General features: G+C 35.5%; 4 protein-coding genes and 1 pseudogene across 4 annotated transcripts; 4 read left to right on the forward strand and 1 right to left on the reverse strand.

Annotated features, from left to right (window-relative positions):
* Nucleotides 1–12,458: 12,458 nt before the first annotated feature.
* LOC113424050 (olfactory receptor 14A16-like) lies at nucleotides 12,459–33,648 on the forward strand. The gene is made up of 4 exons (XM_087945969.1): nucleotides 12,459–13,379; nucleotides 15,979–15,997; nucleotides 31,554–31,612; nucleotides 33,418–33,648. Exons 1-4 carry the CDS (start codon nucleotides 12,471–12,473, stop codon nucleotides 33,646–33,648), a joined length of 1,218 nt encoding a protein of 405 aa, XP_087802095.1. The 5' UTR covers nucleotides 12,459–12,470.
* Nucleotides 33,649–35,294: 1,646 nt separating this feature from the next.
* Nucleotides 35,295–36,211, forward strand: LOC113424051 (olfactory receptor 14A16-like; annotated as a pseudogene).
* Nucleotides 36,212–43,194: 6,983 nt separating this feature from the next.
* On the forward strand, nucleotides 43,195–44,145 carry LOC113424052 (olfactory receptor 14A16-like). Its single transcript, XM_026685655.1, has one exon. The coding sequence runs from the start codon at nucleotides 43,195–43,197 to the stop codon at nucleotides 44,143–44,145; it is 951 nt and encodes a 316-aa protein (XP_026541440.1).
* A 249-nt stretch (nucleotides 44,146–44,394) lies between these two features.
* On the reverse strand, nucleotides 44,395–53,209 carry LOC113424053 (olfactory receptor 14C36-like). The gene is made up of 2 exons (XM_087945970.1): nucleotides 52,284–53,209; nucleotides 44,395–44,437 (listed from the first exon to the last, which is right to left on the reverse strand). Exons 1-2 carry the CDS (start codon nucleotides 53,207–53,209, stop codon nucleotides 44,395–44,397), a joined length of 969 nt encoding a protein of 322 aa, XP_087802096.1.
* A 6,485-nt stretch (nucleotides 53,210–59,694) lies between these two features.
* LOC113424054 (olfactory receptor 14C36-like) lies at nucleotides 59,695–61,153 on the forward strand. The gene is made up of 2 exons (XM_026685657.2): nucleotides 59,695–60,124; nucleotides 60,636–61,153. The coding sequence occupies exons 1-2, from the start codon at nucleotides 59,695–59,697 to the stop codon at nucleotides 61,151–61,153; spliced, it is 948 nt and encodes a 315-aa protein (XP_026541442.2).
* Nucleotides 61,154–72,089: the final 10,936 nt, after the last annotated feature.

The raw sequence follows: 72,089 nt of genomic DNA on the forward strand, positions 1-72,089 counted from the left end.
GTATCCGAACCACAACAGCCATGGCAAGATATAGCCATGCATTTTATTGTGGAATTACCAAACAGTAATGATCATACAGTTATATGGACTATCATTGACTTATTCTTGAAACAGGCACATTTTGTACCTTGTAAGGTTTACCATCAGCTAAGACCCTAGCCAATATGTTTATACAACAGGTTTACAGATTACATGGAACTCCTCGATGAGTAATTTCTGATAGAGGAGTACAGTTCACTGCACAATTCTGGCGAGCATTCCTCCACTTGTTGGGGTCATCCCAGGGATTGAGTTCGGCCTATCATCCAAGCACGAATGGCACAGCCGAAAAAGTGAATGCTATGGTGGAAAGATATTTAAGATCATATGTGTCCTATTAACAACAGGAATGGACAGAATTGTTACCATTTACAGAAGTCGCATATAATAATGCGGTACACAGTAGTACAGGATACAGCCCATTTTATGTGGTGAATGGCCTGGAATTTAGCCCATTACCGGATTTTACTTATCACCCAATGACCCAATCAGTGTCCAAGAATGGGTACAATGGGTACAGGCTAGTTGGGTACATGTCAGATACGCTCTGGATAAAACAGTGATGGATTATAAAACATATGCTGACAAGAAGCAGCAAGACCATAACCCATTTCAGGTTGGGGATAGAGTATACCTTTCAACAAAATATATTAAGTTGAAATTGAACAGTAAGAAATTAAGACCCAAATACTTGGGCCCATTCTCAATTACAAGAATCATTAACCCTGTCACGGTCGAGTTAAAGTTACCTTCAATGTTGGGGCACATTCACCCAGTGTTTCATATCAGTTTATTGAAACCCATTGACTCTCAAAACAAAGCGCCTGAAATAGAAAACCGAAACCACCAACCAAATACAGATCAGATCGAAATAGATAGAATTCTTGACTCCTGTAAAGAAGGAATAATATCCAATATTTAGTATGCTGGAAAGGATATTCGGTGTCAGAGGCATCCTGGGTGAAGGCATCGGATGTATATGCAGATCGTTTAGTGCATCATTTCCATAATACATACCCTGACAAACTTGGGCCCACATTGTAAGTAGATTAACTATCATGGATGTCACTAATGCTAATGTTTTTACTGTGTTGCAGGTGGATTCCTGGTAGATGGAGCTGCCTGTCATGTCCCCATGACATGCTGGAGCCATGACACTGAGCGTTCTGCTGCATCTGAGTATTCTACCATGGTAGGAAGCACCTACTGGCTGACCAACCAACACCACGTCGGAAGTGACGATGGAGATGGACGACGAACCCCAATGACCTCAGATGCTGAACTATCACAAGTTGCAGGTAGCTATCGGCGGAGCGATGAACATGCTGACCGTTAAAACAATGACCTCGGGGGGGTGAATATACACTGGGAGGGCACAGGGGGGTTGGTGGATTACGGAAAGTGTGCGGGGATGGTAAAGGAGGGTGGATAAGTAACAGAATAATGCACGATATCGAGGGTTACATAGTGACCGGAAATTGAGCGGTAGCGGTCACTGGATGGTAGATAAACGCATTACGTTATTATCTGGTGGATAAATACAGCTCTGGCTGCAAGGTGCGCCAGAGCTGACTTTACTATCATTTTTGATGCTTGCTGTTACCCGAACCCATAACAATATATGGACGAATAAATATTTTTCAACTTGCCATGGAGCTTTGTTTCCCTTTCTTTCTGGACTTCGGCTGAACAGCTGCGATTCCATGTCAACAGTATGATAGACTTGCAGGCCCGGCACGTTGTGCAACAAGGTCACATAGTGAAATAAGATTGTGACTGGATTAGGGACTTCTGTCCTTGTGCTGTCCAGACAGTATATAGTTAATTGGGAAGTGATGCTGGTTCCCTCCGCTCTATTGATATTGGATGAAGAGAACTGTCTTTTTACACTATGAAGACAACTAGGCAAAGATTTGGACATTGAGATGAATCTCGATGTAACCATGTGTTATATTTGAGGATGCCTTATGAACCAATAAAGAAACTTTGTATGGGAGCATTTATAGAGTTATCTACCTGCCTTTATATTCAGCAAGTGAATCAAAAGACAGAACAGTCCTCACTGTGAGTTGTGTTGGGATGTGTGTGCACAAAGGGAGGCTAAGCCAATCTCATTGTACACATGTTGTACTCTGACAATAAAGGTAATAATATTGTGCATCTTGCTGTTAAATATATTCCCAAGTATTTAACTTTCTTAATTATTAAAAAGTCTATCTTTTTTGTCAGTTCAATTTTTATCTGTAATATTTTTACTATTATTTCAGTTTTTTCTTTCTTTCTTTATTGTGATATTTTATTATAGATCTATAAGGGATGTATGAAGATGCCATAACATGGTTTCTCATTTTTTGCCCCCATCCTGTGGATACCTATAATCATCTCATTAGGTCCTGGTGATTTAAACATTTAGGGTAAATAATTATAAGCTACATTTTGGATTTCATATAGGGAACATTTTCCTCCACCTCCACCTCTTCCTCTGTCTTTTTTATTATTGCCTATTAAGTCATGTGTGGTACATTGATCTTTCTGTTTTGAATGTATCAAAAGAAATTATTTTAAAACTTTTCAGACTCTTGCTGACCATGATTTTGAACAGGAATTTTTGTTGTTGTTTAAATCAATTCCTATCAACCATGAACACCTTTAATCCATTAGCTTTTCCTATCAGGTGTTTTTATGTATATAAATTTATAAACAAACAATGTTTTAAATAATTTCACCATTACACATTCACTTTTCCTATTGTTCCTGCTAGTTATTCTCCCTAAATTAAGTCTTCTATATTGATTAGTATCCAGTCAAAAATAGTGATTGTATGACTTCCTCAACTCTGAATCAGATTTTCAGGAAGAAATTTTTGGAATTTTCTGGATTGACCATGCTTATTTCCCCACATGAATTATTGAATAATTGAAGTCTCCCATTGCTAAAATTCCACACTCCATACCTCCCATTTATCATATATTAAATATAGAATAATTTGAGTCCAAAATTCCAATACTGGAATAATATTCATGTGTTTCAAGAGTTTATTTCAAAATAAAAAGCAAGCTGTTTTTCCCCTCTGTTTTTGAACAATCTTGGTTGTCCCAAGCAGTGGCATTCCAAATGTCATTATCACGATAATTTTGAAGTGGACTAATCTGACATTGAACAGAGCCATTTTAATTTTTCTGAACTTACATTTTTAATGCTTTGTTTGGAGTTGGAAGTGTTTTAAGTTTTGTTGCAGTAAACCACAGCCTACTCAATAACTGCAATGAAGTTCTTGAACAAGCCATTCTATTTATATAAAATTAAACTTTGTACACTCTATCTTCTCAGGATTCCAAATCCAATCAAATTCTCAGGATTTTCTGCATTTCTTTTCACCAATAGTTCTTTTTCTTTCCTTATTCTAACTTATGGAAATACTTATCCACCTAGATATTTGTGTTCTGACATTAGCAATTATATCCAATTTTACAAAAATTGCATATCTGATCATTATTCCATCCACATCCATTTCTGAATCATTACTGAAAATACTGAAAAGTTCCAAATCTTAGTTTGCAACTAGGCTACAACAAAACCCAGCCCAAATATTTTCCTGTCACAAAAGTTTTATTTGTGGGAAATAATTAGACCATCTCAAGAATTACCACATTGATATTTCAGTGGTCCTCAGAATGTTCTGACCCAACATGGTACCTATACATAACTCTTTTATCTTCTGGTTTATTAATTATTTATCTGAATACATTAGTACAATTTATTTGGATTACAGTCACACAACTAGTCCAATCTGAAATTCTATTTGAAAGTGCTATTAGAATGTTTTAATGAATTAATTTGCATAGGTCCAGCCATCAATCAATTAATTGTTTCTGACAATTTCATCCTATTCTGCTGAAATAATTTCAATAACAAGTTTGAACCACTGATGCTTTTCAAGGTTAGGCAGTTGAAGGTATGAGAATCGGGTCTATCTATATACCATTCAATCTTAGTGAGTGCAGATTGTTTTTTGAAGAATTGGAGCCAATACAAATTTATTATTGTATACTGCTTGTATAGAATCTGGAGGTGTTCAGTACTTTGCATTTTATTCAATAGCATTTTATTCCAAGCAAATAGATAGGAAGGAAAAAATATTTACTTCCTATCAAAGTAATTGGTAAATGGGTACTTATAAACCTAGAACTCACATTTCCTTTTTATATCTGAGGATCAGAGATAAGGAGAGTCCTATTGCTTTAGAGCAGGGGTCCCCAACCGCCGGTCCGCGGACGGTACCAGGGCATGGAACAACCCTTGCGCCGCCATCTTTTTGGTAAAAAGCGCTTCTGGTGAGCTTTTCCGGGTAGAAAGCTCACGGAAGCGCTGTTTCGTCATAAAAGATGGCGGCGCTACGCGCTCGGTGAGCTTTTCCGGGTAGAAAGCCATTTCTACCCGAAAAAGCTCACCAAGCGCTGGCGCCGCCATCTTTTATGAAACAGCGCGCTCGGTGACGCCACCGAAGCGCCTTTTCGTCATAAAAGATGGCAGCGCCCAGTTGACGCCGGTACCGGGCCGCGGCGCCCAGCTGATGTCGGAACCGGGCCGCGGCGTCGAAAAGGTTGGGGATCCCTGCTTTAGAGTACCAGGCTAGCTACTGGGAGACCATGAGTTTTAGTCCTGCCTTAGCAATGAAAGTCAGCTGGATAACTTTGGATCATTTGTGCTCTTTGTCTCTCAGCCCAACTCACCTCATGGAGTTGTTGTTCTGGAGAAAATGGGAGAAGGAAGGTGTTTTGGTTATGTTCATTGCCTTGAGTTATTTGTAAAAGTAATAATAGTGGGAAAGAGATAAACAAATAAAACTTTTCATTACATCCTGAATATTGAATAAATCACTTAGATGAGATGGCTGGCATAGAAATGTGACAGACAGACAGACAAACAGATAGACAATGCTTAGCTATTAACCTATTAGGGTAGCAGAAGAAAAAATAATCTTCTTTTAATTGTTTCCTCTGAGTATTCACTTTGACATGAAACACTCTAGAGCAGGGGTCCCCAACCGCCGGTCCGCGGACCGGTACCGGGCCGCGGAACAAGCCTTACCGGGCCGCTGGTTGCTGGGCGCGCCATCTTTTTGGTAAAAAAGCAATTTTTCGTCAAAAAGATGGCGGCGCTTAGCGCTCGGTGAGCTTTTCCGGGTAGAAAGCCATTTCTACCTGAAAAGCTCACCAGAGCGCTGGCGCCGCACGGACGAAAATCACTTCCGTGACGTCACCGAAGTGATTTTCGTCAAAAGATGGCGGCGCCAGCTGACGCCGGAACCGGCCGCTGGCGCCAGCTGACGCCGGAACCGGGCACGCGGCGTCGAAAAGGTTGGGGATCCCTGCTCTAGAGAATAGAGGGTTGCCATATAAGAAGAAAAGTTATTCTTATCTATTATCATCTTATTTCCCTTTGTTAGATAAAAACTGGTGAGTTGTTCTTATCACTGTTTTCTGTATTAATAATATAATGAAAGTACAGTCAAAAAGAATATCCTAATAATTATCTTAGTGCTATGGATAAATATTCTTCAGTAAAGAATAAATTGGAAATGTAAGTAATATATTCTTCAGTTTTTATATTTCTGAGAGCACATGACTGGTATTTAATTGTTCAAACTTCTAATAATTTTGATTACTCTATATTCACATGAGTATATAAAAATAAATACTTGAACTTCTTAACACAGCAACCAATGAGACAATAAAACTACTATTTATTTTATTTATTTATTTATTTTGATTTGTCAATTGCTTATAAAATAATAGGAATAAGTATATACATAGTTATGAATACATGAAATGGGTACATATAAGAAAAATAAAAGAAACAATAGGACAGGGACGGTAGGCACGTTGGTGTGCTTATGCACGCCCCCTACAGACCTCTTAGGAAAGGGGTGAGGTCAATAGTAGACAGTCTAAGGTTAAAGTTTTTGGGATTTGGGGAAGAAACCACAGAGTCAAGTAGAGTATTCCAGACATTGACCACTCTGTTACTGAAGTCATATTTCCTGCAATCAAGTTTGGTGCGGTTAACCTTGAGTTTGTATCTATTGTGTGCTCTTGTGTTGTTATGGTTGAAGATGAAGTATTCATTGACAGGTAAGTCATTGCAATGTATGATTTTATATACCATACTTAGATCAGACCGAAGAAGGCGTAATTCAAGGTTTTCTAGGTCTAGAATTTCAAGTCTGGTGGCATAAGGTATTCTACAATGAGTAGAGGAGTGGAGAACTCTTCTTGTGAAATATTTCTGGACTTTCTCAACTGTGCTAATATCAGATATGTAATGTGGGTTCCACACTGATGAGCTGTATTCAAGTATTGGTCTAGCAAATGTTTTGTATGCTCTAGTTAGTGATGTGATATTACCAGAGAAAAAAACTACATAGGATTAGGTTAACAACTCTTAATGCCTTTTTGGCTATGTAGTTACAGTGGGCTCCAGCACTTACATCATTAGAGATGAGTATTCCAAGGTCCTTGACGGTGTTTGGATCGTCAACAAGGTCTTGACTATTCAGCTTGTATTTTATTTTCTGATTTTTTTTTTGCCAATATGTAAGACAGAGCATTTATTTGTTGAGATTTGAAGTTGCCATTTGTTTGACCATTCTGATACATAGTCAAGATCTTTTTGAAGGGTAGCAGCATTCAATTCAAGTTGTTTATTAGATAAATAAAGGAGGAAAGGTTTTGCTTTGTTTTTTTCCTTAACACATCCAGAGAATTTTTATGTAAAGAACACTTGTATGACACATGGGCAAGCCTTGAAAATTTAACTGTATATTAATTTATAGGTTTTACAGAGAAAGAAAATGTTTTCATATTATGTAAATGAAATTGAAGTGCTTCAATTTCTAATCTCTAATCCTTTGGGCTTTTTTAAAATTTGAACAGAACTTCTGCAATTTAAAGCTTACATTTAAGGATTTTAGATTTTACTTTGAATTATTTACATTTACAATTGAAAAAAATGTTATTATATTAATATTTAAGTTTATTTTCTCTATTTTTGCCATGTCAGTTTGAAAAGAATGGCCTGTTGTAGAATGCCATTTTTTATAATTGTCAAATCAAAAATGGGGCAGCTGAAGAAACAAAGTGCTGGAGTAGTGTAGAAGTACAATGATTGGAAAATCCACATGTGGTTGGAAAAAATGACAAAAAAACATATAGACTTGAAACCAGAGATATTTTTATTGGGAATTTTACCTGAAATATATAGCAAAGATTTGAAATACCTAATTGTAAATGTATTAACAGCGGCTAGGATTGTATTTGCTAGAAACTGGAAAAATGAGAAAATACCATCACAGGAGGAAATTATTAAGAAAATATTGGAATGTGCTGAAATGAGTAGATTGACATTTGAAATTAGAGAACAAGAGGATAAACAATTTTATAAAATTTGGGACCTTTTCTATCAATGGCTAGATAATAAATACAGTAATGAAATATGTAGATTTTTAGAAAATAATATATATATATAAAGATGTATTTCTGTTTTATTATATCTACAAAATGTTTTTTAGGATAGATTTGGGAGGATGATATGAATTGTTAAAAAATAAACTAAGTAAATTTTGGTTATCTTGTAAAATATGAATGAATAAAATTATAGTCAAATGATTGATTAATAATGATATTAGGGTACTTATTTTTTGATTGATAATATGAGCTTTTATGTAATGTAACTGTAATTGAAGACTACAAAATGGATGCACAAAATGATTTGTAAACCAACCGGCACACTGTTTGTATACTTATGGAAGAAAGTTTGATGTTTTTATGTTTTGTTTGTCTATGTTTGTTTTAAAAAACCAATAAAATTTACAAAAAAAAAGAAAAAAGAACCAAATCAGGGACAATATAGATTAAGAGACCAAAAATGGGAATGCATAAAAAGAAAGACATTTTTAAAGAGAAGATAGGGGCTTGTGCAGACCCACCAGAGATATGGCAGCAAAAGATAATAGAGATGGAAGAAATATTTGGGTTAAATAGGAAAGATGTACACAGAGACAAAGACCCAAGGGAGGAGTTTGGGAGACAAACCAAAGAGTGGGAGTACTAATGCAGCCAAGAGATGATGGATAGAAAGGGAATGTTGTTTAATATAAGATTGGTATTATTGAAAGCTAGAACAGAAGTAGACATAAGATTAAGGGGGAATATTATTATATAATATACTAACAGTAATAGTTAGATGTTGGAATATTGTACCATTATGAATGCCTAAATAATATTGTGATTGTTATTAGAATGATGCACCAAAATACTGAACAACTAAACAATGAAGGAACACACTTAGATATAAATATGTATAATAACACTATAACTACATAAGTATGATTAATGTAACAAACATTATTAATATATAGTATTATTATTTTCACTTAAATGAATGATGCTTGGATATCTCACTGTTCCTGTAATGTATATTTAAGAGTAAAAAAAATTAAAAAATGAAAATAATGAAAATAATCTTTCAAAATCATCTCTCATGTGTCGGAAGATGGGCTACATAAATTATTGGGAAGGAAGGAAGGAAAGGCTTGTATTTTCTTTTTCATTTTAGAAGCCTCTGGATGGGGGATCAAGCCAGAAAGGGTGAAAAGCAAGGAACTTCCTTATCCCTTACAATTAGACTTAAATTTTAAATTTCAGGCTATCTAATATAAGCAAGGGCAAAAAAATTTAGGGGTTGTAATTGGGGTGAAAGAAGAAATATTCCAGCCTCCTAGTATGTAAGCCACAACTTCTGAATGTAAGTGCCTGCAGACACCAAGAGTGGAGGTTGGAAAAGAAACTGGAGAGTTATAGCAGAATAGCTTAAACTCCAGGATCCTTACTAACATGAGTAGTATAAATAAATTGAAATTTATACCAAAGAATCAGAAAGAATCAGAATCTTGACTAAAAGAGAAAAAGAAAAAGAAAAATCCCCTTTCAAGTGCAAGTTACTGCATGGTCAAAAAAGAGCATGTGAATAATTATTCAGATAAAGATAACTGTTGTTGAACTGATTCTTTCAGGAGCTTGTTCTCCAAGTTCAAGAAACTGAAAAGATCATAACTGTAACAAATGATAAATCCATCTCAGAATTCTAACTTGAAATGATGAAATCCCATTTAGACATAGGTATCTGTTGAATTGATCAAACCAAGTGTTTGATGGTTCTTCAATTTAGTAAAAATATATTGAACAGGCCTCCCATCTTTACAAATGCCTTTTCTGATTGGCAGTGAATATAAGCAATGTTATGCAAAGTTTAGTAAGTTTCCATTCCTGGAGTTAATGGTGAATTCTTTGTTATCTTAAATATAAGCTTGTATTTTAGAAACTGACCCCATTCTTCAGAAAAATAAGATGATTGTCAGAATATATTCATGAACTGGAATAGAGCATAGTGACAAGGTCAGCCAATGAATAGGCATAGCAACTAAGTCAGCCAATGAAGACTGTTTGGAAACTGAAACTAGAAGTAGCCTAGGTGTGGCTGTATATTAAGCTCTGCAGCTCTGTAGCTATGTTAAGCTCTGAGTCTGTCTATTGAAGATGAAACTAACTTACTTGCTTGCTGAACTAAAGTGAAACTGATGTCTGTTTCTGTGCTCCTGAGTTGCTGTTAAGCTCTGAATCTGTAACATGTCTGCTTCTATTTGAGTTTGTTCCATGTTGGAGAAATCTACAACTGGTATTGTAAAATGTACTTAATATGTTTATAAACACATTAAATAAAGCATAAGCCATCTGTGTTTATTTTTCTGGCACTGAATTTACGCTGCAAAACTCTGAACAGGTTATGGGCCCAGAAAAAAAATGAATTGTAATTAAAGCTGAGAGACTGCCTGTTTTAAAAGTAAGAAAGAAGGCAAGAGGCTTTGCAGGATGACTGAAAAAAATTAAAGAGAGCTCTCTACCCCGTTTAGGTCAGAAGAACTATATTATTTGGGCTGCAAAGATGGAATGTTTCCTAAAAGCTAAAGAGCTTTGGAATATTGTTGAAAATCCACCCCAGGCACCATTGAATGCTGCAGATCAGAAGCTACAAGATAGAGCATTGGCTTATAACATCTTAAATTTAGAAAAAAAACCAGTTTATCAGTGTAGCTGATTTAAAAACTGCAAAGGAAGTTTGGAATAAATTGAGGACTGTTCATGTGAGTGTATCTGCATGCAAGATCATACAATTATCAAGAAAGTTATATAGAGCTTGTTTGCAGCTAGTAGATTCAGTGGAACAGCATTTTGTTCTGTGTTTTATTCCTAATTGTGCCAACCATTGTTGAAAACTTGTTGGCATGAATTCTGAACCTCTGTCAGTTTGCAGCTGACATAACTGTTGTTTATACCTTCTTTCTACAAAGCTTACCCATTGCTTAAATTTCTGTAGCACCTGTTCTGTCGCACCTGTTCTGTAGCACCTGTAAATTTCTGTTTTACTCTTACTCTTTAGTAAAAATTATTTATTTAAATGATGTGCCAAAGTCTACAACAGGGATTTGAAATTAGATTGAAAAGATCTAATGTACAGAAAATATGGACAACAGTGTTATTGTCTGGTAATTTATAACTCAGTATCATCATGCAATCTGGGATCTTTTCAAAGGACTGACTCCCAGAGGTATAATGGAAAACAGGATTATTTATACTTCTACTAGTTCCCCATAGCATTGATTACTTATATTAAAGATGATACATGATCAAGCATATTGGCATTACCAATATTTCAAGGAACAATAGAGATAACATCCTTCCATAGCACCAACATATAAAATGCAAGATTTTTTTTTTTAATTTTACATTTTCATAGCATTTGTTGGTAAAAATCCTTGTGATATAAATGTTAAGCCTCTGTTTCCTACTTGGTGTATCTAATCTGATGCTTCTGCCAAGTCATTTTCATATTCTTTGTGCCTCTAACTTCTTTTCAGGTAGTAATCATGTACAGGTTTATCTGTCTGTGTAACACTTTATTTGTCATTGTAACCATACAGTTTTATATGTCACCTTTGATTCTGTAACATTCAAAATATTTTTCTTTCAGATATTTGTTAGTCTTGTCTCTTCGTTTACTTTTATGGAATCACTTAGACCTCTGATTTCATCTTCCAAATCCTGCTTCAGTTGCAACTAATCACAGCCACTAATTTTACTTGGTAAATACAGAAAATCTTTATTGCTTTAGGAGTGTTATTCATGATCTATTGTCATAAGTTTTGGATCTTATGTTGTAAAGTATCTAGTTCCATCTTTGTCCAGTCAACAATATCTGCCATGTAATGTTCAAGTTTTGTTGGTTTTCATTATATAAACCTATACCTATGGTTTTATTTTTTAAAAAATCTAATGCATGTTACTTATTTACTGCTTGTTTGTCTTTCAATGGTTGTACAAATATTGTTTGTTTCTAAAATACCCAAACACTAAAAACTTTTGTCCATTTTCAGTGCTTCAATTATATAACCATCCCATGATTCAATTTTATCTATTATTGTTGTTGTTGTTGTTATTATTATTATTATTATTATTATTATTATTATTATTATTATTATTATTATTATTATTATTATTATTATTATTAGGATACCTTATTAGTTACTCAGAATATTACAAATCAATATGCACTAAATTCCCCAGAGTTTATAAAATGTGGGTTTACAAAATAATCTCTAGGAAGAAATTACCCGATTCACTTAAAAGTATATCCACTCACTTGAAGTAAGCACAACATTTAATTACTCTCATTTTTCTTTAGGCAAATACATTCAAGTTATGCATTAATGTATGCATAATTAATGGTATGTTTTTTTGTACTGTTAGTAAGAAACAAAAATGTGGACAAGTGAAAAAAATTAAAAAGAGGCTGAAAGAGATGTTTCCTTTTTGTTCTATCTATTTTGTACATCCTCAGTTTTAGTTAGTGTTATTTTGAACTCACAAAAGCAATAAGAGCAATAACAATCATATTAATAGAGCACTTTTAAAAAGACCCAAAATCAATATAGTATGCTACACCATAGCTCTTAATTTTTCAAACTGTTTGTCATTCCATTAAAGATCATTATTATTCTGAAACTTATTTTCTGTTTTCATACCCTGATGTTCAAAAGTAATAGATTGACTTTCCATTGTGGTATCCAAAAACTCTTCTTTATTATATGCTGTGCATCAGATATCTCTATTTCATTTTCATGAAAATAACTTTACATTGCAATCCAAAAGATATAATAGTTTACTTCTACCAATGCAAAAGCAATATGTTATTCCCATCACTATCTCTTTCATAGGGAGTATACTGAAATTTAATAATTTAGATGATTTGATGTTATCTGCTAACTATATTCCTCTCTTTTTCTCAGAATGTCTCAAATAAATGAAAAACATGAAATGGCCAATGAATCTACTCTGATAGAATTCCTTTTGATGGGATTCTCTGACAACCATGATCTCCAAATTATGTATTTTGTGATGTTTCTCTTCATGTACTTAATAGCCATAATGGGGAATGTCGTCCTAGTTATTACTGTGGCCCTGAACTGCTCCCTTCATAGCCCAATGTACTTCTTTTTAGTCAACATCTCATTTTCAGACATTTGCTTCATCTCAACCACCATTCCAAAATCCATGCTTACTTTCTTGACAGATAACAGAGTAATCACCTTTACTGGATGTGCTACCCAAGTCTTCTCGATTTTCACCTTTGCAGGTTCTGAAATTGCTTTGCTCACAATCATGGCTTATGATCGTTATGTGGCCATTTGCCATCCTTTGCAGTATAGCCTTATCCTGAACTGGAATGCTTGTATGCAAATGGCAGCTTCTTCCTGGATCACCTGTATGATCCATGCTTTGCTAGAAACTGTAATTGTATTTCAATGGGAATACTGCAGGTCACATAGTATTGAACAATTGTTCTGTGATATTCCTCAATTACAGAAGATTTCTTGCACTGATACAAGACCTAGTCAAACACTGATTTTTGTGACAGCAATCATTGTTAGCTTACTGTGTTGTGGTATTATTTTTGTTTCTTATGGTTACATCTTCTCAGCTGTGCTAAAGATTCAATCAATACAAGGCAAACACAAAGCCTTCTCTACCTGCATTCCCCATCTGATTGTCTTCTTTTTGTTTCTCAGCACTGCTTTATTTTCTTACATGACACCAAAAAGCCATTCATCTCATAGTGTAGAATTGCTTTCTGCTGTTTTTTATACAGTTTTGCCACCATTACTTAATCCTATCATTTATAGCTTCAGGAATAAGAACATGAAAGAAGCCATGTTAAAAACAGCAGTGAAAGTATTTTTACTTTTTAAAAAAGAAAGTTAATGTACTTATTTAAAATATATCATGCAGTCATAGTTACCTATGCAAATGTCTTTTAAATTTTTCCAATGATTTCCATTCTTCAATTGCCAGTTCTTGCTTTTTCATTAATGTTTCAGAATGTTTTTTGAGCTCTTTACACAGAGAAATTCATGCAGTGATTATATTTGCAGGAGGTTTTTTTCCATTTGGAAAGTTTGCTTCTGATCACATAATTGACATTCACATTCTCAATTGTTATGGATATTTGTATGTAACTTACTGTTTGCATTTCTCTGTACTTACTTTTGTTTAATAAGTGGATAGCCAAATAAAGGACAAACTTTGAATAAACTTTCTGGTTGTCTGGCTGTTGAATTGAACAATCTGTGCATGATCTAGGGCTGTATTGGTGAACCTATGCCATGTGTGCCAGAAGTGGCATGCAGAACCATTTCCCTCAGCACTCAAGAGGTCGCCCAGAAGAGCCTCAATGTGCTTGCGTGCATGCCACCGCCCGACAGCTGATTGTTGGGTATCTGGCATGCATGCACAGAGGGCAGAGGGGAGTACATGGGAGACGTGTGCACATGCACAGATGCGTGGCACACAAGGGGGAATTGTGGGAGCATGTGCAAAGATGTGCGGTGCATGAGGGGGAAATGCATGTGTATGTGCAGACATGTGGCATGTGAGGAGGGAGTCATGCGTGCATGCGCAGGTGCATGGCATGTGAGGGGGTCACGTGCACATATGCAGGGTGTGTGGGAGGGCAGCATGCATTGCCTTCTGGGTGCTAGCATGCTAGTGCGCACAAGTAAGCACACACTCAATTATCGGCATGGGAGCCGAAAAAGGTTATCCACCACTGGTCTAGGGACTATTAAAGATATATCCATTATATAGATGATATTTGGAAATATTACTATTTTTATTTATGTACTCATTTTTAATTAGAAGCATTTCACTTTGTTACCCAAACACATTTTTTTTTCAAAACTCAGAACTGCAATAAATTAAGACAATTTTACTAATGAATTTCTTTTTGCAAAGGGTTAGGTACTAGGTATTTAAACCTATCCTACTCCAGTCTAGCACTTTATCTATAACAATATTTCAAAGAGGAGGAAGAGGAGAAGGAGGATGAGGAGGAAGAGATTGCTAAAGTGTATTGTATCGTTAAAACAACTGGCTCTAAAAACCACTAGAAATTAGATCATTAAGCAGTCATAGAATTTAAATTCATTCCAGATAATGCAAGACATTGCCCAGGCATTACCCAGGCATTCAAGTTAAAATCTATCTCTGAGTGAATCCAAGTGACTTTAACTGCTAGATAGAAACTGTTCAGTTAGTCCTGTGTCTGCAGATTATACTAAATAAGACTGTCCAGTTGCAGCCATCAGGGACAATAAAGGTGGGGGGAAAATGAATATTTTACTGTCCTTATCACTGTAATGGAATTCTTAGTATGGGTTCTTGTGCTTATCTGAATTAATTCAACATCACTGTAGACTTCTTTTCCAGCACCAGTCTACCATGGAACCATGGCTTACTTAACCTACATTTTTAGAAAGCAATCTAAAATTGATTTTAAACACTCCAATGGTTACTGTTTTTAGCAAGCAAAAGATTCAAAGATAGATATACATCAGCAGTTCATTTAATAAATCCCTACCAATGAACCACAAGAGTCCTGCACATGCTTTATCTGCTCTGTAACTCTAAAGGTTAATGAAAATTCCCTCAATGTTCTCTATGTGAAAAATATGCTCATCATGACTGCCTGGAATTACCCAAGCAAATGACTCAATTCCTAGAAACATCCAATTATGTATTTCCATTTTTCTGCCCACCATGCAAACCCAAACTGGACAAACATATAGCCCTGTTTGAAAGAGTTGACTCTATAGAAACACAAATATCATCCCTTGACACCATAGTAGCATCCCTGGACACTTTAAATGAAAGATTAACTAACCTTGAAAAAAAGAAGAAGACACGATACAAAAACCTGAACATCCAATAGCTACAAACCAACAACTGCAACCTAATCCAATAGCTAAAAACCAACAACTGCAACCTAATCCACAAGAAACCATAAATCCAACAAATAATGATATGCCAATCCTCATCAGAGAAGCTGTCGAGCGCAAACAAAAGCGTCCTAATGCCATCTTATTTGGTCTAGTGGACATCAATAACAATGATGATATCACAATTGTCTGCAACATCATCAGCGACTATCAAGCATCAGCCATCTCCCCTGTTGAAATACTTGACATTTCTTGCATTGGCCAAGAGCTCAAAAATAGAGACGGCTCTGTGGCCCCACGCTTCTGCAGAGTCATTTGCAAAAATGAATTAAGCAAACGTAAATTCATTTATACTATAAATTCACTCACCAAAAACAACACCAACCATAAAAACCTCCAATCTCATCCTGACCTAACCTTATAGCAAAGTGTCCGCTCCCGTATATAAAAACAACACCAACCATAAAAACCTCCAATCTCATCCTGACCTAACCTTATAGCAAAGTGCCCGCTCCCATGTACTACATACACAGAACTCAAAAATCATCTAGACAATGGAGAGAAAGACATGTACATTGATTACTGTGCAGACTGTATCAAAAGAAAGTCACACAACCCACAACTCAGCATCCAAAACTTCTTCAACCAATCCACCATCACCCAAGACTAGGCACACATGCCCCCAACTACCTCAATTCAAACTACAACTGGTCTTCAATGCAAGCTGTTCAATGCAAGAAGACTTGTAAATAAAATACCCGAATTTCTCCTCTTACTAAATACAGCTAAATTTGACATCATATTTGTCTGTGAAACAGGGCTCAACACACCTCTCCCTGACTCCATTACCACAGTTAGAGACTATCATGTTTACTGATCAGATCATGAAATCCGTAGAGGAGGTGGTGTTGCTATCTTCTATACAAAGTCCTTACATCTAAAAAACATCCAAGTTACCCATGAGCTTGCTCTTCCTAAGACCATTATCTGTGAACTGACCTTAAATATCACATTTTGGTTCTTACTATGTTACTGATTATGACATCGAACATGTAAACAAGCTAAATTTATTACTAACATGGGCAGCATCATCTTTCTTGGTGACTTCAATCTACCTCATATTAACTGGACCCTAAACGAATGTACAACTGAACCCATACATGCAACCATCTACAATGCTGTAACAAATCTGGGACTGGAACAACTAGTAACCAACAATACTAGACTAAACAACTGCCTTGATCTCATCTTCTGCAATAGTCTGAATTCAATTTATGGAATACAAATTAAAGAACCCTTTTCCAACACTGACCAAAACATGACTGACTTTTGACTGAACACATGTCCACACAAAAATCATCACAATGACAAAATCCCCAATTATAACTTCAAAAAAGGCAACTATGATCTTATAATCAACGATTTCTCTTCCCTTGATTGGCAATTTCTATTCACTGGATGCAATACTGTTGAAGACCATTACAACATATTCTTTCTAGAAATCAAAGGAGCCATCAAACTATATGTAACAATAACAACTCCCAAAACCAGGAAAAACAGATTACCCATAACAATAAGGAAGCTTCAATCCAAAAAGAGATCACTTTGGCGAAAAAACAAATCTGGTCACACTGCCAACTTCAAAAGCCAATACAAAAATCTATGCCACCAGATAAAAACTGAATGCACTAATTATCACATTAAACAAGAGGAAAATCTTTTATGCACCAATTCCACCCAGGCTTTCTACAATTTTTTGAACAACAAACTAAAAGACTCAGGGTCCATTCCACCCCTGAAAGGACCTAATGGAAAAGACTGAAACAATGACACCATCAAAGCAAACCTCTTTAACACATTCTTTGGCTCGGTATTTGTAAACAGCAATGGATCAAGCCCAGTATTTCCTAGTCGAACCACAGACAACTACAATGATCTAATACATATTGATTTTACAGAAGACATTGTTGAAAAGGCACTGCACAATCTAAATCCATCCCTATCTAGTGGACCGGACGGAATATGTGCCTACTTTTTAAAAAAGCTATCTACTGCCATAGCCAAACCTCTAAGCATAATCTTTGACAAATCTTTCAGGACCAACTCCTTGCCTAACCTATGGTCACAAGCCACAGTTATCCTCATCTTCAAAAAGGGAGACCCCAGCCTAGTTGAAAATTACAGACCAATCTCCTTATGCTCCATCACCTGTAAAGTCATGGAATCAATTATTAACCAATCTGTTATCCTCCACTTAGAGACAAACAACCTCCTCTCTAATAAACAATTTGGTTTCAGAAAAAAACTACCTTTAATCTGCAACTCTTACACTGCAAAAACATATGGACTACAGAACTCGATCAGGACAAAGCAATAAACGCAATCTAAATAGACTTCTGTAAAGCCTTTGATTCAGTGGTACATGACAAACTACTCCTAAAACGAAAATCTTATGGTATCTCTGCACCGCCACATAACTGGATAGAAGCATTCCTGTCAAACAGACAAGTGGTCAAAATTGGGAGTGTCCTATCAAATTCTGTATCTGTCAACAGTGGTGTCCCCCAAGGCAGTGTTTTAGGACCAACTCTTTTCATACTCTACATAAATGACAGCTGTGATCATATTAACAGCAACTGCATTCTCTTCACTGATGATGTAAAGCTATTCAACACCACAGACAATACTACTACCCTCCAAAAAGACCTTGTCTATGTATCAGAATGGTCAAACAAATGGCAACTTCAAATCTCAACAAATAAATGCTCTGTCCTACATATTGGCAAAAAAATCAGAAAATAAAATACAGGCTGAATAGTCAAGACCTTGTTGAGGATCCATACTTTGTCAAGGACCTTGGAGTACTCATCTCAAATGATCTAAGTGCTAGAGCCCACTGTAACTGTATAGCCAAAAAGGTATTAAGAGTTGTTAATCTAATCCTACGTAGCTTCTTCTCTGGTAATATCACACTACTAACTAGAGCATACAAAACATTTGCGAGACCTATACTTGAATACAGCTCATCAGTCTGGAACCCATATCATGTATCTGATATTAACACAATTGAAAAAGTCCAGAAATATTTCCAAAGAAGAGTTCTCTGCTCCTCTACTCATTGCAGAATGCCTTATGCCACCAGACTTGAAATTCTAGACCTAGAAAACCTAGAACTATGCCACCTCCTGTCCAATCTAAATACAGTATATAAAATCATACATTGCAATGTCCTACCTGCAAATGAATACTTCAGCTTCAATCATAACAACACAAGAGCACACAATAGATACAAACTCAAGGTTAACTGCACCAAACTTGATTGCGGAAAATATGACTTCAGCAACAGAGTGGTCAATGTTTGGAATACTCTACCTTACTCTGTGGTTTTCTTTCCCCAAACCCCAAAAATTTTAACCTAAGATAGTCTACTAATGACCTCACCCCCTTCCTAAAAGGCCTGCATAAGCGCACCAATCATGCCTACCCTCCCTGTCCTATTGTTTTTTTTATTTTTCTTATAAGTATCTATCAAATGTATTCAAAACTCTATTTATTCTTATACCTGCATCTTGTAAGCGACTGACATATCAAATAAATACTAAAATACTAAAATAAATATTTTGGTGGTCTACTATTTGGGCAAGGTATATAAACATTTTCCAGGAAACAAATCAAGTTCCTGGAAAGAGTCATTGCTTTGGGAAAATGTTTGCTTCTCACATTATTGGTTTCCTGTGAAGAAAGTAACTAAAACACAAAACAATGAAGTTTAGCCTATGTAAAATAATTTCCTTTCCCATAAAAAGCAGAAGGAAAAAACCAATGATAGCAAATTCAGAAAGAAAACTCTTATCATAATTTATAAAAGTGAAATGAAGTGTTTGCTCTAAGAATTTTGTTTCTGTCTCAGATCATCTTAATTTTTTAAGTTGTGCTGATTAAGCAGAATACTTCTTTTTTAAAAAAATTATTGGTTTTTAAAAACAAACATAAACAAACAAAACATAAAAACATCAAGCTATCTTCCATATGTGTACATACAGCGTGCCGGTTGGTTTACAAATTGTTTTGTGCTTCCATTACGTAGTCTTCAATTACAATTACATTGCATATAATCTCATATTTTCAATCAAAAATTAAATACCTTAGTATCATTATTAATCAATCATTTGACTATACATTTATTCATGTTTTACAAGATAATCATAATTTACTTAGTTTATTTTATAACAGTTCATATTATCATCCCAAATCTATCCTAAAATCATTTTGTAGATATAATAAGAAAGAAGTACATCTTTATATATTTATTATTTTCTAAAATTCTACATATTTCATTATTGTATTTTATTGTCTAACCATTGATAGAAAAGATCCCAAATTTTATAAAATTGTTTATCCTCTTGTTCTCTAATTTCAAATGTCAAATCTACTCATTTCAGCACATTCCAATATTTTCTTAATAATTTCCTCCTGTGATGGTATTTTCTCATTTTTCCAGTTTTTAGCAAATACAATCCTAGCCACTGTTAATACATTTAGAATCAGGTATTTCAAGTCTTTACTATATATTTCAGGTAAAATTCCCAATAAAAATATCTCTGGTTTCAAGTCTATATGTTTTTTTGTCATTTTTTTCCAACCACATGTGGATTTTAGTCCAGTATTTTTAGCATCCGCACAAGTCCACCACATATGGTAATATGAGCCAGGTGTCTGATGACATTTCCAACATTTTTCGGATTTATTCTTGAACATTCTTGCTATTCTTGTTGGGGGGAAATACCACCTGTAAAACATCTTATACAAATTTTCTTTATATGCTGTTGACACTGTCATTTTATAATTTTGAGACCACAATTTTTGCCATTTCTCTAAATCGATCCCATATCCAAAATTCTTCCCCCAAGCAATCATAGTTTCTTTAACTTGTTCTTCTTCTAATTTAATTTCTAATAAATATCCATACTGTTTTTTAGTCACCTTTTCATCAGTACCTGTCAAAATCTTAACTAAATCAGTCAATTTATCATAGAAACCTTCCATTTTAGAATCTTTATCATACCTTGAATGTATTTGCGCATATGAAAACCAATTCATCTTTATACCTTGTTCCTCTAGTTTTTGTATAGATTTGAGTTTACCCTTTTCATTCAATATTTCACCATATCTAACTGTTTGTTCCTTTTTGTATATTATAGGATAAGAAAATGCTTCAATGGTTGATAACCAGACTGGAATTTTCAAATAACATTGTCTTTTAATCTTCTCCCAGTTTAACCACAGAGACTCCCCGTATATAATGTCTTCTAAAATACCCCTGTGTTTTAGTTCCTTTATACCATAAAAAGCATGCCACCCCAACAACAAATCATGTCCTTCTAATGTCAACAATCTAGTATTTCTTAGTGTTATCCATTCCTTAACCCACATCAGATTTGTAGCTTGATAGTACAAATCCCAATTAGGCAAACCAAATCTTCCTCTAATTCTAGAATCTTGCAAAAGTTTTAACTTTATTCTCGCTTTCTTACTTTGCCATATATATTTCAACACAATTTTATTTGGATCTTCAAAGTAATCTTTTCCAAGCCTAATTGGAATTATTTGAAACAAATATAAAATTCTGGGTAATATATTCATCTTGATTGTTGAAATTCTCCCTATTAGTGACAGTTGTAAATTTTCCCATTTCGCCAGATCTAACGCTATCTGCTGTTTAAATTTGATATAATTATTCTCTTTTAATGTACTACATCTTGCTGTCAAATATATCCCCAAGTACTTGATCTTATTCGTGACCTGAATTTTCAATAGGTCTGCCAGTTCTTCCTTTTGTCTTAATAGCATATTCTTTGTCAAGATCTTTGTCTTATCTTTATTTATTTTCAAACCAGCCATCTTTCCATATGTCTCTATCTTTTCTATCAATTTTGAAGCTGTTTCTAAAGGGTCTTCTAAGATGAAAACCAGATCATCTGTACACTGTGTCAATGCTGTAAATAATTTCCCTAATTTTTGTTGTTTCAATATATAATCATGTTTTTTTATTTTACTTTTTATTCTAGAAAAAAAGACATTTATTTGACATACATTTAAAACAAACAAATCAACACACACACACACACACACACACACACACACACACACACACACACACACACATATATATATATATGGCATTCAGCTTTGTTCGGGTATTTTCCCACGTCATAGTAGTGGTGCTTTTAAAGTTGTAGCAACGTTTCAGCAGAATCTCATCTGCCATCATCAGGCTTTTGTATAGTGTTCGTCTGTGAGTTAGACTTTTACAGTGGTTTCAGATTTAAATTTGGGGCAGCTATTGCTGTGCCAGAATGGTTTTTTCTTCATCCTGATTGGTTGAGAGTCTTGGTCTGTGTTTATTGGTCTTGGAGTTTGCTGTGTTCTGCTTCTAATATCTTCTGTCTGTTTTTTGGCTCTTTTGTATCTTGATTGGCTGGCAAAATTGTGTTACTTTATTGGAGGCCTTTAGTGCAGCTTGGCTTCGGGTAAATGGACGGCTATCATTAGTTAGGAAGCTGGGTTTCATCTGGGTGCCTGGTTGGGGTGTGTTTGAGCTGGAGGTATCAGGGGATCTGTTTGTGCCCAGGTGTTTGCCTGGCTTGTGGTGTGGAGATTTTTTTGTTTGTGAGTGCAGGCTTCCAAATGATTGACAGCCTGGTGGAATCATCTCTTCTGTTCATGCATTCTGGTCTTTTTTCAATCTCTATGGCTTCTCTGATGATTCTGTGGCTGGGATTTTCTATAGTGGCTAGGGTTTTGGTGCCATTGAAGTTGATTCTATGACCTGTGGCTTCCATGTGTTGGACTAGTGAGGAAGTGTGTTCCAGCTTTTTGACTGCATTTTTGTGTTCATCCAGGCGGGTGCTTATTCTTCTATTGGTTTGTCCAATGTATGTGGCCGGGCATGATGCACAGGGGACTTCGTATATGCCTTGGTTTTCCAGGTCAATTTTGTCTTTGGGGTTTCTGAGGATGGCTGCTATTTTTCTGTCTGTTTTGAAGGCAGTCTTGGTGTGGTGTCTGTATAGTATCTTACTAATTTTGTCTGTAGTGCCTCTTATGTAGGGCAGGACAGCTGTTCCATGGGTCTGTTCATCTTCTGGGTCTCTATTATGTCTCAGTGTGTTTTTGTGGATCAAGTTGGTGATTTTGCTTTTGTGGAAGCCGTTGGCTGTCAATATTTTAGTCAGGGAGCATAGTTCAGTCTTAATGTGTGTCTTGTCTGCCAGGCATTTGGTTCTGGTAATTAGTGTTTTAGCCACGGAGTTTATCTGTGCTGGGTGGTGGTGGGATTGGGCGTTGAGGTAGCGGTTGGTGTGGGTTTTCTTCTGGTATAGCAAAATCACCAACTTGATCCACAAAAAGTCTGGATTCTGCTCCTGTGGCTGATATGAGTTCAAGTGAGGAGGACATGGCAGAAAAATATGAGCCGGCATGGCTCAGTGATTGGAATAGTAACCAGGATGAGGAGATGGATGTAACAAAGGAAGACAGACCTGAAGTATTAGAATTGTCAGGACCTTTGACCTCCTCTGGTTCTTTATCTGATCAGCAGCTGGGAATGGCTGACAGGGAAGGCATGAGAGAGTCTTCTAGTGGAGATGAGAATTTGGAAAACTTGTGGTTAAACGTAAGGAACAGAAGGAGATTAAGGAGACAAACTCAGCTAGAAAGAAGGAGGAGAGCGAGCCAATAATTAGGGAAATTAGCACGTTGCCTAGGTGAATAAAAGGACACAGCTGGGCTGCTAGAATTCGCCAGAAGCAAAGTGACTAATTGAGAGTGAAGACTTCTGAAACGGCTGCTTTTTGTTTTGCTCGCTTGAATTTGAAGGGGAGTCATAACATATATATTCTTAAGTTTTCGCGGGTACTTACATGTATGGTATTCGAACACAATACACAATACAGAAGCCTGATGATGGCAAATGAGATTCTGCCGAAACGTTGCTACAACTTTAAAAGCACAACTATAATGACATGGGAAAATACCCGAGCAAAGCTGAATACCATACATGTAAGTACCCACGAAAAACTTAAGAAAAAAAACACACACACGCACACACACAAATATATATATATATATATATATATATATATATATATATATATATATATATATATATATATATATATATATATATATACACACACACACACACACACACACATATATACATATACATACACACGCATACATTTTACAGCGTATATTGAGCAATGGTTGATTTTTTTTCTTTATCTTTATCATTGACGTGATCTGCCTTGTTACAATAACTCCTTCGTTCTTTTAATGTTTTAATTTCTCTATATAGTTTATAATTAAATGCACGTCTTCTTTCATTTCCATAACTTATCCAAATATCAAATATTACCTTTTCTTTAACCAATCATACCAAATGTTCCATATTTCATAATAGTCACTATCTTGTTTATTTTTTAACAATTTGGTTAGGCTATCCATCTCAGCACATTCATGCACTTTTTAAATTATCATATCCTCTGAAGGAATGAAAGACAGTTTCCAGTTTTGTGCATAGGTTATTCTGGCCACAGTTATGATGTGCAAAATTAAATATTGAAATTTTTTCTCCATGTTTAAATCTATCATACTTAGCAGAAAGGTTTCAGGTTCAAGTTTTAAATTTTGGTTTGTTATATTTAAAATCCAATTTCTTATATTTCTCCAAAACTTCTGAGCACATGGGCAAGTCCACCACATGTGAAAATATGTTCCTTGTTCGTAGTTACATTTCCAACAGTTGGGTGGTAGGTTGGGGAACATCTTAGCCAGTCTCGCAGGAGGTAGGTGCCAGCGATGAACCATTTTATATAGGTTTTCTTTATACGAGACTGACAAGGTTAATTCGTAATTTGTTTGCCAAATGTGTTCCCACTTATCTAATTCAATACTATGACCCATGTTTTTAGCCCAAATTATCATATATTCTGTAACTGTTTCTTCTTTTAATTTGTAATCCAAAAGATATTTATATGTTTTACTAATTGTTTTCTTTTCCTCTCCTAGCCATATTTTATCTAATTCTTGTGGGATCATATTAAAGCCAAATTGTTCTCTATCTTTTTTATAATGGGTTTGTATTTGTGCAAGGGGCCACCATGCTATCTCCTTTCCTTGAATTTGTATTTGGTTCCTATTTTTAAGCTCTCCAGTATCATATAGTAAATCTTTATACCTGACAATATTTTCATAATCCAATAGATTTGGATATGTAACCACTTCCAACGTAGATAGCCACAATGGAACCTTTGGGTAGTGGTTTTTGTTTTTTTTAATTTCTCTAACTTATGAAATATTTTTCTTCTTTTAATAGCTGAAATAAGTCAATTTGTATTAATTATAATCAGTTTTCTCTCATCTATTTTAGACTTTATAAGAAGGATTTGTTGCTTTAATAGATCTTGGTTCTCATTGCTCTCTGGATACACCACCTACCCCTCCTTCTTTTTCAATTATTGCTATACATTCCTCTTGAAATTCAATTAACGACTCTTCTTTTCTTGTATCTTCCTCCCTTCCTCTGAAATATTCCAGATAGAATAACTCAGCTTTTTCAACTCTATCAATTCTGTGTCTTTGTTCCTGCCAAGTAAACATGAGACCTTCTGGTATCAGCCATCTGTAATTTATTCCTCTCTTAAGTAACTTTTTGGGCAAGAATAAATATTCTTTTCTTATCCCTCTCACTCTTCTCGGTACCTGTTTCTGTACCACTATTTCTTTATCTTTGTACTTTAGTGTTTTTTCTCTTGCCACCTGCAGTATTTGTGATTTAATTATTTTCTGAGTAAATCTGATATGAACTTCTCTTGGCAGTTTACTTCTCATCACATATTTTGTATAGACATGAAAAACCTCATCCATTCCATCCATCATCTTCTCTTTAGTTACCTCTAATGCTTCTTCCAGGATTTCTGTCATCACTTCAGCAAGGTTTTCACCCTTTTCTTCTTCTATATTTTGAAATCTAAAATAGAATTCTGATCTATCAATTTCCCATCCCAATGATTGCAGAGATCTGCCCTTGTCTCTTTCCATTTCACTCAATCGGGTATCCATATCTCCAATCTTCTTATCTCTTTGTACATCTTGTTCTTCAATTTTCTTGATTCTGTCCTCATATTGCATCATCATCTGTTGAATATTTTCAATTTTCTCATCTGTCTTTTTAGTTTTTTGCTCAATATTATTCGTTCTCTTTTCAACATTATCTGTTTTTACTTATATCTTTTGAATTCCTTGCATAATCACCTGCAGTGTCACTTCTTTCTCCTTCTCTTGTTGTAACATCACCTGTATTGATCGTTGTCCTCCAGATGGTGAGAAGGAAGAAGTCAGGATTGAAGAAGCTGAGGCTGGTATCTTTCTGCTCATCTTGGAGTACTTAATAGAAAAATTAAGAAGAAAAAGCAAGAGCAGCCAACTGCCACTCCATTAAATAAAAATAAAAGCAAAAAATAAAAATAAAAAAGGGAAGGGAAAAAGTCTTCAGGCACTTGAATACCTTAATCCAATTGGTTCCAATTATGTAGAAAAAAAAGAAGAAAAGAAAAAATGGAAAATGGAAAAAGGATGAAAAAATTGCAAAAAATTGCAATTTTTTTAAAAAAAGATAGAGATCTGTATATTCCTCTTGCTAAAAAGATAGAACAAAGGGAGGAGGGAGGGGGGAAAAGTAGTCTTATTCCTGCATCAAAGGACTCAAGTCCAAATATAAAAATCCAACTGTGGGGGAGTAGAAAAAAAAGGGGAAAGAGAAAATGCAGTTCTGTCAATAAGCAAAGCACTGCCACTATATGTTCGAGGCTCTTTACTAAATCAAAAAACAAAATTTCCAGTTTTCTTTTCAAGGTCACTTCAATCTTCTTTCTTCAATTTCAAATCCAGACTCCAGCTATCAGTAGTTCCACAGAAGAGCACCTGCATAAACAATCTACATGCTCTTCTCACTATCTTTACAATGAAAAGCACAGAGTCCTTGAATGTAACACCAAATGTATCAACAAGAAAGAAAGAAAGGAAAACAATGTATCCAAGCCTCCAGGTGGCAGTGCTGCTTATTTCCCTTTCCTTTCCCTTCCCCTCTAATATTAAAACCAGGAATAAAAAAATAAAGAGTCTAGAATTATTAAAGAGAAAAACAAGAGATAAAAAGACTTTTCCAAAGAGTTATTTTGAAAGGAAAAAATTAAAATTAAAAAGGAAATACTAGTCCAGTTTAAAAATTGAAAAGTTTTTACAAAAATCCAAAGTTCCAATTTTAAAAAAAACCCTTCAGGTTTAATTTGTGCTTAATCTCGCCACTTGAGCACTTTTATCTTCACTTTTAAATTTAATTTTTAGTCTTTTAGGGTGTTCTCTCCAGAAAAAAATAAGTAGAAAATTATCTCACCAAACTGACACACTTTCTTTCCAGCTTTCTTCTGTTCCGGAGCTGTCCCAGCTTCAGCAGCTTTAATGGCCGCCACTCTGCCACGGGAAAAAAGGGCTTCTCCTGGATCTACCAGGGACTTTGCGATGTCCCTGGGATCAACAGGATGTGTCCTTCTCAGTCACCGTCTCTACGATGGTTTAGGTCTGTTGGGACCGTTCTGCAACGGAGATATCAGCAGCGATCATAGAGCTTAAAGATCGCATGCTGTACTGCCACGACATCAGCTCCACCCTCCTCTGGGTCTCCTGAAGCAGGGTCTTGTTGGATATTCCACTTTTTGCCATGGTATCCCAAGTTTCTCTCCACACACTCCAGGTGTTGGAAATTCCAGAGCTCAGGAATCCTGGTTATTTTTATTAGTTTTGAAAGAGTTAGCTTGCTGCCAGGGTTTTGACTGATGCCCTAATTAAATCATGAGCCTCAGACCAAACTTCAAAAAAAAAAAATCCAGTTATTTATTAGGAGCTTCATGTTGGCACAGGCCAAATGAAGCCAACTCTGACCACTTAATTCATGCATTAGTTCTGACCCTGTTCCCCTCCCCTCAAAGCATGCCATCAGTCACATTTCCCAACGAAACAATTTCATGGGTTATAGAAGTCACTCCCTCTAGTCACTGTGGATCTCTGTGGAGATGACCTTTACATTGCTGCTGGAATATGCTTTGTTTTGACTGAAATGCAAGTTCCTTGATACAGCTGTGAGGCTTGATTCCCCATCCCCCTACCTATGGAAACTCAAGAGCAGGTCAAGAATGCTTTGCAAGTTGACAATATGTTTTAATGACAAAACCTGTAATTTTCAAAGGATATTAGTAAACAAACTTCCTTACTGACTCTTAGAGACAGATTAAATGTACAAAATATCCAATTGATGGCAATTTGAAATTCAACTGCATTCATTCACCTTGGTACATATTTACCCGGGGGGGTTGTAAGATTTTTTGTTTGATAGATAAATAAACAAACAAACAAATAATAAACAAGCAAGCAAGCATATTATCTGGGATTGGGGCTTGCAGATATTTCAAAATATGAAACCTGTGTGGACCAAATTATCTTTCTTAAAATTTCTGATATTTCTAGGTAATTTTGAGAGATAATAACAAAATTATTCTAATGGTTTCTAAAGAAGCTGTTCCTCAGAGAGCACAAGATTCATTAGGAGATCTTTACTGGGACATAGAACTTTTATGGGAAAGAGATTTGGGCATGGAATTCAAAAGAGATTGTTAAGTTAGAGACATGGAATAGCTGGAGTTGCTTTCTTGGGAATATTCAATATCTACCCCAGAATGTCCCTGTTGCACTTTTAATCTTTATCAGATTTTACTTGAAATTCTAAAAAAATAATTCAAGAAACTTGTTACATTTTATCATTAGCATTGCCATGGGAAATTATGTGGTTTGGTGTTCCACGGCAATATTGTGCTTTCATTGGAAAATCATAAAATTGTATATTTGTATTGTCACCTTTCAATCATATTTCAAGACAGTAACGAATATACTGGTAAGTAGAATACTTAAGACAGCAGGATTTTAATTATGAAATATTGTTTATAGGAAGACCATAATATGTAATGCTCTAAAATCCTTTTTGAGACTGAATATGAATTTTACATAGAGTTTGCTACTTTTCATAGATCTAGAACAGTGGTTCCCAAAGTGGGCAGTGCCGCCCCCTGGGGGCGGTGGGATGCCTTAGGGGGATGCTAAGAGGCAAGGGGGCTGGCAGGGGTGCTAAGAGATGGCAGGGGTGCTGGAGGAGTCCAGCTGCACCAAAAAAAAAAAAACACGGCAGCTGGAGGTTTTTGCAGGCACAGGGGATCAGTGCAGAACTGCAGATGGGATTCACCCTTCCCATCCCGGAAGCACTGCCTGCACTGAGCCGCCACAGGTCCCCACATGGGCAAGATCAAGCCAGCTGTGAGGAAGGTCTCCCCAAGGAAGTGAAGTAAAAACGCATGCGCTGCCTCGTAGTTGCATCGCAGGAATTACGTAAGGTGGGCCTTTCAGCATGTTGAGTGTTCTTGGTGGAGTCGAGTGTTGGGAGGTTTTGCTTGGTGGGCCAAGGCTGAGAAGTCGGTGCAAAGAGATGTCGGGGATTACGGGAGGTGGGACGGGCTCTGCTCAGAAGCGGCTGCTGAAGGGGGGGCATTAAGTGGTGGCAGGGGGGCATTTGAAGTACCGGCACCACAGGCTCATCCCATTGACTGTTGCACCAGAGCGGTGCAAGGGGCTCAATGGCGTCGAACACAGTGGTGGCAGCACATTGGGAAAGTCACTCTGGCTTTGCGCTACTTTCCCAAAGTGCCGCCGCTGTCGCATTCTGTCTGTCTGTCTGTCCATCCATCCAGAAGGTCTGTCTGCCTGCCTGCCTGCCTGCCTGCCTGCCTGACAACCTATCTACCTGCCTGCCTGTCTTTCTGTCTACCTACCTACCTATCTACCTACCAATATAACTCTATCTATCTATCTATCTATCTATCTATCTATCTATCTATCTATCTATCTATCTATCTACCTACCTACCTACCTACCTACCTGTCTCTCTCTCGCTCTATCCATCCATCCATCCATCCATCCATCCATGTTCAAAGCGCTAACCCCGCAGGCACATTGGGAAAGTAGAGCAAAGCCAGTCTGGGGGAGGGGAGGGAGGGAGAGAGAGAGAGAGAGAAACCTGATGCATCAGATTGAAATGAGGCCTAGTTTAGACTGAGGCCCTTTTCCGCATTGAAACCTCTTTGGCTTCTATTAAAGATTTTGTGGATGAAACATGGTCAAGACTATCAGGAAGCTCTCACATTTTGTTGAGGCTTTAAACAGGATCCATTGGACCAGATCTCCACCCTAAAATATTACTTTTCCCCAATGTATTACAGTGCCAATTCTGAAGAAGGCAAAACCAAAATGTACTGGTAAATTACAAGGAGAACACACACACACACACACACACACACACTCCTTTCTAACCCTGCTGGACCAGGTGATTGGACTGGACTAGATATCTCATTACCTTTCTCCTCCCTCCCTTCCTCCTTTTTTATTTCTTTTTCTTTCTGTCCCTTCTTTCCATCCCCCCTTTCTTTGTCTGCCCCTTTATTGTTCTTTCCCTTTTTCTTTTCTTCCTTCTCTCTTTCTTTTCTCTCTCTCTCTCTCTCCCATTGACTTGGTGCACTGCTTCACTCAGACTTGCTTGGGCGGGTCCCTCTGGTGTAGCGGGCTCAATGGGATGGACCTGCAGGACCAGCGCTTAGAACACAGCAGTGGCAGCACATTTGAAAACTAGAGCAAAGCCAGAGGTCAGTAATTTTTGCTGCAAAGAATCACAAAAGCTTCTGGGCTGTGCACAAGAAGGGACACACATGTCAATGCAATTCAGCAACATAAAATAAAGAAATACAAATAAAACAAATCAACAAGAATTGGCAAAGCATCTCTGATTAGATTCTATTCACTACTAGAATCTAATCAGAGATGCTTTGTCGATTCCAGTGCAATGACCTGCTCCAGCAGGGTTAGAAGTGTGTGTGTGTGTGTGTGTGTGTGTGTGTGTGTGTGTGTGTGCATAGCTGTCAAAACTCCAAAAATGAGTCAAGTATCTCTGGGGAGGCCAGTGATAAATTAGAACACTTGCTAAACAACTGGCTATTAAGTGAGGACCACTTGTATTTGGTTTGCCAGTTACCTGGCCATGCCCACCCAGTCACATGACCACCAAACCACACCTACCCAGTCATGTGACCAGCAAGCCATGCCAGCTAGTCACATGACCAGCAAGCCATACCAACCCAGTCATGTGACCAGCAAGCTACACCCTCAAATTAGGTCACGCCCACAGAAATTTGAATCCCACCCTAGGGTGGGGGGCACCAAGGATGAGTTTGTAGCACCAAGAGGGGGGTGGACTGAAAAAGTTTGGGAACCACTGATCTAGAAGATCAACTTTGTGATCTGAGATTTGATCTAAGTAAAAAAAAAAATTATCATTTGAAAGCTTCCAGTGATGAAACCTGTTCTAATTAGTTGCTGTACCAAACCAGGTAGGTATCGAAGTACAGATGACATACTCAATAATTCCTCTGTAGAACTGTATCAACAGTTCCTGGGGCAGTCTGAACTTCCTAAATTGATGCAGGAAGAATATGAATGTATGATGCATAATGTATGGTGTGTATGATGAGAGAAACAGATAGATATAGATGAAATAAATTCTTTTCTTGTTTTGTAATTTAGGTATTCAGTTTAGCATGATGATTATAATCATTCCCTAGGAAGTGACTTGAAGCACAATAGACAACAAGGCAATATGGAGGTGGGGCCGGCTGATGGAGGGAGCAGCAGTGTGAGCGATCTTCTCTGCTTTGCAAGCCACTTTTCCTGTGTCTGCAGAGTTCACCAGAGTTGACAGAAGTCCTGGAGGGATGGCTGAAGGAGTAGGGCATCCTGTGGACTATTTGCGAGCAGTGGCTGGCAGAGATTGGCAGGAGAAACCAGGATCTGAGGGGACTGGGAGGAGGCAACCAGCAATGGCTGCCAAGATGATCTGACAGCTGACTGGAGCAAGCAGTCAACAAGCAGAACGATGGTGATCTAAATTTGATGGAGCTTTTTTTTCCTCTAGGCTTTTTGAAAGAAGCAGCAGAAGGGAGCACAAATAAGAGATCGGAGCTGTGGAGCCTGGTGAGAGGTGAGAGCTGCGAAAGTTTTAACTGTAGCGGCGAGGGTGCTGGACAGCGAAAGAACTTGTGAAAAGGAAACCAGGAAATAAAAGAACTGAATAAAGCTGGAAGGGGCAAAAAGAACAGAAACATAAGAAAACTTTGTAGAGCATTAATTTTTTGAGTGTTCTATAGCCTATGAAATAGAAAAGAAACTAAATAGAGACTTGGAAATTTTGAAACTGTGGTTAATTGTTAAAGAAAATGGAGTCTCTGCAAGAACAATGATTTTGTAATACAAAGTGTGACAACTAGAAGAGAGAGACATCTGTTGAACATCTGTTGGATATAATTGGTAGTGTCAAAAAAAAAAAGAGAGAAGAAAAAAAAACAAGCCTGAGAAGTGACTGTTGAAAAACTATACTGTACTAAAATGTAACTATATTATATATATTAAATTAATTAAGTTGCTTTTTGAAATACCTTGTAAATCAATCTATACTTCTATAAATATTCTTACATTTCTATATCTTTCTAGAATATAAACATTTATGATAATTTATAATTTATTCTATAAAATCCTCATTGATTACTGAATATATCTACTGTTAAATATCAATATAAGTTATATCTTTGTTAAAATTGCTATACAGGATACTAGAATAAGATAATCTAATCATATTTTGATGATATTGATGAGAACTTTATTACAATTACTATAATTAATAATTTCATAAGTTAAAAATAGTAACATTGATATTTGGATATTCTTACTGTTGCTCTCTGATTGTTGATCCTATACCTAGGGCCTAAACCTCTCTCCCCCTCTATTGAATAAAGGGTGGTATAAAGGGGCAAAAGGGAAAAAATAGTTTTAAAATACCATCAATAGATGATTGGTTAATACCCAAGTAAACTCTTAAAATATAAACCAACAGTGGAGCATCAAAGAGGTGGAAGTCATAAGTGAGATATTTTGTTGAACAATAACTTTTGGAAAAGCTTATTTAATATTGTAAGCAAACCAAATTTGACAAAGATAGGAGCAGGGGAAAAAGTACCACACAAGGCTCTATGATGTCTTCCAGTCCTTCGACACAATAGTTGATTGAAGATATGATTCAGAGGGAATGATCTAGCTCCTATAAGAATCTCCAAGTTATGATGCAAAACATGCAAGAAGTTATGCTAAAAAATCAAGAAGCCATGCTAAAAAATCATGAAGATTACAAAAAAGAGATTGATGTTATAAGGAATGACACAAGTGAATTAAAAGAAAGAATTCAATTGATAGATGGAAAGTTTGAAGCCTTCCAGGTACAATTTACTAAAAATGAACAAAAACTGGTGGAAGTACAAGACTTTCCAAAGAATAAAAGAAACTCATGGAGATGAATGAGAAATTAACTGCAACCAACAAGGAATTAGAAACATCAGTGATTTTCTTAGAAGCAGAGAGAGCCACTCAATACATTAGGTTCCAAAATATAATAGAAGAAAAGGAAGATTTACCAGAAAAGATGACTGAACTATTGGTGGGAGCTTTAGAGACTGAAAAAGAGGAAATGATATTGGAAATGGACGAGATATATAGGGTCTAAATGAGCTACAGAAGAAGACACCATCTCCCTAAAGAAGTTCATGTGAAATTTACTAAAAAATCAATTAGAGACTAAATTTTACATCAAACATGTGTCAAACAACTTGGGAAACAACTAAAGGAAAACAAATAATAGTGTTAAAACCGGTTCCAAAATGAATGGGGGATTTAAGGAGAAATTAACAGTTTTTGACAACAAGACTAAATAAAAATAACATCAATTTTAGATGGTTATGGAAGGGATAATGGTAACCTGGCAGGACAAAAGATACAAGTTTGACACCATAGAAAAGGCTGAAGATTTTTACAAGCAACACTGTGATATTGAAGAAGATTCAGGAGATCAAGGAGAAGAGAAAGAAGTAATAGAAGGTAGAGACCTAGGAAAAGTAATAGAAGAAAAAGAAAGACCACAAGAAATAGAAAGACCTAAGAGAAGAAGAGATGAGATAAGATAGAATACTATGGAAGGAAATATGAAGAGCCCAAAGAATCTAGAATCATGAGAAGTACGAGAACAAGATACAATTAAGAAAACAGATGAAGAGTGCAGGATTTGGTCAATAAATATTAGCGGACTCAACTCATGATGAGAGAGAACAGATAGATAGCAAATGAAATAAATTCTCTTCTTGTTTTGTAATATAGGCATCCACTTCAACATGACAATTACAATCATTTCCCCGGGGAGTGACTTCATAAGCACAATAGAAAGCAAAAATGATATAACTGCTATTTTTTCAGTTCTTTAAAGCAGAAACTTAGAATCTATAAAATGTTAGACAAATACAGATGTATTTGTATTGTCACCTTTCAATCATATTTCAAGACAGTAACACATAGTGGTCAGTAGAACACTTAAGAAATCAATTTTCATGTGCAGGATTTTAGCTATGAAATGTTGCTTATTTGTTTGGTCTCAAGAGCTGATATTTCTTATGTCTAAGAAGAATAAACTGAAATAAATATAGATTTATTAAGAAAAATATATCAACTTTATCATCACTCATAACATCATGAAAGAAAATATTTATACATAACTATTCCAAGGGAGTTCCATTTTTCACTTTGCAAAACTTTTTTTATAAAAATAATTGACTGGATGAACACATAATAATGAACTAATTATTGTATCAATATTTATTTAATGTGGCACTTGTTATATCAATCTATTAAGTCATTAAATTCTTTATTTTGCAATTGTGTGCCCATTTGCATCACTATTGGCTTCACTGAATTCAGAAACCATATGTTAACAGATATATGCATGAAATCCAGGAGGACTATGCCATAATATCCAACAAAACTGTTGTTTGTGTGTGTGTATGAGTGTGTGTGTGTGTGAGAGAGAGAGAGAGAGAGAGAGAGGGAGAGAGGGGGAGAGGGAGGGAGAGGGAGAGAGAGGGAGAGAGAGAGAGCATAGTTTAACTTAAGAAAATATATCTTTTAATAGAAATGTAATTTCTCACCTTCCTCAACCCATATGAAACAGTAAATGTTACCTGTTGAATAATAGTTACTTAAATAAATATTGAATTCCTTAATTATGTAAATGAAATTTAAAATACATACAGAAAAATTTTGAATAGTAAAACATGTATTCATTTTCTATCTTGTTAGCAGCTTTTAAAAATCAATATTATTCATTTTCCTGGGGAAAGTAGAGACAGAAAGAATAATATATGTACATTTTTGGTATATACATAGTATAATCCCTAGGAACAAAAAATCCTTTTAACAAACCAGTTATAATATATCAATCATTTCATTGTTTCAGTTTTGTTCTCTTTTTCCTTTTTCCTTTTTTAGCATTATTATGGTCCCTTTCCCTAAATGTCTCTTTTTGTTCAATGTAATCCACTCTAACAGACAGGAAATTGATATACTTTGTCATATATCAGGAAGGGAAAAAAACCTTAAATAGTTTTAGATGTATAATGGACTATTTTGCTTTTGAGTGACTCTGATACCAAACATTAGGAAAATTAGAATTTAATAGTATGCATATATCATTATTACTACAGTATGAGTATTTCTGTACCTTCATTTTCTCTACTAATGTCCTATAATATTCTTTCTATCCAGAAGAAGTTGAAGAAACTAAATGGCTAATGAATCCATTATAACAGAATTTCTACTGATGGGATTTTCTGATTATCATTATATGCAAATCATGTATTTTGTGATGTTTCTTGTCATTTACTTTCTAGCCTTAATGGGAAATGTCCTTCTCCTTGTTGCTGTGATCCTGGATCACCACCTTCATGCTCCCATGTATTTCTTTTTGGTCAATTTGTCATCCTCTGATGTTTGCTTCATCTCCACTATGATTCCTAAGGCCATGGCTGCTTCTTTGTCAAATAACAGGTAGATGTCCTATGCTGGATGTGCTGCTCAGGTCCTCTCAGTTTTCACCTGTGGAGGTTCTGAGCTTTCCTTGCTGACTGTCATGGCTTAAGACCATTATGTGGCCATCTGCCATCCTCTGCAATATACACTAATGATGAACTGGGATGCCTGTTTACAAATGGCAGCTGCTTCCTGGGTAAGCAATTTGATCCATGCTTTGCTACAAACTATTCTTACATTCAGGTTAAATTCTGCACATTCAATATAATTGAGCAATTTTTCTGTGATGTTCCTCATTTACAAAAGATTTCTTGTACTGATACAAGAATTAATCAAATTCTAATTTTGGTTGTAGCAATCATTGTAGATTCCTTTTGCAGTGGGCTCATTTTTATTTCCCATTGCTTCATTTTCTTGGCCGTGCTGAAAATCCCTTCAGTTTAAGGTAGATATAAAGCTTTCTCCACATGTACTCCCCACCTGGCTGTCTTTTCTTTGTTTTTGATCTCTGCTCTGTTTGCATATATGAGGCCCCAAAGTCTTTCTTCCCATACTTTGGATTTACTCTCTGCTGTTCTCTACACAGTTTTTCCTCCACTCTTCAACCCCCTCATTTATAGCTTCAGGAACAAGGACATCCAAAAGGCTGTGTGGAAATTGCTAAAATCATAGAAGTAGAAATTATATCTAGATAGGTTTTTAATCTTCATTTTTAAGCATTATTTGAATAGGAGAGCTTTGCAATACAATATCTTCACATTAGAGCAATCATGGGTCTTCTAATCATGCTTAGAAATGGTAATCACCATCAATATGAGAGAATAATTAATTAAATATATTGTATAGAATTGTCAGAATTATAAAACATTTGTTCAATGTACTTTTGGGAACAGGCATTGGGCTTAAATGTGTTGTATTCATCTTGGATTCAATAATGAAAATGTAGAATTTATCAAGAAGTTAAGAATTTTGGTTGCATTGTAACTATCATATTTTGAAATAGATTATTCTGTCAGAATGGAAAGATTTTAACATTGTGGCCTTGAACTGGTGTTGATAATTATGTTTCCTCATGACTTTTCAGTGATGGTATTTGTTTGTTCTCTACTTCTGAATTGATTCTGTATTGACATAATGAAAAGATTGATCAATATTTTTCTAGGTCATCAAGATTAAACATTGTACTAAAAGCTGAGCTGCTTCTTTGTTTGATTTTTATAATTCCTTTTCTGAGAGGATAGGATTTTTTTTGTTTGTTTTAAAGCAACCAAAATACTTTTTTAAAAGAGGAAATGCTTTAGGTTGTGGCAGTCATACAATGCTAAAAAGCCAAATCTTCTTTTCCCATTAGCTTTTATTTTTCAAAAGAAAGATAATTTATATCCAGGTTGTTTGACTCTCAATTTTTTGGAAGGATGCTCAGTTATTTCTAAACAAAGACATTTTGTAGAGTTCACTAATACTCTGCATGTTTAATTTATTTCTAAACTAAGGCACTTTGTAGACTTCATGATACATTGCTTTTTCAAAGAAGCATATTTAAAAAGCTGATATGATCCTTTTGGTTCTGAAAGAGATCCTATCAAAATTTTCAAATACATGCGGCACTAATCAGGACTATTTATTTATTAAATCAATTGGCCACCTTCCAGGGGTGGGCTTCAAAAATATCAGCAACTGGTTTTCTTACTGGTTGCTGATGAGTGTGGCCATGGTGGGCGTGGCCTAATCAGCCTCCTGCATCAGGCAGGCGGGGGGGGTGTGTTTTCATCCTCCCTGGAATCCAGAGGCTTTCCTTGAGCCTCCAGGAGGGCGAAAACGGCATCCCTAGGCTTTGGAACTTTCAGGAGGCCTATATTTTGCCCTCCCCGGGGTCCAGAGGTTTTTCTTGAGCCTCTGGGAGGGCAAAAATAGTCTCCCCCTGGGTCCAGAAGCCCTCTGGAGGCCAGAAATGGGACTATTGCCAGCGTTTTGGAGCCTCTGGGAGGTCCATTTTTTTGGCTTCCATGAGCCTCTGCGTGGGCCCTGCACTTACCTGGCATTCAAACGGGCTGTGTAGGGACTCCTGGGAGGGGAGGGGCAGGGTGTGGGGCCAACCAGGGGTGGGATTTGCTGGTTCTCCAAACTAGCTACAGGTTCGCCAGAACTGGGGCAAACCGGTAGCAATCCACCACTGCCACCTACTTTACCTCTTTTAGCATTTCGGTAAAATATATTGAGCCTTCTTTTTCTTTTTCTTCCTATTGATTTACTAAATTAGTCATTGAATATAAAAGTCAAGATACTAGTTGAATTATACTAATTTAGAATGCCATTTTCAATATGCCCATTCATTATTTTGGACAGCCCATTTTTGGAATAAAAGCCCTTACTAACTTTGCCATTAAAAAATGAAGTAATACTTCGTAACCCAGTCATCTAGATGTTTAGACAGGGTTTTACATTTTTATCTTCCTATCAAGTCCTTCCCAAGGACCCGGGATAGGCAGATATGATATTTGATGGTATTACAGATTTTGTCACAGGATGTAAGCTGTTCTGAGTAAAGTTGCCTGTTGCAATTGACTGATGGTGAAGTTGTCAATGTCAATGTTGTCAAAGTAATACTGCAATTTTGGGAGAATTGCACACAAGGCACTTATTAGTGTTGGTATTACCTTTGCCTTCTTTTACCACAGTTGTTATATTTCTATTTGCAGGCATTTGTATTTTATTATTTTCTCTAGTTCCCACCCTTTGGACTCTTCCTCCCAGCAATTTGCCTCCTTGCAGCAAACAACAAACAGCCTGTTTCAGTTTCAGCACAGCCTGATTAACACAAGCAGCTTATAGTTGGTTGGATCAGCCTCCTGACAATCAGCTGTTTCAGGCTGCATGGATTGCCATTGCCTATTGCTGCCTCCATGGGCCCATTTTTGGCCTCTGCATCCTGTTTTCAGCCTCAGTATTCTCCGTTTTCAGCCTCTGCATGTCCCATTTTCCATCCATTCTGATCCCACTGCCTGGAATAGGCTGAAAATAGGGCATACGGAGGCTGAAAATGAGGAGTGCAGAGGCTGAAAACAGGATGCAGTGGCCAAAAAGGTGGTGCATGGAGATGGCAATAGGCTATGGCAATCTCTGCAGCCTGAAACAGCTGATCATCGGGAGGCTGATCCAACCAACAATCAGCTACTTGTGTTAATCAGGCTGTGCTGAAGCAAAACAGGCTGTTTGCTTCAAGGAGGCAAATTGCTGGGAGGCATAGGCATTTTTTTTTCTTGTTTTCCTCCCCAAAAGTTAGGTGTGTCTTATACTTCAGAGTGTCTTATACTCCGAAAAATATGGTAGTCTGTGAAATCTTCTTGCAGCAGCTAACCAAGTGATCCACTTTTTATTCAGTTTATAGTATAATTATTATCATTAATCTTAGGATGCAACAACAAAGGAATAATGTCAAAGTTACATGAGATATTTCTATGCTTTACACTGCTTTAGCAAGACCACATTTTGAATACTGCATCCAGTTTTAGTTACCACAATACAAAAAAGATTGTGAGACTCAAGAAACAGTACAGAGAAGAGCAATAAAGATGAATAGCAGGCTGGAGACTAAAACATATGATGAACAATAATAGATACTGGGTATGTCTAGTCTAACAAAGAGAAGGACTAGGAGTGACATGACAGCAGGGTTCCAATATTTGAGGGGCTGTCACAAAGAAGAAGGGAATCAACCTATTCTCCAAACCATTTGAGAGCAGGACAAGAAGTAACAAATTGAAACTAATTAAGAAGAGATCCAATCTAGACTTAAGAAAAATAATCGTGAGAATGAGAACAATCAGTGAAACAGCTTGCATTCAGAAGTTGTGGGTGCTCCATCACTGGAGGTTTTTAAAAAGAGATCAGACAGCCATTTGTTCAAACTGATATACATTATCCTGAAGAGAATTGGACTAGAAGACCTCCAATGTACTTTCAACTGTTATTTTTTTCCTGTTATTTTAAAAATCCTGTCCTAATAATTTGCCCCATTTGGTTATTTGAAGGGCCTTTCCCTTTTCAGGCTCTCTGAAGTTTCTGAAGAATGGAATCATCTATGCCAGGGCTGTCAAACTCATGGTCCATGGGCCGGATACATCACACATTGGCCACACTCAGTTTAGTGAAGTGGAAAAAAGTCATGATATGTCACATGACAATGCCATGATGATTCAAGTTTGACACCCCTGATCTATGCCATTGACCTCTATTGAAAGTCAAAAGGGTGAAGGAGAGGAGTTAAGCCAAGCTATGCCACAGAACAGGAAATGAAGTAACTCTTCTCAATGTATTTTTTAACCAATTTTAGTCTCCCAGAGTTCGTGCCCTTATTATTGACTGCTGTATGTCCTAGTCTCTCTCTGTTTCTCTTTCTCTGTGTCTCTTTGTGTCTCTATTTCTGTCTGTCCCTAAGCCCTCTCCCACCACCTGAGATATCCTATGCTCCACTTTCACTCTTCAAGGTCCCCATAATCTTTGGGCTTGCTTCTTCCCCTAGTCCCCACAGGCCTGTCTTTATCGCTGCATTTCACAGGCCTTTTTCACCTCAGGTCCTGCAGGCCTATGTCTATGGAGATCCTCTCTCTACCGGGAGGGCTTGCAGGACTTGGCTTCTCGTTTCCCATTGTCCATCATGCAGTTACATTTTGAAGATTTGCAGAACTCCAGATCTCACATTGAAAAGGAGTGCAACTCACTGTGTTTCTCAGCATTCCTGAAACACATGACTATGTTGCGGAAGCAGCCACCTTTCAGTGACATAACCAGTTATTCTGAATTATTATTAGAGATTGTATGCCATTATTTTCATATATATTTCAGGTTATCATCCAAACCAAGCATTCCTGCCTCTGATTTTCCCCACAACAAAAGCTCCCATTGCCCTCCAGGTGGCTTTCACACCCAAGGAGGCCTAGAATTCATAGTCTCCTGATTTCTAGCACAACACTTTCACTACTATTAAAAATTGGCTCTTAATTCAGAGACAAGCTCTCAGTGATAAGCCTATTCAATCTTAAAAGAAAGTTTGCTTTCTACTTACAATAACAATTATATAAATATCCAATGAAAATAATATTCATTCCACAAACATGTACACATGTAGGAATCTATAATACAGTATTCATGAGGTATTTCTATTAAGCAACATATTAATAATTTGACCAGGATTGTAATCCTGCTCCATAACTGGTATTGATCTCAGGTAATATCGGTTTAATAAAATTTAAATAAGGGAATCCTGTTAAACTTTCAAAATTCTTTTGCTTTAATGTACAATACTAACACAAAATTGCAATAATATTTTTTCTGGACTGATTTTTTTGCAGGGATGACAATATGTGCTTTTCTTTTCAATCATTCTGCCCTTTTAAGGAGCCTTCCCCGCTGTTGGATAAGAGAGAAGAAAAACTTCTGTTTCAGAGATAATGAAGGCTGAATGATTTTTATCCAATGGATTTTAAAATGTTTTAAGTTGTTATTGTGTCTGTGCTTCTGTGAGTCTGAGTACCTGTATAGCTATGGGTTTTGTATGCAAGGAATAACATAAAGCAGTTCATAAGTTCATATTTACATTATTCTTAATAGGTTCACAATGGAAGTGAGGTGGAAACCATCAACTGAATTCTTCCTGCTGGTAGGAGAGTTAGAAGCTCCTATAGTCTCTTAAACTTAGGACAAGATCAGTATTTTTTAAAAAAGAGACAGAAGAAGAGATGGCTAATTGAGACATTAAAATATACTAAATATTATGAGATAATGGTAGGTCAGAAGATATAAAGGAGATAAACTTTCTTTATTACATTGGGAATTGAGATTCCCATCAGAGAGATTCCTTAAAATGGAACAGAAAACAGAGATGACTTAATTTCTCTCTACAAAGCAAAACATTCTACAATAGAGCATTTATATTTTAAAAGACTGGCAAAGCTTTCTTCTTAAAGAATTCAGAGGTAAGTGGAGCTCTCTTTCATTCATTCCACCTATTAAAACATTGCCAAATAACTTTTCTGGATTTAAATTCAGGTAAATCCAAAGGAGATGGGCTGTTAAGAAATATGAAATATAAATAAGGTAATGGTTTCTGACTCTAGGGTGTGGTGCTCATCTCTTTCTTTCTTATTACTTGAATAAGTATATTAAAATTCAAAAATATCACAATAATAAATTTGATAAAATGGACTAATTATTATCTGTACACTGAAAACTATATTCACCTGTCTAACAGTCATCATATTAAATTCAATGAGCTTAACAGGTGGGCAAGCTTTTGGAAAATATATTGACATCTAAAAGGTAGGAGTATTTGTAACTCTATGATATATATATAAAAAAAGATCAGCTCACAATTCTATAGCAGTTAACTTGAATTAAGTACCACTGATGCCAGCAAATTGTAAGTAAGTAAGTAAGTAAGTAAGTAAGTAAGTAAGTAAGTAAGTAAGGTAAGTAAAGAAAGAAGCAAACAGGCAGGCAGGCAGGCAGGCAGGCAGGCAGGCAGGCAGGAAGGAAGGAAGGAAGGAAGGAAGGAAGGAAGGAAGGAAGGAAGGAAGGAAGGAAGGAAGGACGGAAGGAAGGAAGGAAGGAAGGAAATTATTTATTGGATTTAGTGAATTACTAGAAAATATTCTTTGAAAGAATAATTTCTTCCTGTTAATTTTACCCCTTTCTGTAAGATTAGGCTTTGTCTACAATTTTAGGTAAAGAGGAATTTAGCAGAATGATTTATTTTTCTTTATAAAAATTAACATATGCTGGGTGAATAGCCATGCATCATTCTGTTCCAAATAATACAATTCATTACTTTTGAAGTAAGCAACTTATAGTTGACAGTTGAATTTATATTTAATTTTAATTTCAGGTAAGTACTAAATAGGTATTAATAATGAGAGATAGTAAAATGCCACTATACATTTCCTTCCATTGATAAATTTTATAATCTGTATTAATCAGTTTTTGCCTATAGTGTTGCACAATAAGCAACCAATTCACCTTTCTGATGGGATGTCCTTATTAATAAGAACATTCAAATTATGCATTTTGTCATTTATTCTTCAGTTGCTTAAAAATCCTAATTATACACGTATTTTTTCCCATCTTAGTATACTGAAACTGATATCAAATAATCCATTTTAAAATATTTTAATGCAGTTTTAAAAAATAGATTATTTTGAATACACATGTTTTTCTCTGTAATTCCTTCAAGGCATTATTGCTTTTTATCCATATCCTGATATTTTATTTTAATCAATTTAAAATAATTTTATGGAATGGACCATTTCATACCTTATGCATAAGCTTCAACCATTTCCACTCAACCTATTACTGCTTTCCATCTGACATATTTATATTGTATAATATATTTTATTTATTTTAGAATTTTTAATGACAAGCTGAGAATTTCTGCAAAATTTTATATTAACTATTACTTGTATTATGCAAAAAACAGTTTTCATGTATATGAAATGAGTAAGCATGTTTGATGTATCCATTGAATTTTTAAAATAAATCATTTTGACAATAATTTTAACTATATTCTGACAGTAAATAAATAATAGTAATCTGTATTGAAAACTCATTTTTCCTTAATTTGTTTCCTGTACTAACTTTTTTTTAATCTGTTTTGGTCCAGAATGATTGAAAGAGTCAGAACAGGCAACCAATCTTCCGTGAGAGAATTCCTTCTAATGGGATTTTCTGATGATCATGTTACTCAATATTTGCATTTTGTCATGTTTCTCTTCATTTATTTAGCAGCCCTGGCTGGGAATTTACTCATAATTATTGTTGTGATTCTAAACCATCAGCTTCATACCCCCATGTATTTCTTTTTGGTCAACCTGTCCCTAACTGATATTTGTTATATCACAACCACAGTCCCTAAATCAATGGCAGTTTCACTGACAGATAACAAAATAATTACTTTTCCTGGATGTATTGCTCAGGTTTTTTTAGTTATTACTAGTGCATGTTCTGAGATCTTCTTGCTTACCATCATGGCTTATGACCGTTATATAGCTATCTGCCATCCTCTGCAATATAGTCTCATGCTAAACTGGGACATCTTCAATCAAATGACAGTTACTTCCTGGGTCAGCTCCCTGCTCTATTCATTGCTACAAACAGTCATCACTTTCCAATTAAACTTCTGTGGGCCAAACACAATTGGGCAATTTTTCTGTGATATTCCACAGTTGCAAAAGATTTCTTGCACAGATATAAAAGTTAATCAAATTTTGATTTGGATATTTGGATTAATTGTGGGTTCCTTTTGCGTGGGATTCATTTTTGCTTCTTATGGCTACATAATCTCTGCTGTGCTGAAGATTCCATCAGTTGAAGGCAGACACAAAGCCTTCTCGACTTGCAGTCCACACTTGACAGTTTTTTCTTTATTCATGTCTACAGCTTTCTTTTCATACCTGAGGCCAAAATCTCTTTCCTTTCCCATTATAGACTTGCTTTCTGCTGTTGCTTATACTGTTTTGCCTCCCATTCTGAATCCCCTCATTTATTGCCTCCGAAACAAGGACATTCAAGGAGCTGTGTGGAAAATATCATCAAAAATCAAACGAACTTTTTAGCCTGATTGAATCATCTTCAATGTGACAAATACATTATTCTATTGAGCAACCTCACATATGTCTTCCTCCGTTATTAGTGTCTAATATGTAGGACAGTCTTTCAGCTTTTTGTTTTTGGCACACTTCCTTATGCACAATTCTGTATTTGCACCTCCTCCTATGCTCTATCATAATGTACAGAAGGGTCTTACTGTTTTATACTTTTGGTTGCATATTATGAAAGGAAAGACAGTTTAAAGAGAGATATTTTTAGTATTGTTTTCCACAATCAATAACATTTCTCCATTTTTTGCTAATAAATGTTTATATCAATATAATAATTATTTGAATCATTTTGTTTCTATGTAAATCAGATCTACATTACTATGACAGCTGATTTAATTCATTTGCATTATAAATTGAAAATTTCTATTAGGCTTCTTTGGGGTGTTTCACATGTAAAAGGCCTTTCGTTTCCTTTCTTTTCCTTTCCTTTCCACAGCAAAATATTGTATTTTTCAAGCTGCATTTTCAGATATATCTGCATTTTCAGATATATCTGCATTCTCAGATGTTTCTGCATGAGAAGCAACCTGAAATTAAGGAAGAACTTCCTAACAGTGGAATTAATCAGGGGAACACCTGATGAGTAGTTCATCACTAGAGATTTTTAAGAAAAGTTACGTGCATGAAATGGTATAGAGTCTCCTGCTTGATCCAAGGGATTGCACTAGAAGAACTCCAGGGTCCAGCTCCAATCTGATTCTGACTGTGGTAAGACGGATGGCCAATAAATTGGACAGATAAATAAATTAATTAAACCATAATCCCCATATAAAAAGTGAAAGCAGAAAACAGGAAAGAATATTATTTTTTCATTATTATTGTCAAAGAATTGGGCATTAAAAGTCAGCACTCCAAATTTTGAATACTCACACACAAAAAATATGTATGCACAAGAAAACCATCAACTAAAACAAAATAAAGGTGAGGGAAAGTGCATTATATATTTTCTTGTTCATAATTCAGGCTATGACATCAGTATGGGTTTCAATATTTCCAAAAGAATGATTCTTTGAAACACAACAAACTATTCTAAATCTCTGGCTTAATTGAGAAAACTGTGAAAGGTACATCATTACTATTTTACTTGGTTCTAACACCTCTGCTCCTGAGAGACTGGTGGAACTTTTCTCAGTTAGTTTTGAAGTTTTTGCAACTTTTGCAGCACCTCAGTCATGGAATCATCATTTGAGTACTTGACAACCATTTCACACAATCGGCTGCCAAGCACCCTGCATACATATTGCAACTTTCTATACTGGTTTCCTCAATCCCAAGAAGGGATGGTAATAAATTGCTCTTAGTCATGCAAGGACAGAGTTGCAGCCCTTTTGTCTCTCCCACCCATGCAAGGACAGAGCTGCAGCCCTTTTTATATGTTATATAGAACTTTGCCTCCAAAAAGGAGGAGGAGAAGACAAGATAAAAAGCAAATATACAAGCTCTTCTGATGTTTGAAGGGATGATATTGTTGAGGTAATGTGTGGGCACTTTTTTGTAGCTTCATTGAATTAATATATGGTAAAACCTGGCTAAGATCATTTTACAGTGCTTGTTGCTTGATGGAGTCATTGGATATGAGATGGGTGGCAAATAAAGTTCATAATAAATAAAATAAAATAATAAACAATGCTTTGGCCTCATGAAATCTCATTGGAATCATAGGGAAAGAATCTGCCATAGCTTAGAGTAACACCCAAACATTTCTCCAAGAAGTCTGGAATTTGATTTGAAGAGTCAAAGAAGCGGGGACAAATTGGGTTGAAACTAGTTTGAGTCCATGATTAAAATGTGCTATTTGGACATGAATTTTAAATGAACCCATTTGTTTCAGCTCAGAAGGATAAGAAAGAAACACAACAAGGAACCAAAACCAGGATCCTTAGGAAGTTTGATTATTCAGTTTCTATTGCTTTTAAATCCATCTTTCTCTATATAAGCTATACTCTTTATTTCTACCTTTTTCCCTTTTCCTTCCTCCCAATCCCCCTTTTTTTTCAAATTGGAAGCTTGAGTCTGCACATTATTTTTAGTGAAATAAAACTGACATCCTTTCAAAATATACCATGTAAAGAAACAGATGTCACACGAATTTCCAAAATTTGTATGTAAGTGTGTTGTTGTTAGTTGCAAAGTCATGTCTGACCTATCACAACCCCATGGACAATGTTCCTCCAGGCCATCTTGTCCTCTACAATCCTCCAGAGTCCATTTAAGCTCACTCCTACTGCTTCAGTGCTTCAGTGACTCCATCCAGCCACCTCATTCTCTGTCGTCCCCTTCTTCTATTGCCCTCAATCTTTCCCAGCATTAGGCTCTTCTCCAGTGAGTCCTTCCTTTTCATTAGGTAGCCAAAGTATTGAGCTTTATCTTCAGGATCTGGCCTTCTAAAGAGCAGTCAGGGTTGATCTCCTCTAGGACTGACCGGTTTGATCACCTTGCAGTCCAAGGACTCACAGGAGTCTTCTCCAACATAGTTCAAAGGCCTCAATTCTTTGGCACTCAGCCTTTCTTATGGTCCAACTTTCACAGCCATACATTGCAACAGGGAAAACCATAGCCTTGACTATACACACTTTTGTTGGCTGGATGATGTCTCTGCTTTTTAGTATGCTGTCTAGATTTGTCATAGCTTTCCTCCCCAGGGGCAGGTGTCTTTTAATTTATTGGCTGTAGTCTCCATCTGCAGTGATCTTGGAGCCGAGGAAAGTAAAATCTGTCACTATCTCCATTTCTTCCCCATCTTTTTTACAGGAATTGAGAGGGCCAGATGCCATGATCTTAGTTTTCTTAATGTTGAGTTTCAAGCCAACTTTTGCACTCTCCTTCTTCACCTGCATAAAGGGTTATAGTTCTACAGGCACTCTGTCTATCAGATCTAATTCCTTAAATCTATTTGTCACCTCTACTGTATATTCATCAGGGATATGATTTAGTTCATACCTGAGTGGCCTAGTGTTTTTCCCTACTTTCTTCAATTTAAGCCTACATTTTGCAATGAGAAGCTCTTGATCTCAGCCACAGTCAGCTCCTGGTCTTGCTTTTACTGGCTGTATAGATATCCATCTTTGGCTGAAGAGCACATAGTCAATCTGATTTCTGTGTTGATGTCCATGTGGAGAGTCATCTCTTGGGTTGTTGGAAAAGAGTGTTTGCTATGATCATCATATTCTCTTGACAAAATTCTGCTTCATTTTGTACTCCAAGGCCAAACTTGCCTGTTATTCTGGTTATCTTTTGGCTTCCTACTTTAGCATTCCAATCCCCCATGATGATAAGGATATCATTGTTTGTGTTAATTATATAAGGTGCTGTAGGACTTCATAGAACCGGTCAATTTCACCAGTGGTTGGGGCATAGATTTGGACTACTGTGATGTTGAATGGTTTGCTTTGGATTTGAACTGAGATCATTCTGTCATTTTGGGGATTGTATCCCAGTATTGACTTTCCTACTTTTTTATTGACTATGAAGGCTACTCCATTTCTTCTGATGGATTCCTGCCCTCAGTAGTATACCTTATATTCATCTGAATTAAATTCACCCATTCCTGTCCATTTTAGTTCACTGATTCCTAAGATGTTGATGTTCAGTCTTATCATCTTATTTGACCATGTCCAGCTTGCCTTGATTCATGGATCTTACATTCCAGGTTCCTATGGAGTAAAGATTTTTATAGCATCAGACTTTTCTTTCACTATCAGATACCTCCACAGCTGAGAGTCCTTTTGGCTTTGGCCCAATCACTTCATTCTTTCTGGCACTACTAGTACTAGCCCTCTGCTCTTCCCCAGTAGCATATTGAACACCTTCTGACTTGAGGGGATCATCTTCCAGCATCATATCTTTTGGAACTGTCCATGGGGTTTTCATGGAAAAAATACTGGAGTGGGTCACCATTTACTTATCATTTTGTTAGAGCCCTCTGCTATGATCTGTCAATCTTGGGTGGCCCTGCAAGGCATAGCTCAAAGCTTCATTGAGTGATGCAAGCCTCTTCACCACAACAAGACAGTAATCCATGAAAGAATTAGGGTATATTAGCTGAACTTTAAATACCTCTCAGAAAATTAAGACACAATTATTTTGGATTTCTTTTTCATGCTTTCCACTTTCACAGGGCAGGGCTAAGTTGGCATTCTTGGTCTGACTCATGCATGCATTGATTAAGGACATCATTGATTACTCTTCTCTAAAAAACTCTAGTTTTTTGTTATCACCCCTGTGACTGTAATAAATATTACATACATATTGAAAATACGTATTTGGAAATGTTTTGAACCATAATTAAGCATCCTTGTTTTCAATGGTCTCTGAAGATTACTGGAGTTTGCCCAGAACAGTAAATGGGACTTACCTTGTGCTTGAAATTTCCTGTGTTTTTCTGCCATCAAAGTTAAAGAGTATGTGTTTATACCAGGTACCAATGAGACCCTATCAAGGTTAAAGAAGTATTTGTTGCTCAAGGTTTGGGGATTGAAAATCAGAAACCTCAGTATCACCCATGAATGACTAAAATAAATGCTTGATTAATTCTTTTTTTTACCTCTTCAATTGTTATATGAGTATGTAAAGTTCTATGTACCATGTACTTGAGATAAAGAAGTCTGCACTATAATCCAATAGCTCTTCCTCCTCCTCCTCCTCCTCCTCCTCCTCCTCCTCCTCCTCCTCCTCCTCCTCCTCCTCCTGCTGAGATGTGCAGGGGTATGGGTAATGTCAGGGAGGTGCACAAGAGTGCAATGGAGTGCATGACAGGTGACATGTGGTTTAGGAAGAGTATCTGGAGTGTGCAAGAGGCACTGTGTCAGTAAGGAAGATAGGTGAGGTACCCAGTAGCTTGGGAAGGGTATGTGGGGGTACACAAGAGATACCACACAGATCAGCCTGTGATGGGGGTGCAGCGTAATTGGGGAAGGTGATGAGGAGTATATGGGGATGTGTTATTGGAGCAACGTGGATTAAACAGAATATGCAGAGCTGTAGTGTGGCTCAGGAAGAAGTATGTTTCTCCTCAGGGGTCCTGCATGGGTTGAGAAGGATGCACGAAGGTACCAGAGAAGCACAGCACAAATTTGGAGAGGATGCATAGAGATGCAATGTGGGTTGGGCGCATTGCCCATTGGTGTTCAAGTGGCCTGTACAGAATGAGTGCAGAGAGGATGGGGAAGGTGCATGGGTGGGACTTATTACTATCCCTTCTTGAGACTTTACTGGGAAAGCCAGTATAGAAAATCATATATTTGCAGGCTAGCTTTTTTTTAAAAAAATTTTTTTTATTGATTTTTAAAGACATACAAAACATAGATACACAGAAACACAAAACATAAAAGCATAAAAAATCTCTTTTCTGAAAGTTGCTTAGTCCCGGGTTAAAACTCTTGATACAGACACAAATTCAAATTCATATTCATTTTATATACCATTCCATATCTTGTTAGCATTTTCAATTTTTCTATATAACTTCTCTCTTTTAAATTTTCTCAATTTTGTTTTATTTATCTCCTCTCAATTCGAATCATAATATTTATTATTCTTTGTCTGTTCTATTTCCAGCTTTCCATTTATCTTTCTTCTTTGAAAAAAAAACTTCTCCTGTACACTAAATGGAGTATGATGCCTTTATCTCTTTCCCCTATATTTATAATACTTAATATAAAACACATAACTTACATTGGGATTCTGTCTGGTACATTCTAAAATTATACAGTATTATCAAAACCAATACAAATCTATTCATTAATATTGATTTTCATTTATGTCTTAAACATTTAACACATTATTTTTCAGTTAAATCACATATTTTTATGGGAGCACCTATTTTCCATAGTTATCCCCCCCCCACGTCACATATTATAAATCATTATTTCATTACAACGTTCCCCTTTCTCCTACTTCAAATCTCTCATTTCACAAAAAGTTTCACTAGAATAACATAGTCTAATCATTAATATTATCAATCATTTATATCTTAAACATTTTACCCATTTCAGTTAAATATCATGCCTTTGTGGGAACACTTATGCTTTCCAAAATTATTTCCCCCCACATCACATATCTTAAATCATTGTTCCATTACAGTACTCCCTTCTCTTAACAAAATTTTCACTAGATTATACTAAATATTTTATCGCATTTTAAATTACATATTATTTCTAATTTTCTATGATTATTTCTAAATACAAATATAAAAATGCAATCTTATGTATCTTTCTAGAATCCCTTTTTCAATAAATTATCCATTATCTCTAAAAAACTTTTTCTTCTTTACAACTTGCTCCCCACCATTAAGGCTTCTCATCCCTTCCTTTCTCCCTTGCTTCTTCTTCTCCTTGTCCTCTTTACCCCCTTGTCTCTCCACCTCCCTTTTATTCTGCTTTCCCCCTTTCTGTTGTTTCCTAACATAATGTCCCCTTTTCACCTTATTCTTCTCTTCTTGGGTTGCTTTTCCAGATCTTAAAGTCTTCTTTTCCTTTTTCTCTTTCTTTTTCCCTTTTCCGACCAAAGTTATTTGTTCATCAAAGATGGCTTCTTCTTTGTCCCCATCATCCTGTTGCTCATTCAGCTTTACATAAGTACAAACCGCCATTTCTAAAAATTGAAAAAGACTGCCAAGGACATCTTTCCCTTCTTGCTTTTCTTTTTCATATTTTTGGTATACAAGTTTCAGTCCATCCACAAGTGATGCCATTGTGCAGAGAAAAAGTTTTCCCAAACAACCACCCGAGTGCTTTTAATCAGAAATAATTCTCAGAAGTTCCAAAATCACCAAACAATCCAGACAGGTTGTTTCTTTTAAATACTCTCTCCTTCTTCACTTTCTCTTTCTGGGGTTAAAGTTTAGTCACAAAATTCCCTTTAAAATATCTCTTTTAGAAGTCTTATTGGTGTTTAGTAACTCTTTAAAAATCTAGGCAATCTTCTCCTTATTTTCAAATGCTCCAATTTTTTTCCCCTCTCCCTTCCCACTCACAGCCAAGAAAATTTTTTCCATCTGCTGTCACGTTAGGAAGGAGAGTGAAACGAAAGAAAGAAAAAACTTTCCCTTTTAGAATGTTCGCATCTCGTAACTCTTACTAGGAACAATGTATCCTTAGCAGCCTTCGAGATTCAGGGCACTTTCTCTTGCCTTGTCCCAGTTGAAAGCAACTTTCATTACTCTTCCAGCTTTCTCCCTCCTGCACCTGCTTGTCCGGCTGTAGATTTCTTCGTGGCGGCCATTACTGACCGCCGCTCGTCCATCTTGGGAAAAGGGGGTTTTGCCAGCTGGGGAGGGGGTCTGCGATGCCCCAAACCCCTGTCTGGATCCCCCCTGTCTTCAGCTGCCTCTACGGGGCAGCTATATCCCCCAGATCCAAACGGATCGGGGGAACCTTGACGGCGAATGCAGCAGGGATCGCGCAGTATCGCGAATCCCTGCCGCTGCTGAAACCTGCAAACCGGAAGTCTCTGCAGGCTAGCTTTATGTGTTAGTGAAACAGAAAGGTTGAAATGCATGAAATCTCTTTTGATGAATGATATCCAATTACTTTTGAGGACATTGTCTCAAGGAGAACATCTTTGCCTAGGCACATCTGTCTTTGAAAATATGAAAGCAATTTTTTGGCATCAGCTTTGTCTGCTCACCATCAATTAAAAATTACCTTATAACAACTGCTTGCATTTGGTGAAGGCTGAAACAAAAGCTAAAACACATCTCTGATAACTATATTGAATACCTTCAAAATGAAAATCAATTAAATCATTCCTTGAGAAGAATGCTGGACTCTAATCATTTACAAACAAAAGGATTCCAGTATATAATTATTGTATTGATGTAAAAATAATAAACAATAAAGGACAGAGTAGTTTGTTCAATAATTGTGCAGAACATCACGTGCAAAGACTGTCTTCAAAAATCTCTCCCCATTGCATGTAATCATTAGCAACAATCAAAACCAGAGGAGTGTACAACTTTTCTGAACATTAAGCTAGATTGTCATAGAAAGATACAAATATGCAAATTATTCTGCATATGGAAGTTGTGTTAGCATAATAACAGATTTGCCATTCTGAACATGGATTAATGAGTTTTGGAAGTTCCTTTTAATTTTAACATTACTTTCCACACAGCCTCTTGGATATCCTTGTTTCTGAAGCTATAAATAATGGGATTCAGAACAGGAGGCAAAACTGCATATAAAAAAGCAGACAGCAAGTCCATTGTGGGAGAAGACAGAGTTTGCGGTCTCAAGTATGAAAACATAGATGTAATGATAAATAAGGAATAAACTGTCAAGTGTGGACTGCAAGTTGAGAAGGTTTTATATCTACCTTGAGTGGATGGACTTTTTAAAATTACTGAGAAAATGTAACCATAAGAGGCAAAAACAAATCCAGTACAAAATGAACCTGCAATGAATCCAACTATCCACATGAAAATTTGATTAAACTTTGTATCAGTGCAAGAAATCTTTTGTAGCTGAGGAACATCACAAAAAAACTGTCCAATGATGTTCAATCCACAGAAATACAATTGAAATGTTATGGTGGTTAGCAACATAGCATAAATGAGAGAACTAACCCAAGAGGCAAGTGCCATTTGGCTACATGCATCCCAGTTCAAGATAAGGCTATATTGAAGAGGATGGCAGATAGCTACATAACGATCATAAGCCATAATGGTGAGCAAGGCAACCTCAGAACCTACACAAGCAATAACTAAAAAAACTTGAACTACACATCCAGGAAAAGTAATCATTTTGTTATCTGTCAATGAAACTGCCATTGATTTGGGAATGGTGGTTGTGATATAAAAAATATCAGTCAAGGATAAATTGACCAAAAAGAAATACATAGGTATGTGGAGGTTGTTGTTCAGGATCACAACAAACACAATGAATAAATTTCCAACCAAAGCTATCAAGTAAACAAAGAGAAGTAAGAAAAAGAGCAGAAGTTGTACATCGTGGTCATCAGAAAATCCCATCAGAAGGAATTCCATCACAGTGGATTGATTGGTCATTCTAGTTCTTTCAATCATTCTAAGCAAAAACAAATTATGAATTATGAGATTAATATAACACACCTGAAGAAAAAGTTTGTGTTATCAGTACAGATAAGTGGATATAGAATTGCAGAGCAAATAGTCTGATTGGGACATCTCACTTTATAATAGATGATTGTCAATAGACCCTTCCTGAATATACCATTCTTGACATAGTACATTCAGCAGCATATTCTACTAGTCAATAAATGCATAACTGTGTAATAGACAATAAAAAAGATTTATGAAAATGAAAATATTCTTCCATTAATTCTCTTTCCTCAAATGTTTTAATGAAACCAATTATATGGTTATTTCTGCTTTAATTAGAAATGCTATGTTATCAGGCTTTTTATAAATAATTATCCATAGATATGTGTATTATCTTCTTCTAAATCTCAGAAATTATTATAATAAAATGCATCAGTTTAGAATATAATTTATAGTAACCATATTGCTATATATATTTGCTTTTATTTTAATGCAGTAATATTAAGCCAAACAAATCAATATATTCTTAAATAAACTTCTACTGCAAGATATCCAATGTTTACAAAATGTCTCTTCTTTTATAAGTGAACAAAAGCTGACCACTCAGATAAGTGAATAGATATTTCTATTTACCTTTGCTTATTTTTCCTTCCAAGATAACTCTGCCTGTCTCCCAGAGAATAAATGGACTTTTTAAAAAAATACCCTTGCCACAAAAATGGAAGACATTGCATCATCTCTGTTTTCTTTTGTGTATCAGAAAGTCACTCCCCAAGGAACATAATTAAGCTTATACTGAGATGCACTGCTATACTCCTATACTCCTCTTCTCATACATTTTCTCTTCTATAATTTGAAATATACACTTTCTTGCAGCTTCTAATAAATTCCAAATAAATAAAGATTGTATTCGAGAAAATGCAATAATATTTAGGAAAAGACAATAATTTTTATAAATGGTCATTTCCTTTTTTTAAAATAAACATACATGAATGACTATGTATTGCTCAGTCTCTTTTTGCTAACATTTGCATTATTCAAAAGTTCTTCAACTTTCCCCTATCTCTAATTATCATTCTGCCAAAACACACAACTTAATCAACCGGAGTTTTCACTATTTTTTATAACTTGCCATTGTTCAGTCTCTTTTCTTCTAAACCAGGGGTGTCAAACTGGCAGCCCATAGGCTGGATGTGTCACATGCAGGTCAGGCCCACCCCAGCTGCACAAACATGTCGATGAAACGTGATGGCAACATGACACCATGAGTTTGACACTCATGCTTTAAACCCAGCAAATCTTACATATTTATTTTCAGATCTGTGCACATTTATGCCTCATTAAATGTATCTAACATTCCTTTCAAATGATTTAGAATCTCAGCCAACAAGCCAGTATTATCTGAATAGAAAAATCTGTATGAATTCATTTCCCCAAACCATAAAATAGTAATGTCAAGTATTTGTGTCAGACACTAATTTTCTATTTTATACATATGTATATGTATACACATACATACATACATATTATTATATTATTATTTATTGTTATATTATTTATTATTATGTTATATCAATATATTATCCCTGCAAGTTAGAACATCAAGACAAGAGATGCACAATAATTTCATTTCTACTTTCTGAGGCACAATAGCAGAATCTTGAAAGCTCATCAGAGTTTCTTTTTGTCCCAAGTTTTAAAAAAGCACACATAATTAAATGGTTGAGGTAAACTAGCTGCCCTTGCATTGGCAGTGGTGTGAGAGGATGAAATAGACTTCTTGGCATCTATTCTTATGTTTGACCACTGAATTTTCTAGCTCACAATGTAAATGTTTAATATTTGTCCATGTGCAGCAATTCTGTTGTCATGGAAGAGTGGCAATATTCTTCCCTTGTGTCAAGGAAAAACTTTTGAACAGCATTGTTCAATGTTTTTTATCTGTTTAGATTGCCATCCATTATTGCTGAATGACAAATGCAGACTGGGGAGTCAAGAATAGCCTCCTATGTATAGCATGTATACCAAAACTCTCTGTTTGTTTATAGTCTTCAGATGGGTGAAGTGGTATGTCATAAAATTTCAACGTGCATGTATGATTTATGCATATAAGAAAGAGTTTGATGTTCAATCTTACTTATAAATAAGGGCAATTTTTCATCTTTCTCTTTTATCCCATGAGGATCATAGAAACTGATTCATTTTTGTAAACCATTCAGAGCCAAACAAGTATGATAGAAAAATAACAAATAAATAAATCTAGTCATCAGCTCCTTTCTAACACTGGGTCTGTCTTACAGCAAAATAATCTTAAATTTGTCATATTCCCCCAGAAACAGAGTAGATATGGGCAACATCCTGCCCACACGTTTTTATCTTTCTTGGTGATTTCAATCTACCTCATATTGACTGGACCCTAAATGAATGGACAACTGAACCCATACACGCAACCTTCTACAATGCTGTTACAAATCTGGGACTGGAACAACTAGTAACCAACAACACTAGACTAAACAACTGCCTCGATCTCATCTTCTGCAATAGTTTGAATTTAATTTATGGAATACAAACTAAAGAACCCTTTTCCAGCAGTGACCACAACATGATTGACTTTTGTCTCAACATACGCCCACACAAAAATCATCACAATGAGATAATCCCCAATTATAACTTCAAAAAAGGCAACTATGAACTTATAGACAACGATCTCTCATACCTTGATTGGCAATCTCTATTCACTGGATGCAATACTGTTGAAGACCATTACAACATATTTTTACTTGAAGTCAAAAGAGTCATCAAACTATATGTACCAATAACAACTCCCCCCCAAAAACCAAAAAAAAAAAAAACGGATTACCCATAACAATAAGGAAACTTTAATCCAAAAAGAGATCACTCTGGTGGAAAAACAAATCTGGTCACATTGTCAATTTCAAAAGTTTAAGTAAAACCTTAAACACAAATCTCAATAAACCCCATACTTTGTTCTTGTACAATGAATGGTCTATTGACAATGGGGAAAAAAATAAAAAAATTCAAGTCTTCTAGGCAGTGCTGATATAATTGTTATATAAGTTCCTGTGGAGATTTGCAGGTTGGGCATGACTAATTTCCTACTGGCAGGAATTCCTGCCTCATCACCATTTTTAGTTTGTAAATGTCTACTGCCTAACTGCGATCTAGTTACTCTAATTTTGTCTTCTTAATTACAATTCCTTTAAATCAACAACAATGGCAGTGGGCAGATTCTCTTGATGCTGTAGTAAACTCTGCACTGAGCACAGAGTTGAATAAGATGGCTTTTACAGTACCAAATGTTGTTTAGATTAGATAGCAGAAAGAATGAAAATCAATGTAAATGTGACAATAAACCACCGGCTGGTGTCTCAATACAACTCATTTTTTATGGTTTAATATGTTTAGTATTAGTTGTGCAACTCACTACTACATATCTAAAATGCAAACTACTCAACACAAGAAGCCCCACAAACAAAATGCATGAATTCCTCATCTTATTAGGCATAACCACATTCAACATTATATTTGTCTGTGAGACGTGGTTAAATGCCTCTTTTCCAGACTCCATTACCACAGTCAGCGAATATCACATCTATTGGTCAGATCGCGAAATCTGTAGAGGAGGTGGAGTTGCTATCTTCTACAAAAAAAATCCCTAAATCTAAAAAAGATTCAAATTACAAGAACTTGCTCTTCCAGAAACCATCATCTGTGAACTGTCCTCAAATACCACAATCTGCTTCTTACTATGTTACAGAGCCCTGATTATGACATAGTTCCTACAAACAAGCTAACTTCACTGCTAACAAGGGCTACCTCTTGCCCACACCCTCTTATGTTCCTTGGTGACCTCAATCTACCTCTTAGTACATCCGAACCCATACATGCAACCCTGTACAATGCCATTACTACACTGGGACTGGATCAATTGTAACTAATAACATGACTCAATAACTGTCTTGATCTTATCTTCTGCAACAGCTCGAACTCAATATATGGCCTACAAATACAAGAGCCTTTTCAAACAGTGACCACAGTATGATTGACTTTTGTCTCAATTTATGCCCTCACAAAGAGGATCATAATGATGGATCCCCAAAATACAACTTCAAAAAAGCCAACTATGATCTCATAGATGCTATCATCCCTTGATTGGCACATTCTGTTATCTAGCTGTAATACTACAGAAGACCTTTATAGAGAATTTTTTTGTTTGAACTTGAAAGAGTCATTAAACTATATGTACCTTTATTTATTTATTTATTTATTTTTGGATTTGATTTGATTTGTCAATCGCTTACAAGATACAGGTATAAGAAAAACAAAGTTTTGAATACATGAGATAGATACTTATAAAAAAAATAAAAAGAAACAATAGGACAGGGATGGTAGGCACGATTGGTACATTTATGCACATCCCCTACAGGCCTCTTAGGAAAAGAGGTGAGGTCAATAGTAGACAGTCTAAAATTAAAGTTTTTGGGGTTTGGGGAAGAAACCACAGGGTCAAGTAGAGTATTCCAAACATTGACCACTCTGTTGCTGAAGTCGTTTTTCTGCAATCAAGTTTGGTGTGGTTTACCTTGAGTTTGTATCTATTGTGTGCTCTTGTATTGTTATGATTGAAGCTGAAGTATTCATTTGCAGGTAGGACATTGCAATGTATGATTTTATATACCATACTTAGAGCACACCGAAGACGGTGTAATTCAAGATTTTCTAGGTCTAGAATTTCAAGTCTGGTGGCATAAGGTATTCTGCAACGAGTAGAGGAGTGGAGAACTCTTCTTGTGAAATATTTCTGGACTTTCTCAGCTGTGTTAATATCAGATACGTAATGTGGGTTCCAGACTGATGAGCTGTATTTGAGTATTGGTCTAGCAAATGTTTGTATGCTCTAGTTATTAGTGTAATATTACCAGAGAAAAGGCTACATGAGATTAGGTTAACAACTCTTAACGCCTTTTTGACTATGTAATTACAGTGGGCTCTGGCACTTAGATCATTAGAGATGAGTACTCCAAGGTCCTTGACAGTGTTTGGATCATCAACAAGGTCTTGACTATTCAGCTTGTATTTTATTTTCTGATTTTTTTTTGCCAACATGTAAGACAGAGCATTTGTTTGTTGTGATTTGAAGTTTCCACATGTTTGACCATTCTGACACCTACTCGAGGTCTTTTTGAAGGATATCTTAATCTTAATTTATTTGGACCATAATTTAACTGTATTCATTAGTTCAGGATCCTAAAAAGTATAAGGATGTCAAGCAGTTTCTGCCTTCCAATGCTGGAATCATACTACAATCAGGTTTCTTGTTTGTTTGTTTGTTTGTTTGTTTTTAAAAATTATCAGCTGCCTATCTTGTCACTCATTAACTCTGAATGTCTCAATACTGTAACTGTCATTCATACTGCCTTATATCCAGGGGTGGGATCTGACATGGTTCACTACCAGTTTGATGATTTACGAGGTTTGGTGATTTACGATGTGCTTCCCTGCACACTGCATGCACACCTGTAAATTGTCATCAGCTTGCTGCCTGGACAGCTGAGCAGCGCTGAGTGCAGAGAAACAGCATTTGAAACAGCACTTTTTTCCTGCTTTTTCAACTGCAGCTGTGTCTTGCACAGCAGCTGAGGTTAAAAAAGCAGGAAATTAAGGTCAGGTAAGAGCCCAGGCGGGCCAAAACATCAGCAGACATAGAACTGGTTCTATGTCTGCTGCTCTTCAGAGCTACCTGTTCTACAGAGCCGGACAGAACCAGTAGAATCCCACCCCTGCTTACATCATAGGTCACCAAAATTCTTTAGCTCATTGACTCTTTCTGTGTTTCAAATTGTTCATCAATCCCCATATCTGAAAATAATTTAGTAAATACTACTTTAAGTAATAGTATCCACTGTCACTTAGCACACTATATTGACCTCTTTTGGGGAACCCAGCATAAATATTGTAACACAGAAAATTCTGTCAATTTAAAATATGAAGGAGATGATCAGAAAGGTGGTGGAATAAGGATTTTCTTGCTGGCCTCCTTTAGAAAGCAGAGTAGCCATTTGAATCTTTAAAATAACTCTTAATGTTTTCAGCAGGTTGTATTGTGATTGATAGAATCATTGTCACATCATAGGTACATCAATTGTACTCATTTCTTTAAATATTAATAAGAGTATACAAGCCTAGATTTAAATTGATTCATATTACATATTTCAATATTTCATTTTTTCCTACTTAAAAACAGTAAAGTTGATAGGAAGATTTTTTTAAAATAAAGGATATGACCTATTTCAATAAATCAATGAATTCTGGAAAGTTAGAATTTGCTAGCTGAGAAACACACACTATTGCTATTCCAAACTTACAATATTGTTAGATGAAAAATTTATAAAATAGTATGGAAAATGTTATTAAAATTATATTCTGCACTAACTCATTTAACTACTTTCCACAGGATTCAAATAGATGAAATGGCCAACCAATCTTCTGTGAGAGAGTTTGTTTTGATGGGATTTTCTGATGATTCAGATTTGCAAATATTGCATTCTGCGATGTTCTTTATTGTTTATGTAACAGCTTTAACAGGGAATAGTCTCATTATAACAGCAGTGGCAGTTGACCACAACCTTCACAATTCCATGTACTACTTTTTGGTCAACCTTTCTATTTTAAATATGTGTTCCATCTTTACAACAGTTCCAAAATCCATCGCTGTTTCATTGACAAATAACAAGGGAATTTCTTTGGCTGGTTGTATCATCCAGACCTTTTTAATAGTTACATTTGTTGGCTGTGAAGCTTTTCTGTTAACTATCATGGCTTATGATTGCTATGTAGCCATTTGTCATCCTCTGCAATATAGATTGATCATGAATTGGAATGCCTGCATTCAAATCAGGGGTGGGATTCTACCAGTTCGTACCTATTCACTAGAACCGGTTATTAACATTCTAACCAGTTCGGAGAACTGGTTGTTAGAAGAAATTACTGGCCTAATCCTGTAAGGAAGGCAGGAAGGAAACATTCTGGTGTTGCTTACAGAAACTGCCTCTCCATTAACCCTTATTAAATTCTTGGCAGGACTAGACTTCCTGTCTCAGGAACGTCTCTGGAGTTTTTTCCCCCTCCTTTGCTGGTACTTTGCTTGTGTGGAGTGACCATTCAAAGTTATAATGGCACTGAAAGAAGTGACTTATGACCATTTTTCTCACTTATGACTGTTGCAGCATCCACACAGTCATGAGAAATCAGGGTAGGAGATGCGTGCCTCGATTTGAGTGATGTTGAATTGGCTATGCCCAGCCAGTCACATTACCATCAAGCCATGTCCACCCAGTCACATGATCACCAAGCCACACCCACAGAACAAGTTGTTAAAAATTTTGAATCCCACCCCTGATTCAAATGGTAGCAATCTCCTTTTTATTCAACCTGATGCATGCAGTGTTAGAAACTTGTTTGACTTTTCAATTAGACTTCTGTGAGTCCAATGTGATGGGCCAATATTTCTGTGATATTCCTCAATTACAAAAGATTTCTTGCAGAGATACAAAATTCAATGAAACATTGATCCTTGTTGGTGGGTTCTTTTTGGATTCTTTTTTTCCCTTTATCTTTGCTTCCTATACCCATATTTTTTCTGCAGTGATAAAAATTAGATCAGTGCAAAGCAGGCATAAAGTTTTTTCTACCTACATTCCCCATCTTACTGTTTTTTCTTTATTTATCATCACTGGAGTATTTTCCTATATGAGGCCCAAATCACTCTCTACTCAATCTGTAGATTTGCTTTCTGCTGTTTTGTACACAATTTTGCCACCAGTTTTGAATCCTATTATTTATAGCTTCAGGAACAAGGACCTACAAAAGGCTCTTATAAAAATACTTTTAAAAATAATCATTTTGCAGCATGTTTATATAAAACGATAAACATGGTACAATTGTAATGCAATCAAGCATTTGCAGTTTTATTTCTTTGCATTTATTACTAATGTCTTTCATTGAAATAATTTGATTTTAATTTGAACGTGGCTTCTTTTATTCAGATATTTAGTTACCAAGCATAACCCCCATCTTTCTGCCAGGTGTCAGGTGGCATACATAATCTTCCTACCTCCTGTTTTCTACAGAATAACAATGCTTTTGGGTAGGTTTCGCTAAGAGGGAAGGATTGATGAGAAGTCATTGAATGAACTTTCAGATTTTGAGAATGAACTAGTATCTGGATCAATATATTACATTTCCTGTTCAGATAGTTAGATAGTTAGATAGTTAGTTAGTTGGATGGATGGATGGATGGATGGATGGATGGATGGATGGATGGATGGACGGACGGACGGACAGACAGACAGACAGACAGAGGGGAGGAAGATGAGAGATGGAAAGATAAAGAGAAAGGGATGATACATTTCTTCTGTGATACATTGTAGAACTATATATGCCCTTCTTAAGGAATGCTAAACTTCTTCATTTTAGTAATCCATAAATAGAGATCTAATTAATATGTTTCATATTTAAATCTGTCTCTCACATAATTGTGTAAAAATATTTAAGTATATATTTTGTTAAAGTATCAGTTTTTGATAAAGTCTAAATATATTCAAAGATCAAAGCATTCTTAGGATCAAATTACCACATTAATATAATGAATGAGAACCTCTGGGAACATACACACACACACACACACAAACACACACACATATACACAAACACACTGAATTAGTTTTATATATGATAACTGCTGGTAGTGTGGTTTCTGCTTTCTATTGGAAATCTGTTTAATTCTTTTATGACAAAATTGATATTTTAAACTATAATGAAATATGTATCAATTTCTAAAATGACTTCAGGTACCACAAAGATCTGATGTCAGCTTCAGTGTTGACAAACAATAAATCCCCTTTGCTTTGTTGCTATTTAGTTTGTCATGCCCACCATGTTTTATTTTGCAGGGTTTCCATCCTAGTTTTTATTGGATTTCAAAAAAAGTACAAAATACAAAATGTTTTTTGAAAAAGAAATCTTGATACAAGGGAAGAAAGGGAAAATAAATAAAAATAAAAATTGGGTGCAGTTAAAAAGGAAAAGAGCTATGAAAATGAGTAATTTCCACCTGTGGTAGAATCTGGTTTTGTGTTGCAGGAAGAAGGGGGTCTTTCACCAAGAGTTTATTTATTTATAAAATGTATTGGTTGCCTAACTTATCATAAGATAAAAACTGCCTCTACATTAAAACATGAGTAAATTAAAACCAACATTAAAATCAAGGACACATGGAGAGGACAGAGGAGGAATGGGGGAGGTGGGACCTGTTGTTACTCAATCTTCCAACTCCACTGTGTTGTACTTCTATTGGGGCTCCAGACCAGCTGACTGAATTAAGAAGTTAAGAAATAAATCAACCTTGAGACCTTGGTATACAGAAAGAGGCCCAGGAGGGATCCTCCTTAAACTTTCACAGGGTTCATTTTACAGTTTTGTAAATTGCAATTTAGTCTGAGAAGATTCCTATCTATGGAAAAATAAAAATAAATAAACTATTCTGAACAATTTATCCTGTTATTCCTGGTTTCTTCTAATGGATAGTAACTTTCTTTAGTGAAAATACAAACATAAAATTCAATATTCTTTTGAACTATGACATATAATATTTCTATAATCCATACTTAAACCTAGTCATCAAAATTAAAATTTCATGTATTTCTGTTTCATACAAAAAGTCCAAGGGTAATATCTTAGATGAAGAGATGAAATTAGATAAACTCTAATCATTTCTTAGTTGTTATTGGTTACATTTATTTGTAATTACATGATTTGTAATTATTTTAGTTGTGGTGATCCACTCAGAATCATTGTGTATTGGGTGGCATATAAATCTGATAAATAGAAATTAATTTGAAATCATTTATGATGTATAATTATATTCAAATCTTACTTCTATAATCAGTTTTGTATTTTTAAAAAATAAAAGCTCAACTCTATACAGATGTTTATATTATATTGACCCAACAATTCTAATTGTTTTTAACAATTAAATACAAGCTTGGAAAGTGCTGAAATGTCATGAAACTTTAAAGTAAACTACATTTACTTTAATTGAAGCTGATTGTATGTATGTATGCATGCATGTATGTGTATATGAATGTATGTATTATGAAAGTGTGATGCTTCTCTACCTATGTCACAAGTCAAAACAGAGTGCGAGAAAAGAGCCAGGCTGGTCTGTTGTCAAGAGTTCCTCTTGCACTTTTCTGGATTTCCACTCTTAGGCAGCAAAACAAAGAATTAAGCTAAGAAAGTGTGGCCAAGGGGACTATTCTTGACTCCCTGTGAGACTGATTTTGTTCTTCAGCACCTATATAGATGAAAGTTTTTTTAAAAAAAATAACTGTTCAAATTGTTCTCCTTTATATTGTATAAGTGAATAAATATTTAATTCTGCCATGACAACATAATTGCTTGGAATATCTAAAAGTTTGCATCAAGTGCCAAGACAATTTGCTGACTAAAACTATGAGAAGAAATCAAGTGCTCTGTCTCATCCTCTCAAATCATCACCAGTTTAACAGGATCCTTGCAAAGGGAGCTGGTTTACCTGATCCACTATAAGATCTCCAAGGTTCTGTTAGGGTAATAAATAAAGGAAAGAAATAAAATATATTATAGCATTAAGTAGAGAGTTACTCTATAGGCATGTCTTATCTTGATGTTAGGCAGTTGTTTTCTTATATATGTAGAAGTATTTATCTCTATAGGCATTTCTTATCTTGCTGTTGTAGAAAATATTTCTTTAACCTTTCACTGGTGTTGTAAAACTAATAATAACACATGCCTGCAATTAGTTACATCTCTCTCATATGAAAACACATGATTATCCCATCTAAATCAATCTGAATGGAACATACTCCCTGGGAGCGTAACTCCCTACATCTGGAGCAATATACACCTTTTGAAGTATGCTGTTAATAGCCCTCTTAAATGGTCAATTGTGATCGATTAACAGACAATAGGAGAAAAGATACTGAAAGATAAACAAGTGCCAGGAGGACATTTGTATTTTTGCAGGAAAGATGTAAATCTAAATTAGAGTGTTTTACAATGCAATTACTCTACTTCTAAAATAATCTTAAGGTATAAGAAGAGTCACTTTTGTCTATGTGCTTTGTAACTTTCCTCACATATCTGTGTGTATGAGAGGAGAGGTCTTACCCTTTTATTGATCAATAAAAGTTAGATTTTGTTCTTCAAAGCCTCTGCTTAAGTTCATTTTTGGCATAGCATGATCTTAAGTTATAGCTGAACTTTACAGTTCCTTCCAACTCAGTTATTCTGTTATAAATAAACTCCTGCAATATAATCAGTACAAAACATCATTGTAAAGTTTCACAAAAATTCTGCCAAAATAACATTTGATTCTAATATTTTCAGAAAGAAACTCTGATGGGCTTTCAATATTCTGCTGTTGTAATATTTCTGAAATTCCTGTATCATTTATTGTAATGATGGTCTAACTTGGAAGAATAATACTTTTTAGCATAATAATGGAAAATGTGTACAGAATCCTTAAGGTAAAATTAGGATCTTGTCTTGTTATTCCGGGATGTGAATTATCCTAGATTTTGATATTCAGATAATATTGGGTGGTTGGCTGAGATTATACAGTATTTAAAAGAAATGTTGGTTGGATTACATAATTTATAAATATGCATGGATATAAAAAATAAATGTACAAGGCCAAATTAATTGAGTTTAGAGAAAAAGGGGACTAAACAATAAAATTAAAAAATGATGAAAAATCAGGGAAAATTGATTAATATGTATATCATGTCAGAAGGATTATCAAAAAAAGAGGAAAAAGAATGAAATAATTTTGAGTGATTCAGAAGTTAGCAGAAAGGTTGTGAGCAGTATATAATCAATTGAAAGCAATGGATATTTATTTAATGACACAAAATGGCAGTTTAAAAGAGAATTATTATTTATTAAAGGATATTTTTTTTTCCTTACTGTTGGAAGTTGTGATCCCGCCCTCTTCTAGGAAAACAGCCTATTACAAAAGGGCAAGGCTTCTTTTTCCTTTCCTCATTACAATGTCTATTCATTTGGGAATATGAGATTTGTTGTATTCTCCAAGGAATTTCTTTGTAAAACACAACAGACCACAGTGATAATGCAATTTCTTTTGTTTTTTATATTTATTTATTTGTAAATTTTATTGGTTTTTAAAGACAAACAAAAACAAACAAAACATAAAAACGTCCAACTTTCTTCCATAAGTGTACAAGTAGTGTGTCGGTTGGTTTACAAATTTTTTGTGCATCCATTTCATAGTCTCAATTACAGTTACATTGCATAATAACTCATATTATCAATCAAAGATTGAATACCCTAGTATCATTATTAATCAATCATTTGACCATAATTTTGTTCATTCATACTTTGTGAGATAACCACAATTTACTTAGTTTTTTTTATAACAATTCATATAATCCTCCCAAGTCTATCCTAGAAACATTTTATAGAAAAGAAATACATCTTTATATATTCATTGTTTTCTAAAGTTCTACATATTTTAACATTATATTCTACTATCTAACCATTGATAGAAAAGGTCCCAAATTTTATAAAATTGTTTATCCTCTTGTTTTCTAATTTCAAATGTCAATCTACTCATTTCAGCACATTCCAATATTTTCTTAATGGTTTCCTCCTGCGATGGTATTTTCTCATTTTTCCAACCTTTAGTAAATACAATCCTAGCCGATGTTAATACATTTACAATCAAATATTTTAAATCTTTACTGTATGTATCAGGCAGAATTCCAAACAAAAATATTTCTGGTTTCAAATCTATATGTTTTTTTGTCATTTTTTCCAACCACGGGTGGATTTTAGTCCAGTATTTTCTCGCATCCGCACAAGTCCACCACATATGGTAGTATGAGCCAGGTATCTGATGACATTTCCAACATTTTTCGGATTTATTCTTGAACATTCTTGCTATTCTTGTCAGGGGGAAATGCCACCTGTAAAACATCTTATACAAATTTTCTTTAAATGCTGTTGACATTGTCATTTTTTAAATTTTGAGACCACAGTTTTTGCCATTTCTCTAAATCAATCCCATATCTAAAATTCTTCCCCCAAGCAATCATAGTTTCTTTAACTTGTTCTTCTTCTAGTTTAATTTCTAATAGATATCCATACAGTTTTTTAATCACCTTTTCATCGGTACCTGTCAAGATCTTATCTAAGTCAGTCAATTTATGATAAAAACCTTCTGTTTTAAAATCCTTATCCTATCTTGAGTGTATTTGCGCATATGAAAACCAATTCATCTTTATACCTTGTTCCTCTAGTTTTTGCATAGATTTAAGTTCACCCTTTTCATTCAAAATTTCCCCATATCTAACTGTTTGTTCCTTCTTGTATATTATGGGATAGGAAAATGCTTCAATAGTCGATAACCAGACTGGAATTTTCAAATAGCATTGTCTTTTAATCTTCTCCCAATTTAACCACAGAGACTCCCATATATGATGCCTTCTAAAATAGCCCTGTGTTTTGGTTCCCTTATACCATAAAAAAGCATGCCACCCCAACAACAGATCATGTCCTTATAATGTCAACAATCTAGTATTTCTTAATGTTATCCATTCCTTAGCCCACATCAAGTTTGTAGCTTGATAGTACAACTCCCAATTAGGCAAACCAAATCCTCCTCTAATTCTAGCATCTTGCAAGAGTTTTAACTTTATTCTCGCTTTCTTACCTTGCCATATGTATTTCAACACAATTTTATTTAAATCTTCAAAGTAGTCCTTTCCAAGCCTAATTGGTATTGTTTGAAACAAATATAAAATTCTGGGTAAAATATTCATCTTGATTGTTGAAATTCTCCCTATTAATGACAATTGTAGATTTTCCCATTTCGTCAAGTCCAACGCTATCTGCTTTTTAAGTTTAATGTAATTGTTCTCTTTTAAGTTTAATGTAATTGTTCTCTTGCTGTCAAATGTATCCCCAAATACTTAACCTTGTTCGTGACTTGAATTTTCAATAGGTCTGCCAATTCTTCTTTTTGTCTTAGTAGCATATTCTTTGTCAAGATCTTTGTTTTATCTTTAGTTATTTTCAAACCAGCCACCTTGCCATATGCCTCTATCTTTTCCAATAATTTTGGTGCTGTTTCTAAAGGGTCTTCTAAAATAAAAGCCAAGTCATCCACAAAGGCTTGCAATTTAAATTCTTCCTTTTTAATTTTCATTCCTTTTATACTCTTTTTGTCTCTAATATTTCTATTTAACACTTCCAAAGTTAATACAAATAGCAGAGGTGATAGTGGGCATCCTTGTCTTGTACCTTTTCTTATATTGATGGAGTCTGTCAATTCTCCCTCTATCATTACCTTTGCCGTTTGCTTATGGTATATGGCTTCTATTGCTTGAATGGATTTTCTGGCGAAACCCATCTGTTCCAATAATAATAGCATGAATCTCCAATTCACATTATCAAATGCCTTTTGTGCATCTAAAAATATCAAAGCCATTTGTTTTTCGGGGTGTGCCTCATAATATTCCAAAGTGTCCAAAATTACTCTCATATTATCTTTGATTTGTCTCTTTGGCAGAAATCCATTTTGATCAGGATGAATAAAGTTATTTAAATATTTTTTAAGTCTTTCTGCCAATATTGAAGTGAAAATTTTATAATCTACATTTAGTAAAGAAATAGGTCTATAATTCTTAATTTGTGATGGATCAGCCTCTTCTTTTGGAATAATTGTAATATAGGCTTCTGACCATGTTTTAGGTATCTTCTTCTTTGACATAACTTCATTCATGACTTCTAGCAATGGAAGGTTCAGTGACTCTTGTAATGTTTTATAAAATTCTGCCGGAAGTCCATCTGGGCCTGGTGCCTTTCCATTATTTTGCTTCTTAAGTGCTTCAGTTAATTCCATCATTGTTATATTGCTTTCTAACATTTTTTCAGTCTCTTTAGGTATCTTAGGCAGATTAGCATTCTGTAAATACTGTTTGACTCTTTCCTCATCAATATTCTCTTGCTTATATAGTTGCCCATAAAATCTCGAATAATTTCCTTTTTCTCTTTATTGCCATAACAAACTTGACCTTGATCATCTATTAACTGCAACATTTTCCTTGATTCTTTCTCCTTTCTCAATTTGTATGCTAACCATCTACCTGGTTTGTTTGCATCTTCAAAGTAGTTCTGTTTAGCACTTCTAATTTTCTGTGCTAATTCTTCTTTCTCTATTTGATCCATTTTGTGTTTAATTATGTCCAATTTTAGTTTAATGTCTTTTTTCTGTGGCATTTTCTGTAGCTCTTTTTCAAGTCTTTTATGCTCGTCTTCTAAAGCTTTAGTGGCTTGCCTTTTCCTGATGTTCCTTTTCCTTGTATAGTCTATTATCAAGCTTCTAGCATATGGCTTAATTGTGTCCCATACATTCTGAATTGAAGTATCTTCTTTTTTATTTTCTCTAAAGAAAAAGGCCAATTCTTTCTCATTCCGCTGTGTGAAGTCCTTTTCCTTTAAAATTGTATTATTTAACGTCCATCTTGATCTTCTTTTTTGTCCTTTCCATTTAATTGTCACTGGATTGTGGTCTGCCCAAGTACTTGTTTCAATATTTGTTTCTTGAATATTAGATATTAGTTCTGCTGAAATCCAAATCATATCTATTCTGGACCATGATAAATGTCTATTTGAGTAAAAAATGTATCGTTTGGTTTTAGCATTTCTTTCTCTCCATATATCTTTTAGGTTTATTTCATCTGTCATTTTAAAAAAGGATTTAGGGAGAGTCTTTCTATTTTGCTTTGTTGTTGTTGCTATATAATCCAATTTGTTGTCTACAATTCCATTGAAATCTCCCATCATAACTATATTAACATAGTCCAGTTCAATTATTTTCATATGTAATTTTTTATAAAATTCTTCTTGTTTATCATTCGGAGCATAAATTGCAATCAGGAGTGTTTTCATATTATTGTCCATTATTTCCACCATTAATAATCTTCATCAGTATGAATCAATTTTGCTGAGATGGTCTCTTTAATATATAAAACCACTTCTCTTTTCTTACATTGAGTCAAAGAAGTAAATATTTTCCCTAATTTTGGCTGTACCAACAGTTGTTCATATTGTTTTTTAATAGGTACTTCTTGTAGACAAATTATATCCAATTTTAATTTCTCTAATTTATGAAAATTTTTCCTTCTTTTAACAGCTGAATTAAGTCCATTTATATTCATTGTAATCAGCTTTTTCTCTTCCATGATTATATTTTGTAGTTGGGTTTGGCAGCTCTCGTAGATCTTGGTTCACGTTGTTCTTTAGTTTCCACCTGTCCACCTACTGCGCCTTCTTCTTTTTCAGTCTCCATTTGGTCCTCTTGAAATTCAATTAGTGAGATCTCTTTTTCTGCCTCTTCCTCTCTCCTTCCAAAAAATTCTGCGTAGAATAATTCTGCTTTCTCAATTGAATCAATTCTATGTCTCTGTTCTTGCCATGTAAACATTAACCCTTCTGGAATTAGCCATCTATAATTCACCTCTTTTTTCAATAACATTTTAGTCAGGAATCGGTATTCTCTTCTCATCTCTCTCACTCTTCTAGGTATTTGTTTTAAGACCACAATCTCCTTGTGTTTGTATTTCAGCGTTTTCTCTCTTACCACTTGTAATATTTGTGTTTTAATGGCTTTTTTTTGTAAATCTGATGTGAAGTTCTCTTGGTAGGTTATTTCTCATCGCATATCTTGTGAAGACTCGATATACTTCATCTACTCCATGCATCATCTTCTCCCCTGTTATTTCCAAAGCTTCAGCCAGTATTTCTATCATTATCTCAGCTAGATTTTGTCCTTTCTCTTCCTCTATGTTTTGGAATCTGACATAAAATTCTGATCTGTCCATCTCCCATTTCAGCATCCCACTTTTATCTTGTTCAACCACTGTTAATCTGCTATCAATATCTCCAATCTTCTTGTCTCTTTGTTTATCTTCTTCAATTTTTTGGAATCTCTCATCATATTTCACTATCATTTGTTGAATATCCTCCACTTTTTCATCAATTTTCCCTATTCTTTGTTCAATATTCTCTGTTCTTTGCTCAATGTTCTCTATTCTCTTTTCAATAGTGTCTGATTTTGTTTTAAGGTCTTGGATTCCTTGCATGATCATCTGTAGAGTCACTTTTTCTTGTTCTTTGTCTTGCTTTAACATTGTCTGAATTGAACATTGTCCTCCAAATGGTGGGGAGGCGGAAGTAGAAGTTGAGGAGCCAGAAGCTATGAATTTCCTACTCATTTTAAACAATTCAAAATCTTCAGGTTCTTCTACACTTTAATCCAATTATGAAATAGCCAGTTATAATCCAAAGTGAAAACAATGAAAAATAAAAGTGGTAGACAGAAAAAAAATCCAAAAGTAATAAAAAGAAAAGGAGAAAAAAATTCTTCAGGTTCTTCTGAACCTTAATCCAATCGATAGTTGAATAAAAAGGAAGGGAAAAGACAAAAAAAGCTTAAAAAGAACAAAAAAAAGAGAAAAAATTCTTCAGGTTCTTCAACACCTTAATCCAATTGAGAGGTCTCAAATAAAAAAAAAGCATGGAAGTGAACAAAAAAAATAGATGGAAAGACAAAAAATCCCAAAGAAGGAAGGAGGAAAAAAAAAAAGAAAATTTTGAGGCTTTCCCTTTAAAATACAAAGCAACAATGGAAATATTGCAAAAATAAGGGTTTAAGAAAAAAAAAGAGTACAGTAGAGCTGGTAAGGTGGGGTAGCACAATTTAAAAAAATAAAAAGGACACACTGCACTTTATATAATTATCCAAGGCTCTTGTTATAATTCTCTTCTCCACAAACTTCAAAACCAAGCTTCAATTGTTGATAGAAATCCAGAAGAACACCTGTAATAACACTTTCCCGTGCTCTTCCCTCTATCTTATCACGTAGCAAAGTCCTTGAAAGGGAGTCTCAGATCTTTCTTTCTCAGCTTTCTCAGCTTCATCTAAAACATTTTCAAGCCTCTAGTTGGCAGTGTTACAAAGTTTCTTTACTCTCACTTCCCCCCTCCTTTCCCAGACAAAACGTAATAGAAGGTAAAAAAAAAAAAAGGAGAAAGTATATATAAAAAAGGAAAAATAACTAAAGGGAGCCTCTAACCTAAAATGTTGCAAAATCAAAAAAGAGAAGAAAAAATAGATGTAAATAGGAAAAGAACCAGTCCAGTTAGCAAATGCAAAATTGCGATAGAAGTCCAGCAATAAGAAGAAGAAAAAACAAAAAAAGCAAAGCCTTACTTTGATACTTCTGTTTAAAACCACCGCTTATTCAGTTCTGTCAAAACTTTTACAGATTCTTTCTTTTCTTTAGGGTGTCCTTTTGAGTCTTAGAATAATAAAAGAAAAGTTCTCACCAAGCCAACACACTTTCTCTTTCTAGTCTCTTCCGATCGGAGCTGTCCCAACTTCAGCAGCTTTAATGGCTGCCTCTCTGCCGCCGGCAAGAAGGGCTTCTCCTGGATCAACCAGGGACTTTGCGGTGTCCCTGGGATCTACAGGATGCGCTCTTCACTATCACCATCTCTTCGGGACGGTTTAGGTCCATTTGGACCGTCCAGGGGCAAAGATATCGGCTGCAATCTCAGACCTCCGAGATTGCATGCTGTATCGTCATGATGCCAGCTCCTCCCTCGCAATTTCTTTTGTTTTTGTGTCAAAGGTATCCTGGGTAAAAGTCCATTTATTTTCAGGGAGGTTGGCAGAATCTTCTTGGAAGTAAAATAAACAGACAGTAGAATATTCACTAATTCATCCTAGTCCTCAGATCTT

This window comes from Notechis scutatus, chromosome Z, assembly GCF_049901735.1.
Source record: "Notechis scutatus isolate UNSWTSFEM ecotype Mainland chromosome Z, rNotScu1.2, whole genome shotgun sequence".
Lineage (NCBI taxonomy): Eukaryota > Metazoa > Chordata > Lepidosauria > Squamata > Elapidae > Notechis > Notechis scutatus.

Coding starts and splice junctions, on each gene's coding strand:
- LOC113424050 (XM_087945969.1), top strand. CDS start 12,471: ATGGCCAATGAATCTACTCTGATAGAATTCCTTTTGATGGGATTCTCT. Junction 31,613..33,417: donor GATCGGAGCTGTGGAGCCTG/GTGAGAGGTGAG, acceptor CATCAATTTTAG/ATGGTTATGGAAGGGATAAT.
- LOC113424052 (XM_026685655.1), top strand. CDS start 43,195: ATGATTGAAAGAGTCAGAACAGGCAACCAATCTTCCGTGAGAGAATTC.
- LOC113424053 (XM_087945970.1), bottom strand. CDS start 53,209: ATGATTGAAAGAACTAGAATGACCAATCAATCCACTGTGATGGAATTC. Junction 44,438..52,283: donor GAGGCTGTGTGGAAAGTAAT/GTTAAAATTAAA, acceptor AACATTTATTAG/CAAAAAATGGAGAAATGTTA.
- LOC113424054 (XM_026685657.2), top strand. CDS start 59,695: ATGGCCAACCAATCTTCTGTGAGAGAGTTTGTTTTGATGGGATTTTCT. Junction 60,125..60,635: donor TGCCTGCATTCAAATCAGGG/GTGGGATTCTAC, acceptor TTCAAATGGTAG/CAATCTCCTTTTTATTCAAC.